Genomic DNA, 69,993 nt, shown 5'->3' on the forward strand with positions numbered 1-69,993 from the left:
GAATAAAAATAGCAATCTAGTGTTTGACAAACCCAAAGATCCCAACTTTTGGGATAAGAATTCATTATTTGACAAAAATTGTCGGGAAAACTGGAAATTAGTATGGCAGAAACTAGGCATGGACCCACATTTAACACCACATACTAAGATTAGATCAAAATGGGTCCAAGATTTAGGCATAAAGAACAAAATCATAAATAAATTGGAGGAACATGGGATGGTTTACCTCTCAGACTTGTGGAGGAGGAAGGAGTTTGTGTCCAAGGGAGAACTAGAGACCATTATTGATCACAAAATAGAAAATTTTGATTACACCAAATTAAAAAGTTTCTGCACAAACAAAACTATTGCAAACAAGATTAGAAGGGAAGTAACAAATTGGGAAAACATTTTTACAGTTAAAGGTTCTGATAAAGGCCTCATCTCCAAAATATACAGAGAATTGACTTTAATTTATAAGAAATCAAGCCATTCTCCAATTGATAAATGGTCAAAGGATATGAACAGACAATTTTCAGATGATGAAATTAAAACTATTTCCACTCATATGAAAGAGTGTTCCAAATCACTATTGATCAGAGAAATGCAAATTAAGACAACTCTGAGATATCATTACACACCTGTCAGATTGGCTAAGATGACAGGAACAAATAATAATGAATGTTGGAGGGGCTGTGGGAAAACTGGGACACTGATGCATTGTTGGTGGAGTTGTGAAAGAATCCAACCATTCTGGAGAGCAATCTGGAATTATGCCCAAAAAGTTATCAAAATGTGCATACCCTTTGACCCAGCCATACTACTAATGTGCTTATATCCCAAGGAAATACTAAAGAAGGGAAAGGGACCTGTATGTGCCAAAATGTTTGTGGCAGCCCTTTTCATAGTGGCTAGAAGCTGGAAGATGAATGGATGTCCATCAATTGGAGAATGGTTGGGTAAATTATGGTATATGAATGTTATGGAATATTATTGTTCTGTAAGAAATGACCAACAGGAGAAATACAGAGAGACTTGGAGAGACTTACATCAACTGATGCTAAGTGAAACGAGCAGAACCAGAAGATCATTATACACTTCAACAATGATACTGTACGAGGATGTATTCTGATGGAAGTGGATCTCTTCAACATAGAGAAGAGCTAATCCAATTCCAATTGATTAATGATGGACAGAATCAGCTACATCCAGAAAAGGAACACTGGGAAATGAGTGTAAACTGTTATTTTTACCTTCTGAATCCAATTCTTCCTGTGCAACAAGAAATTTGGTTCTACACACATATATTGTATCTAGAATATATTGTAATATATTTAACATGTATAAGACTGCCTGCCATCTAGGGGAGGGGGTTGAGGGAGGAAGGGAAAAAATCTGAGCAGAAGTAAGTGCAAGGGATAATGTTATAAAAAATCACCCATGCATATGTACTGTCAAAAAAAAAGTTATAATTATAAAAAAATAAAATAAAAATTAAATTAAAAGATATCTTTGGGAAGCAGACCTAGCATTGGATCAAAGGGTATGAACAGTTTTATAGTTTTTTGGGTATAGTTCCAAATTGCTCTCCAGAATGATTGCATGAGTTCACAATTCCACCACAAAGCATTAATGTCTAGTTTGGGTTGTTTCTTTAAAAAAAAATTATTCAAAAACAGATCATAGTTTTAGGACTAAAAGGAACCTGAGAGGTTATCTAACTAAGCTACACATTTTACAGATAAAAAAATCTAAGATCGGAGAAGTTGTGGCTCATTCCCAAAATCATGACTAAGGTTATATAAGTAAGCTTTTTGTCCAGAATTTAGAGAAAGTCCCAACAATACTATTGGTTCCTCTTTCCCAGACTTTGAAATATTTCTGCTGCCCCACCCCCACTTCCTCTCACCTCACTTCATCAGGAAGGCAACTGAGAATCAAAAGATCACTCAGAATATGAAGATTCAAAGGAGCAATCCATTTAATAAAAATACATTTAAATATACCCCATAAAAGTTCCTTTCAAAGTTAAGAAGGACAGGAAGTTCCCTGAAATCGCTGACATTGTCTTTAAAATTGCCTTTATAGTCTAGCACAACAGATTCACAGTTGAGTCCCAAAGTCAATCTACCAGAGAGACAAATTAACCCCACCTAGTGTCTGCATCTTTACTTCTTTGCCCACAACAATCCCAGCTGTAGTTATGGGGGTTTGAGGAGAAGATAGAAACAGAGACTAGAGAGTTGGCTAATTTGTACCTCCCCACTTCCATTATTATCGTAGTCTGCACCCTGTCTTCTAAGTGTAATATCCACAAAAGCTCTGGACCCAATTCTCTTTTCTCTCTAGACATTTTCCCTCCCTTGGTGATTGTATCCACTTCGATGTCTGCAGTTATCACTGCTATTCCCAAATCTCTATATTTTAGCCCCAATCTCTCCACTGAATTCCAGTCCTATCTTTCTAATTACCTGCTTTACATATTTACCTAGTTTTTGTATTAACACTTCTTTTTCTACCCTCCAAATACCTAATTTATTCTAATCCTTACTTCCCTATTTGTAACTTAGACACAAAAACTCAGGTTCATCTCTTAATTTCCTCTTTCACTCTCTGTATCCATTTAGTCACCAAGTTATGATGCAATATACTTCCACAATATTTTTCATATTCCCTTTCTCTTTTCTAATTACATGTCCAACACTTTGCTCATTTCTTACCTGGGCTATTTAATAGCCTTCTGACTGTATTTCCTACTTCTCTTCTCTCCCTGATTCAAAATGTGTGGGACAGGTGCTAAACTCTCTTTCCCAAATTAATTAATTAAATATATTTTCAGGTACTAAGAGAAAGCATTTATTTAGTCCTTGCAAGGAGAGGCCCAGACACACATCTAGGAGCCATACCAACTCCCACCATGGGCATGTGAACTTGACTAGCTTTGGGTTCCTCCAGGATCTAAAAAAGCAAAAGCCCAGAGCCTTTTCATTGGATAGACTAAAAAGGATTAACCATCCTTGACTAATGTTGTCTGCTTCCAGTGGGTCACGTTACTTCCTGTGGGTCTGACCTTTAGAGACCACTGACTCCCTGCATCCCAGGATTCAAGACCTGGGAATAAGAATCAAGGCCTGGGAACAGGGATCATGCGACTTCGTTTCAAACTGAGAAAACTAAATCCAATCAGCCCGATTCAATGATAACTTTTCCAATGTTTAAGTCTGAGTAGTTTTCCCAACTCTATTATTTTCCTCAAACCTCCAGCCCCCAATATTTAAATAATATTGAATAAAAACAACCTTCCTTTCCAGCCTTATTTCACTCTGCTCACCTTGACACACTCTATGTTTCTGATACACTGTAAAATAAACCAGGTAGTGTGGTATGATAGAAAGGATGATGGCTTCGGAGTCAGGATTTTAGTTCAAGCCTTGGCTGGTCTAGGATAGTGTGAATTTGGGTCCAGCCGCTTGGCCTTGAATCTCCTGTTATGTAAAATGAAGAGATTGAACAAGTTGCCTTTGAAATTTCTATCCCATAGCTCCCTGAGACTATGCACTGGTGAAGATCATGCCAGACATGTCCTCCCTCACCATTTTTTCTTTTCTCTTTTTTTCTGACATTCTTGTTCATTTTCTCCTTCTTTGTTCTAGTTTCAAGAACAAAATGGGTGCTTTTACATTTGTCCTTCATCCCAGGCCCTGTTGGCTTTTCAAACCTTGCATTTTGCTCATTCTCTTTGTCTTTCTACATTTCATTTTCATTTTATTCATTGACCTTTTTCTTTTAATACACAAAATTAAGCTGGTATTCCTACTCCTAACATGATTCACTAAATTGTGCCTTCCTTTCAAAGTATTATAATAGGATCAGAGGATCATAAATTCTTTTATAGCCAAAATCCTATAAAACTTTGCTTCAGACACTCTCTGTGTGGCCCTAGGCTAGTCACTTTTCACAGCCTCAGTGTTCCTGTTTTCCAATCTTAAAATCATTCTTGATTTTTTTTCTCTCCCTCTTGGCCATACATCTCCACTTGTACAAGTGCTACTTTAGCTTAAAACTAGATTGTCTCTAACAAGAACTATAGCAATAGCCTTTAGATCCATCACCACTTTCCTGGTTGGTCTAGTCCATCCTCCTCAAAATAGTACAATTAATATTCCTTAAGCATCAATTTAAGCAAACCCTAGAAGCCTCAGAGATTCCTTGTTTAGAGGATAAAATACAAACTCTTCAGTTTGGCATTCAAAATCATTCATGATCTGGCTCCATCTTATCTTTTTTTAATTGTCATTTTGAAGTCATCCACTAACTCTTCTAAACCAGTGAACTAAGACACTACAGGCCCTTCCATGGAGTTTTCTTGGCAAAGATATTAGAGTGGTTTGTCGTTTCCTCCTCCAGTAGATCACCTTTTGTCAGAATTTTCCATGTTTATCTGTCCACCTTGGCTACCCTAATACAGCATTATCTCACAGTTTCATTGAGCTTCAATAACCTCTCTGCCAAGATAAGGCAATGATCCAGAAGGGGTCCATGTTTCTAGACAATGCTAATTCCTGTTTTATCCCCTTACATGGTATATTCCAGAAAAACTAGTCTATCTGCTGGGTGTGTAAATGCTGTCTCATTTCCTCCCTCCATGGGTTGATGCAATTTTCTTCCTCACCTATCTCTTGAAAATTCTAGTTGTCTCCAATCTGAAAAAGTATCATTAAATCTCTGTTACAGATCTAGTAATTATACTGACAAGTATAGAAATTAAGACAACACTGTATCTCAAAGAGAACATAAAAGAGGAAAAAGGACCCACATGTGCAGAAATGTTTGTAGCAGCCCTTTTTATAATGACAAGGAACTAGAAACTGAGTGGATGCCCATCAATTGGAGAATAGCTGAATAAGCCTAGAAAAACTTATATATGACCATATCATATATATATATATATAAGTATATATGAAAAACTTACATGAAATGATGCTGAGTAAAGTGAGCAGAACCAAGAGAACATTGTACACAGTAATGTTGAGGTTAGGAAGGAGACCCCAAAAGTTTGGGGTCATAGACTAGTGTGGTGAGGTGTCTCAAAAGAATTTGCAGGCTTGAATCTGTTATGATTCTAACAAGGTACTAAGACAGTGGAATTGATAGAATCAATAATTATCTAATTTAGCATGGTTCAGTATGATTGATGTTATGGGCCAGAATTTGATACAAGGTACTAAGTGGAATTGAGGAGACAATGGTTAAATTTAATTTAGCATTGATTTAATCCTACAACAAAGAATGGTTTCCTAGTGATGTAATGATTGGAGTATACTCAGTGCACAGCATATAAACAAGAAGTTTTCAGGGACAGACAAAGAAGCCCACAAGACCACTCTCAGAGATGGAGTCAGATTCATTCCAACTTCCACCTTTGTGCTGGCTGGAGACATTGGGAGGAGAAGAGGCTGAAGCTGGAAGAGACAAAGGACTAGCGGCAAGAGCTCTCAGAAGGAAGGAGAAAGATAGGCCTCTAAGAAAGCTAACTGGATCCCAGGAAAGGAGACAAGATTTAAAAGGAAAAAATAAAGGATTTGGACTTTAACTCTTGGCTGCATTTGAGGTGATTATTACACTGAACTGAAACTAAGGCTGCTTCCAGAAGCCCCCCAAGAAACCTGCTCCCAGAGAACATTAAATTTTAGAGAAGAATATTACATGAACCCATATCCTTAACCAAGGGGCAAAGTTTGTTGTAATTGTAATTCCATTACAAAGTGGGATGAATTTCTAAAAGAAACAGAAGCAAAGAGACACATGTATCCAGCTTCTATCATTGATATGCTAATTCTGTAGTTCATAGGTAGGATGGAGGAGTGGTCTCTGGAATTTAGTTCTCACAAGATTATCAGTCAGCAATGAATTGAGGAATGGTCTCCAGAATCAGGCAGATTGTCAGAACAATAGTATTCCTAGGTTGGGGATTGGGGAAGCAAAAGCAGAGGATTTTAGAATCAGATAGATTTCCAGAAAAGAAGCCCCCGTAAGGTCAGGGGACTCCAAAACTACCGCTATATTTAGCTAGAAGCTATATCATATTGTTGAAGGGTGAGGATACCCTAACAGGGATGGGGATCCCCACACTGGTGTTGTAGGTTTTGTGAAAGAATTCGCAGTCCCAGTTTGCAAGTGAGGTTTTTGCCAAAAATGGGTTTATTTCACTGAGAAACTCTCTCAGTGGGTCATTTCCTGATTAGGAAGATATTGAAGTTTTAGATACTGAGTCTTGTTTTTTATATTTAGCCTTCTGTGGTTTGGGCTAATTTCCAAATAAATAAGGGGTGGTGATTGTTTACCAGACTAAAGTGATTCCCAGATTAATTGGAGGGGGAAGTTTCCCTGTGAAAACCAGGTAAGAGGGTAAGGATTTTCCCAGGCCAAGTGGCTCACCCTCCACAAAGATCAGGGGGATACATCAAGGAGACATCCAGAAACGAGGACATTTAAAATATCTCAGGTGATGAGTGAAGTTTCAGCATGAGAGGCAGAAGCAAAATTCTTTAAACACAATTTTCATTCAAATCTCACTATAATCCTGTAAGGCAAAAAAAAACCCCAAAGAATATTACCCTGTTTTATAAATGAGGAAATTGATGTTTCAGACAGGTTAAGGAACTTGTTTTTAACACAGCTAGTAAATGACAGAGGTAAGAAGGAATTCAAACCTCTACTCTGCTACATGTTGCCCAGGCCAGACAGAGGCCCTGCAGGAGTGTGGGGACATTAATTAAAAGAAGAGCTTCACTTGACTCTCAACCACTTAATTCTTTTATCCTTCAATGCAACAAGCTTTTATTAAATGTTTATTATATACCTCCTTGGAATTCAATTTCCCAAAATAAAGGGATTGGGCTGTATTGTCTCAGGTTCCTTCTAGCTCTACATTTAACACCATAAAAGACTATGTGCAAAGGTAGAGAATAGACACCTTAGATAAAAATGTAATGGTGGGGGGGTAGGGGAATGGAGAGTGAGCCTCTCTACCCCAAAGGTTTAGTTGCTCTAATTACAGAAAGTCAAGGCAGATAAAGGAGGTTATGAGATACTGTGCTAACTAAGTGATTAATATTGCTGTCTATATTCCCTTTACAGAAAGATGAAAAGGCTTCTTTTGTTAAATTGGAAGAAGAGCTCGGCATTGGCTCTCTTCCCTTCCTCATCTATGAATTTAGGGTCCAGGGCTACATGTAGCTGTGAGAAATGCTGAAAAGTTGGGTTTCCGCAGTGTTACAAGCTTTGAGGTAGTGTGGGACAGTGGGTACCACTGATAGTGGGTTTTCAGAATGTGAGAGGTTAAGTAAGGTTAGGATTCACAGAACAATTAAGTAATCAATAGAAGCCTTGAGCAAATAAAGAACTGGGGGACTAGGAAGGCACAGGTAGATTCAGACAATCAGAAAGACTTATGGTTTTGAGAAAACTACAAACTTAAGATAATAACTCATCTGGCCCAAACTAGTGATTTGACCAAATCATTACTGCACCTGCTTAATAGGCTGATTGAATATTAAACAACACACCCCAGAGGAGGAATTTTCTGCCATTTTTGAATGTGGGATGCATGATAGGGGGAGGGGTGTTTTATACATATTAAGGGGACACATGTAGTGGGCGTATCAGAAAGACTGTAACCCAGATAAAACAGACCAATCCATTCTCTGAAGGGAGGAGCTGCGTACATGAGCAAGTATAAAGGTTCCCCTATTTCTGTACTGAATGTTCCTCTTCCAAAAGAGGAGTGGGGCATGCTTCTGACCAGAAACGTTAAAACAATTCCTTAAGATTCTTCTTTAATCTGGCACACTAATGCATTATTGGTGGAGTTGTGAAAGAATCTGGCCATTCTGGAGAGAAATTTGGAACTATGCCCAAAAAGTTATCAAACTGTGCATACCCTTTGATCCAGCATTGCTGCTATTGGGCTTATATCCCAAAGAAATACTGAGGAGGGGAAAGGGACCTGTATGTGCCAAAATGTTTGTGGCAGCTCTTTTTGTAGTGGCTAGAAACTGGAAGATGAATGGATGTCCATCAATTGGAGAATGGTTGGGTAAATTATGGTTATATGAAGGTTATGGAATATTATTGCTCTGTAAGAAATGACCAGCAGGAGGAATACAGAGAGGCTTGGAGAGACTTACATGAACTGATGCTGAGTGAAATGAATAGAACCAGAAGATCTCTGTACACTTCAATATTGTATGAAGATATATTCTGATGGAAGTGGATATCTTCAACATAAAGAAGATCCAACTCACTCCCAGTTGATCAATGATGGACAGAAACAACTACATCCAGAGAAGGAACACTGGGAAGTGAATGTAAACTGTTAGCACTACTGTCTTTCTACCCAGGTTACTTATACCTTTGGAATCTAATACTTAATGTGCAACAAGAAAATGGGATTTACACACATATATTGTATCTAGGTTATATTGTAACACATGTAAAATGTATGGGATTGCCTGTCATCTAGGGGAGGGAGTAAAGGGAGGGAGGGGATAATTTGGAAAAATGAATATAAGGGATAATGTTATAAAAAATTACTCATGCATACATACTGTCAAAAAAATTATAAATAAAATAAAAAAGAAAACATTCTTCTTTAATAAATTTTTCTTGATATCTGATTTTCAGTGTCGAGTATTATTTCTAACAGTAACCATATAGATATTTTGTGCCCAGGTGATCTGAAATCTGGGATTTTAGATGGCCCCTCCCATGTCCCTTAGTTCCCTTCTAAGCCCTTTTGGTGAATCAACATAAGGTAGACTATATAAAGACAAAACAAACAAACAATACTGTTATTCCATTGTCTCTTTGAATTGTTCTACCTCAGTTTCCCTGCATTAGTTTCCCTAAATTGCAATATCTCAATTTCCCTAAGTTAGTATGCAATCCCTCCTTTCCTGTTCATTAGAGCTGAGATAATTAGGGCTGTAGAGATCTGGCCACTCTGACATTCCAAAAGATAAGACTCCAGATGTCCTATCTCGGTTACCTAATTAACATCTTCTACCTCTATCTCTCCAGACTTCCTGGCTTTTATTGGACACCTCCTTAACTCCCAATTAGTAAGAATTTATAGTTTTCACTCCCAATCTGTCAGAACTGAATTTATGGTCCGTCCCTAAAAATTCCTGCTCTTTGCCTTCTGCCTTTGTTTCTCTTCTCACTGAAGACTTATAAAAATCCTTGGAGACTCACATTCAATACTGGATACTTTGAGATGAGAGTCTGATCCAGTCAATCAATTAAGTTTTCCAATAAATAAAATATTAAAAACTCTCTAATCTCTATCTTGCCTCAGTTTCTCTGGCATTACAAATACCATAGTCCCTACTCTTAAGAAATTCACATTTTACTGGAAGATATGACATCAATAAAAATGTATTTATTACAATACAATTATTATGAAACAATACAAGGAGGAAAAATTAACTATGTATTATAAATAATATAAATATAATGTAGTATAATTTGCTTATTTATAATAAAGATTATTTGAGGACAAAGAAGACACTAAAAGCTGGAAATAATCAGGAAGACTTCAACAGAACACTGAAACACTAGCTATGTTACTGTTTAAATCTGAGTCTTTTGTATGCTTTTTCTATTTCTTTTGTGTAGGAAATAAATGCCTGTCCCATATCTAATTCATAATTGTACATTGCATATTTTTCTTTTTTAAATCATATTTTGTTTCATTTCACTATATTGCATTAAAGATAACTATGAGATGTCTTCAGCAACAGAAAAGGTCAATACCACCTTCCACTACAGTGTTGTGACAACATGAAATATTTTTATTATAGCTTTTTATTTACAAAACACATGCTTGGGTAATTTTTCAGCATTGACCCTTGCAAAACCTTGTGTTCCAACTTTTCCCCTCCTTTCCCTCACCCCTTCCCCTAGATGGCAGGTAGACTAATACATAATATGAAACATTTTAATACAATTATTCTATCATGATTAACATTTTTTAAAAAATATTTTTTTATTTTCAAAATACATGCAAAGATAGTTTTCACCATTCACCCCAGGAAAATCTTGTGTTCCAAGTTTTTTTCCCTTCCTTCCTCCCATCTTTCTCTTCTAAACAGCAAGCAACCCAATATAGGTCAAACATGTGCAAATTCTTCTACATTTATCATGCTGCACAAGAAAAATCAGATCAAAAAGGGAAAAAATGAGAAAGAAAATAAAAAGCAAGTAAACAACAAAAAAGGTGAAAATACTATGCTGTGTTCCAGTTTCAGTCCCCATAGTCCTTTTTCTGGATGTAGATAGCTCTCATCTATTGGAATTAGCCTGAAACTCTCCATTGTTGAAAAGAGCCAAGTCCATGAGAGCTGATTATCACATAATCTTATCATTGCATATCTTTCTAAATTGTCCTTTGGGCGTATCCTGTATATGCATCAAAATCTAAGTATTGTAGCCCCAACAATAATGCTTGCATCCTCTTGATTGAGGTTCAGTGTTGAAATAAATTGAGGTTCTCACAAATTATTGAACATTTATAAAAGGATATTGATTTTACCCTTACAGAAGGATATAGAATAAGGATTAGTGGTACTTAGCTTTTCTCAATGAATACAGCCCTCTTCTTTCCCATCTGAAAATGCAGCTATCTCTAACTAGTGGTTTATCAGAGAATGGACACTCATGTGAACTTAGACACCCACTCTGTCCAGTTGGAGTCTCAGATTCCACTTGGGTGGGACTTTTTATGCTCCTACATTACCAAGAAACTGAATGAGGAAAGCAGAGGCCAATCTAGTCCTAGGGGCACCTTTCAGATCTCCATGTTGCATGTGGGAAGAACTTTCATCAGAAAAATGCTGGTCCTATCACACTAAACTTTGAATAAGTTTTCTCTAGGACACTGGGGTGGAAGACAAAAGAAGCCAAAATGAGAAAAAGGAATCTAACCTCTTTCATTAAAGTCTAGGCTCCCTCAGGACTAAACACTGTCTAAACCATAGGAGAAGAATCAGAGAAGATCCCTTTTGTGAAAAAGGGAAAGGAATCAATTTCCCAGACTACTTGCTTCCAGTAACAGTTAATGAAGCACATTAGTAATGTTAGAGAAATTAAATTTACCCACGTAAAAGAGAGGTATTAAATATAAAGACATCCTTTTTTATTGTGAGAATTAAATATCTACAAATATAACTCCTGAAAATAAACCTTAACCCTAAATTTTTCCTGAGATCACTGCAAGTTTGAGACTAAGAAGTACCCACCAGAAACTTTTCTCCACTCTGAATATTTATGTTTAGATGAGACTCTATTCTTTTATTGACTGGTTTACTTCATTTTGTTTCAATATCCTAATTTACTATTTTGATAATTTGTTCCACTGCTCTCAAAGGGCACTGGTTTAGGAAGTGCATGGATTAGTGGAAGCCCATTACCACTACTGGAAAAACAACTAAAGATGTTTCATTAACTTAATTCCCTTTACAGAAACCATGCTACTTTTTGGATTTCCCAAAAGAACAGTAAAACTAAAAATATTCTCTATAATGAAAAGTAAATAGTTGTGAAAAGACAAGGAATCAAAAATAGTCCTGGCCATTACTACCTAATCTGAATAATTCTAGACAAATCACTAAATTTCTTAATGCCTTAGTTTTGCTGTCAATAAAATGAAGACTTTATTCTAGAACACCTTCTAAGTCACTTCTAACTCTAAAAATTCTAGGATTCTAATTAGGCAAATTCAGAAAAGGCTGAGGAATGAATATGACTTACGTACTTGAAGACTGTCAGTCTACACCAAAAACGGAGATAAAGGAAATAGATTTAAATTTTATTACTGACTTTGGGCAACTAGGTAGTACAATAAATTGAGTGTCAGAGCCTGGAGTCACTAAGCCTCCTTTTACTGAGTTCAAATCAGGCCTTAGTAGCAGTGTGATGGGCAAGCCACTTAACTCTGTTTTCTCCAGTTCCTCATCTGTAAAATGAGCTAGAGAAGGAAATATTAAACTGCTCCAGAATCTCTGGCAAGAAAACCCCAAAAGGGGTTACAAAGAATCGAACAAAACTGAAAAAAGATTGATCAACAAAAGCAATCCTCTGTTGTTCCTGTGATAGGTCTAGCACATCTTTTCTTCTTGTGATCTAATATTTTGATGACAGTCTTCATTTCTGTCCCTCTTACAAATTCCAAGAGCACACCTACCCCTCCCCACATTTTTGTTATTGTGACCTTCATCTGGGGCAGACCGTAATTTATTTTGGGGATTGTCCTGCCTTCAATGGAGGCAATCAGATTTTGAATCTGTTATTTTCCTCCCACTTCTTCAGTTTTAATGGGGCTGTGGTGCTACCTGGAGCTTTCCTAGATAAGCCCATTCCCAGTCTCTGGTTACTTCAGAATAATTTCTGTTTGCCTTGCCCAAAATCACACAGATAATGTGTAGAGAAATGGTAGAGAACTAGTTCTGACTCTCAAATGAGATATCAATATCCAGTTCAATTCTTTATGCTCATTTAATATTGCATTGTCTTGTCATTTTGTTGCAGAACAAGCACCAAGAAGTAATAACTGAAGTGAACTACTGACAAGAGTAGGTCTATAACTCTGTTGATATTAATATATTGGAAATTTACAGAACTCAATCTGTTGAGCCCCAAAAATATTACAGAGTATTTGGAAGAAAGAGTTAGATAGTATATTTTACTCCTTTATAGTTTTTCTTTTGCATACTAGCTCCTCTTTTGTCACAAAATTGGATCATTTTTATAGTTTAACATCTGTCTACTTCATTTCAAATTTACTTCCCTTTCAGTTCCCCATCACTATTTCTCTGCTAGTTCAATGGATCACTTGTATCTGAGGTTCAACAAACAATCTCTTTAAATAATATATTCAAATATCCCTAAGAAGCAATTCCAAAAACTGTTTTTAGAAAGAAGTTGAAGAGAGTAAAAGGGGATAAAAGTCTTTACTGAGCAGGAAGTTCCCTGAAATCCCCATCATAGTTCTAAAAACTGCCTTCATATTCTTCTTTCCCAAAAGATCCACAGCTGGGTCACAGATCAATCCTCTTGGAAACCAAGTTACTTCAAGTATGGCTCAAGTATGTCTGCACCACTGTTTCCTGCTTACAACATTCCAGCTGATTTGAAGGAGGTGGAGAAAAATAGAGAAAGGCAGATAGAGACAGAGAGACAGGCACACACACACACACACACACACACACACACACACACACACACACACAAACTCATGCCTTCTCAGTTCTACCAGTATTTTCTGGTCATATTACCTAATGGTGAATATCCACCAGAGCTCTGGATCCAGCCCTTTTTTCTCTCTAGACTTGTCCTGCCTACTCCTTAGTGATCTCATCCACTTCCAAGTCTGCTTTGCAGATGATTGCTAAATCTCTATATCCAGATCTAATGTCTCCACTGAATTCTAGTCCTTTAGTTCCAACTGTGTACTTTGCATACCTATCTACTTTTGGACTGGCACTTCAAAATCTTTATTGCCCATATTTTCCCACCTTCCAACCCCCAACCTGTTCTTCTTCCTAGTTTATTTGTGTTACTTGGGCTCAGAATCTCAGGATCATTTCTTAATTTTCCTCTTCCTTCATTCTATACATTTAGTTTCCAAATTATGGTACAGAGGAGTCAACTTCCATGAGATCTACCACCCCTATCATTTCTCACCTGGACTATTTAATAGTCTCCTAAATGTGCTGCTTATTTTGATAGGACATAGCTTCTAGGGAAAATATAGCAATAATTTTTAGGTTCGCTGACCTTAAAGTGTTTCTGTTCTAGCAATCTATCAATGATTCTAAAGTCTTCTGTCTTTACAATCAATGATCTTGAAGTCCTCCCCCCCATACTTAGAGTGCTATTGTTCTAACACTCTGTCAATGATTGTAAAAATCTTCTGGCCTAGGAATATAGTAATATTTCTTCCTTTAGACTTTAGAGAAGATATGTTAGTGATCCTGAGACCTTCTGACCTTAGAATGCTATTGTTCTAACAATCTGTCTGTCAATGAGTCTGAATGAGGAAAACAGGGACCAATCTAGTCCTAGGAGCACCTTTCAGATCTCCATGTTGCATGTGGGAAGAACTTTCATCAGAGAAATGCTGGTCCTATCACACTAAACTTTGAATAAGTTTTCTCTAAGACAAAAGAAGCCAAAATGAGAAAAAGGAATCTAACCTCTTTCATTAAAGTCTAGGCTCCCTCAGGACTGAACATTGTCCAAACCACAGGAGCAGGATCAGAGAAGATCCCTTTTGTGAAAAAGGGAAAGGAATATATTTCCCAGACTACCTGCTCCCAGTAGCAGTTAATGTAGAATAGTCCTCCAAACATTGCTGACTCAGATACATAATCTGCTGGTCAATGATACCCAAATTGCTAAGATCACTCCTCAGTTTTATCTCTAGGCCATAAAATTAGCAAATAAATAATATGAAGTTCTGACTGTCCTATAAATCTTCTTGCTCTTGATTCTTTGCTAAATTTTTTTGGAACTTAGCCTGCTTTAAGTGCTGTTATACAAACTTTGCCCCTTGACTTGGAGATGGGTTCAAACCTCCAAATTCTTTTGAGACACCTCACAAAACTGGTTTGTAAGCCCCAAGCTTTGGGGTATTTTCTCAACTCTTCCATTTTCTCCCTGATCCATACAATTCTTCCTTAACAGCAGTTCAAATAACACTCTAATGGGTAGTTCTGAGCAAGTTTCCCATGTCCTCATTATTTCTCCCCTCCATTTCCTCCAACTCCAGAAATCCAAGCAAACCCATCTTCAATAGTTTCCTGCTGTCTCTAAAATAAGCACAACCAACTTTACATCTTATTTAACTCTGCTCCCCTTGACACATTCTATATTGTAGACAACCTCTAAGATAAATCTGATAGTGTCATATGATGAAAATAATGTTGTCTTTAGGATCAGGATATGGGATTGAATTTTGGCTGCTCAAAATAACTATTTGGACATGTATACATATATTGTATTTAACTTATACTTTAACATATTTAACATATATTGGTCAACCTGCCATCTGGGGGAGGGGGTGGGGAGAAAGAGGGGAAAAGTCGGAAGAAAAGGTTTTGCACTTGTCAATGCTGAAAAATTACCTATGCATATATCTTGTAAATTAAAAAGCTACAATAAAAAAAAAAAAAGAAGAATTTTGTCTGCTAAGATTGTATGCATTGAGCAAGTCATTTTTCTATCCCAGCCCATTTTTCATCATTACTCAGGGAGTTTGATGTGGGTTAAGATACCTTTCTGATTCCCAACCCCCATGAATTCCAATGGGAGATATCTGGGCTCTCCCAGCCCCCATTGGATCTGAGCCAATGTGGGCTGTCCCAGCCCCCATTGTAATGATCTGCTTAGGTTTCCCAACCCCCACCCCAAACACAAACAGCTTCCTCCTTATTTAAAAACCCATTGAATTCTATTCAAATTCTAACCCTGGTAGAAGTTCAGGCCAAAGGCCAACCTGGGACTCCACCCAGAGCCCCTTCAGATTTCCAAAAGCCCTGCTGTTATAAAAAGGGAAAACTGGACTCCACTCTTTGCAAAAGACCCAAACATGGCATCCTTAAGCTGGTCATGTCAAGGGTTGCTGCCCACCGGTGCCAGCCCTGGCCCTGGTGTCTTTCTACCGTTCAGCTTTATTATCTCTTTTATCAATCTAGGTTTTTGGGTCTGTAAGTTCCTTTATAGGGAACTCTTGGGCTGCTACTAGACCTCATTTAACTTTGTATCCTTGCGCTGAATCCAAAGGGGTTGCAGGGGAGCTCTGACTCCCTGTACCCTGAAGCTGTCACAAGACCTCAATTAATTTCATTTAGATATTCCTTAACTAATTCTTATCAAGTTCAGTACCTGGTTCACAGTCTTTCTTTTTTTCACTTCAGCTCTTTCCTTTATTCTAATGGATTTCAACATACTTACTAGTTCCTTATTGTATTTAACTTCCTTGAGCTAGTTACTCCAGACCAGGCCTTAAACTAAAACCAATCTAATTCTAATTGGCCACCAATAGGTCCTAGGTCAAGCCCTGTTTGGTCATTGTTTATGTCCAGGTGGACTCAGATAGAATGTAAGTAACAATCATTTCTGCTTTGTCCAGAAATGCTGAGGGTCTTCCCCTCCCAGATTCATTCATTCATTTATTTAGATTGTATGTGAAAGAGGAGGTTATTTGCCTTAACTGTTACTTAAATGGGCAGCTCACTGAATGGGTGTTGCCTCAATCAAAATGTGACTTGTTGAGGATCTTAGCTTAAAAAGGCCAGGTCTCTCATTTTATTCAAGGTCATTTCCAGTCATTTTTATCTGTATCTTGCCACTGATAGTTCTGGAGAATAAAGTGCAGCAAGTGACCTTGCCTAGCGCTCCCTCACTCAAATCCAATTCACTTGCATGTCATGGCATCACATCCCTGATATCATGGTCCTCTTCGAGGATGAAGGATAAATAACAACAATTATTCTTCTATTCTTCCTCAGCTATATACAGAGGTGGTATATTCCTAATCTTACCATTAACCAAAGCATTTTACCTTCATGTTTTTGAATTCTGAAATGCCTTGATCAAATCATGATATTTTACTATTCTACCTTCTTCACTGACTTAAATCATTCTTTATCCTCACCATAAACTTAAGTCTCTACACTCTTCAATTTTTTACCAGGACATTAACATTACACTTATCAGACTTTCTTCTCTTTCTTAGCTCAACAGTTACCCAGTTCTGGTCTATGTTATTCCCTAGTGATGAGGAGTAAACTGAGGTCTAAACCGAGATGGGTCAGTTCCTTTCTCTCTCTCCTTCCTTCCCCACAGTAACCAAGGGTGGGTCGGCAGCAAATGAATTTGCTACTTAATGCTCTATGGAAACATAGTCTTTATTGATTAGAATGGAAACACCAGAGCCGGTGGGCAAAATGGTTGCATGGTACAAGGCCAATTTTGCAAAGAGTAGATTTTTGAGTTCTCTCTTTTATACAAGAGCACAGTCATCCAGATGCAGTGATGTAAGGAGGTTTGGGAGAGTGATGTAAATAAGATAAGGATTCTCTTGTTATCTTTTGGGGACAGACAGAAGTCTCTTCCCAAAAAGGAATTTCCTGCTGGCATTTGGTCTATCTGAGCAGATTAGAATGGGGGCTGTAAAACCCCAGCCAGCTCAGATAGCCCAAACTAGTTTGACCAGATCTTGTATCAAAGGTCCAAGTCCCAAAAGAAGTTGGAGATCAAACAAGGAATACCAAGGGGCTACGGCCCCCAACATAACCCACCTCAAGCAGTTAACTCTTAAATTCTTTTAAGAAAAAAATTTTGGGGCAGGGCCTCTTATTTGAGGAAGATTTTCTCCAAGGATCTTCAGAGTAGCGGGGTCCCCTCGTCTTGTTCCCCCCTCAAGCAAGTCACCTCCACATGCATGTGGGAATAGGGGCGATGAACTCCTCTTTAACTGCTTCGAGCTGACAAGGGTCGTAGAGATTTGGGGTTCATGCCAGGAGGTGAGGCGTGAGGTGTGGGGGATGGCAACAGGGCATCTAGGGGGTGTCCCAGTCAGTTGTCCCGTCAATTTTCTCCAGCTGAGAATCTAAAACTTGAAGCCTAGAGAAAACAGATCTTAGGAACAGATTAAAAGTGGGGTGTCATCTAGGGTAGAGATGATGACACCTGGAAATGGGGAAATATCTTAGATCCCCTCTATGGGCTGCTGGTAAAATGCTAATGGCCCATCTAGTAAAGAGAAGTAGGAGAAAATGCTGAGAAAGTCAAAGCTAATCTCCTCTACTGTCTTAGAATAACAGCAATAATTACAGTTTTAACCACTCCCAACCCAAATTTTAACACAGTAATAAATAACCCAGAAGGTTTATCAGTCATTTATCAACCATTCCCAAAGTCCTCCATAGCAGTCCAAAGTTCCCTAGAAGCAGGGTCTATTCCATGGTCTCTTCTAAAACTGTTGCAGGCTGAGAAATGGTTGGAGGCTCTCATTCCTTGGGATGGGTCTGTTGTGCTGACAATTAAAGCTGATCAAAGCTGATTTAGGTCCCAGAAGCAAGTCAATATCTGTAATTTGACCCAAGATCTAGAACAAAACATAAGTCTAACAAATAAAGGTTAAAACAGTCTATGATAAAAAGACTTGGTCCACAGGAATGCTGCAAAAATGTGAAGAGGCCAAAACAGATTGGCCAGCAGCTTCCTATGTGAAAATAAATGATTAAAAACCTTCCTTTACTCTAGCAGGCTCTAAAGACTGCTTTAAGGGAAAAAAACGTTCCTGTCAGTTCAAAATTGCCAAGTTCCATTCACTTACAAATTAGTACAACAGGTTAAAATTTAAAATCACAAATAACTAACCAGTTACCAAATGTCTTAATCCTTGTTCTTAAAACTCCTATTTCCTCCCAGATTTCACAGAGAATGTGAGAGTGTGGTGATTATTTGGAGATTTTAATCAGAGATAATTGGGCTCCTAGTTTTCCTTTATCAAATTCCTACCCATCAATGGGCTAGGATAGGAAGGGATAGTTGGAAACATGAGGTCCTCAAGCCAGCAAGGCAGGGCGGGGTTTCCAAACAATTTTTCCCTTCAATTCCAGTACCTTGGGGGGGATGGGTGAGTAGGAGCTGAATGGAGTAGAACAACAGAGGCTTCCCGTATGAAAAAACGAGATTGGCGTACCTGCTTAGTCCAAATTTACCCCGGGCAGCTTGGCTTTGCTGATAGAAGAAGGTGGGCCTGGTCCAGGGGCACGCCACCTCAAGTCTAGAGAGGCCTAGGGGGGTGAGACTGGAGTCCATGGTCCTTCCCTTCTCTAGGCAGTCGTTCTTCTAGTGTCCTTCCCGTTTGTCCTCGCCCAGTGGCTGACTGAATCTGAAGCACAAACTTTGGGGCCCATGGAAAATAGCGGTAGCCAGAATCTGTGCCTTCTGTCTGCTCTTTACTCCTAGCCTTCCCATCCTCCTCCCAATCCCTATATACCCCAAAGGCGACTTCTGATAATTGAGTCATGGAATTTTGGGAATCTAGAGCTAATTTCTGCCAATTTAGTCTTATATCTGGGGAAGACTGATTGATAAAATGCATGGAAATGACAGCAATCCCCTCTAGAAAAGTGGGGTGCAGGTTAGTGAATTCTCTAATAGGATTCTTATCAGCTGCTTGCATAAGCTTCTCAGAATCTACCTTAGTATTCCCTTTTTCCATTCCTTCAATGGGATGGGTTAGGAGATGATCCCTCATCCCTGTATCCCCATTCCCCTCTTCTATGTCCCCACTCCCCTCTTCATAGTTTCCACTCCCCTCTTCAGAGTTCCCCCCGGAATCTGCGAAGGGAATAATAGCAAGGGCCCCATCTGGTACCTCCCAGTCACGTTAGCCACAAACCTGGAGTTAGCTCCGGAATCATTCTTATCTCCTGTATTGTGGGATAAGAAGAGATAACATCTCCCCCGGACTGATAGCTCTGAAAAGGAACGGCTGTAAACCCCCCAATAAGTTTCATTGTGTGGGAAAAATCCCAAGAAGGGAGGGACCTTTGCACTCTAAGCGTTTCCCCCAAAGAGCTGGCCATTTCTCTCGGGAGGGGAGGCTTAGAGATAGCTAAATCAGAGTCCTGAGCCGCAGCTATAGTAGAGTCAGGCTGTGTGGGAGGGTAGGAGGGTCTGGGGCAGGGAAACCTGATTAGGAGCTGGGAGGGAGCAGGGTGAGAAGGAAGGGTAGCCGCTTCTCAGCTGAGAAGGGCAAAACATCAGAGTATTCCCGGAGTCCAGCTCTGGGATTAAGTTAGGAGTGTCCTGCTGGAGGTCAGCGTCTCTCCCCAGTTCCACCTCAGTAAATTTAGGCAGAAACATTCTGCAAGTTAACTGCGATTTGGGATCCTTATAGAGGGTCCAGAAAGCTTGCACGTTTGCAACTTCTGACCATTTACCATGTCTTCTGCAATAAAGATCTAATTCCCTAATAGTAGAGAAAATAATACATCCATTAACAAGCCAGGCCTCACTGTCAGTTCTTGATAAAGGGGCCACACCTTGTTGCAGAAGTGAATAAGATTTTTAAATTTGAAATCCTTGAGGCCTAATTTTTTTTTTTTCTGTTTCTCAAGAGATATCCCAGAGGTGAATCTTTAGGGATGGAAGAGAAGAGTTGACCCATTTTTACCACTACACAAGCCCGAAAATTTCCACTTTTATAGCACAACCTGATCAGATGTCTCTGTCAGGTCCCACAAATATTCCTCTCTTCTATATAGAGGAAATATCTGCCCAAAAAACAGAATCCATTTGCATCTAGCGTCCCAGATCAAATGATTCCCAGAGCTCTTTCAGCTCCACACAGTTTAAAACCACTGTTTTCTCAAGATTTTGGTTCTAATCTGCCCCCAAGCCCCCAAGAGAACTTCCAGCTTACCTCAGTAAAAATTACCTCGAAAGATCGGGCCACCAAATGATGAGGAGTAAACTGAGGTTCTAAACCAAGATGGGTCAATTCCTTTTCTCTCTCTCCTTCCTTCCCCAAAGTAACCAAGGGCGGGTTGGCAGCAAATGAATTTGCTACTTAATGCTGTATGGACACATAGTCTTTACTGATAAGAATGGAAACACCGGAGAGCCGGTGGGCAAAATGGCTGCATGGTACAAGGCCAATTTTGCAAAGAATAGATTTTTTGAGGATTCTGTTTTATACAAGAGCACAATCATTCAGATGCAGTGATGTAAGGAGGTTTGGGAGAGTGATGTAAATAAGATAAGGATTCCCTTGTTATCTTTTGGGGACAGACAGAAGTCTCTTCCCAAAAAGGAATTTCCTGCTGGCATTTGGTCTATCTGAGCAGATTAGAATGGGGGCTGTAAAACCCCAGCCAGCTCAGATAGCCCAAATTAATTTGACCAGATCTTGTATCACAGGTCCAAGTCCCAAAGGAAGTTGGAGATCAAACAAGGAATATCAAGGGACTACCACCCCCAACACCTAGTACTATCTTGCATCTAAGCTCCAGACTTTAAGTATTTCCATTATTTGTTGCCTTTGTTCCTACTTAGATGCTGCTGCATAGTGTTGGGAAAAAAATCATAGAATAATGCTGAATGAGTCCACTGCAAATTTATGTTACATAATTTTAACTGCCGTTGTGGTACAGTCAGTGCTTCCAATTCTTTTCATCTGACTTTCTTCTAAATCCTCTGTAGTCTGATTTCTGATGCTATCATTCAACTGAAATTGCTCTCTCCAAAGTTACCAATCATTTAAAAGCTAAATCTAACAACCTTTTCTCAGTCCTTATCCATCTTGACTTCTCTATAACCTTTTAAGCAGCTAACTCATTTGTCCTGCATATTCTCTCCACTATAGATTTTACATGATAAATTTATTTCCTAGTTCTACTTGTCTGACTTCTCACTCTCCTTTGCTAAACCTTCCATTGGGCCATGCCTTCCAACTATGGATGTCTCTAAAAGTTCTCTGTTCTGGACCCTCTTCTCCTTCTCCACACTTGTTCTTTTGATAACCTCATTGGCTCCTATGGGTTCAATTAGCATCACTACACAGATGTTTCTTGATCTCTTTATCTAGTCTGATGTCCAATTTAGCATCTTTATTTGCTTCTTGAAAACATATGTTCTGTAGCCATCTCAAATTCACTATTTGTAAAACAGAACTTATTCTTTTTCAGCTAAACTCCTTTTTTGAAATTTCCTATTATTGTCAAAAACATACCATTCTCCCACTCACCCAGGCTTGTAACCTTGGTGTCATACTAGAATCCTCCCTTACCCCTGGAATCCAATTTATTATCCTATAGTTACCATATAACAAAACTAGAATAACATATTTTTAAAATGATCATTTATAATAAGAGATAGCTTGGGCTTGCTGAAAACACTACAATCATTTTTAAAGCAGTTTTAGGAATTCTTTTTGGGCTTATATTCAATTCACATTTCTCTTTGAGGCTTTGCTTATAGTGGCTTTGACTTCATTGTTTGTGTTTTCTTCCCTGTCATCATACTAGATTTTTATGGTCAGGATTTCTTTTATTTTATTTTTGCTTGCTTATTTTCCCACCTTATTTCTTGATTCATAATTTTATTGGACTCTGTTCCAGTGTAGGAACCTTGAGGAAAAGGGGTTCCTCAAGCTTCAGAGTTTTTTGCACTATTGCTTTCAGAGATAATTCTAGGGGAGTGCAAGTTTTTGATGTTTTCCAGATGTTGTGATCCTAGGAGAGGTATAGTCACTGCTCTCCTGATTTGTACTCTGGTCTTTATCCTGATTCTCTGTATCCACAAATGCTAGTGCTCTCTTTGCTTTAGAACTATAACTACTTACTCTACTCTCATGACTAACCCCCAGCATTGCTCCTCTCTATTCTGGAATTGTGCCATAGAACTGCATATAGGCAATAGTTACCAATCAGTACCAAGTGTTCTCAATGTCAGCAAAAAGTCCCTAGTAATCTCTTTATGAACAGTTGGCTGACCCCCTTATTATTTTGGGGCTCAGAGCTCCCAGCAGCTGCTGCTGTATGTATAGGTTCTGGACAGATTTTTACCTCAGTATCATAAAGTTTTCTTGCTGATCTAAATTTTATTTGATCAGAAAACTATCTCATCCTGATGTTTTGTAGCTCGTAACTCCAAAATTTTATTTTAGAAGTTATTTTAAAGTTGTTTGGATAGAAATGTTGAGAGTGTCTAGCTGGGTTGCCTTTAATCTGCCATATTGGTTGGGTTGGGGGGCCCTACTTCAATTTTGGATCTAACAACTGAAAAGCAGCTGAATTAATGAGAAAGAAAACAAAGTTTCTTAAGACTGATTCATAAGAGCTGGAAAGAAAGAAGAAACTTGCCACTTTTTTATAAGAGGTCACAGGTCATTAATCTCTTAAGAAGAGAGAGAAGAGAAGAAAATTAAGAATTAGAGTCACATTCTCATTACCTGCAAGATATTGGTATGATGCTGGAGAAACTGAGGCAACATAGAAATTAGAGAGTTTTTAATATTTTATTTGGGTTTCTGAGAGGGAGAGATAGTCTGGAGGCAGAATCCATTCTGCCTCCAGGGCTGAATTGGACTTTCATCTCAAAGAATCCAGCATCAAATGTTAAGATTCCAATGATTTTTATACATGGCTCAAAGATTAAGGGAGACAAAGGCAAGAAGTGGAGTCCGAACTCTGGTGAGTGCAGAGATTTCCAGAAACAGACCATCAATCCGGTTCTGACAGTGTGTGGGGGGGTGAAGACCATAAATTCTGATAACTTAGGAGGATTTAGGAGCCAGGATATCTGAACTAGAAAATCTTTCTCTTATCTGCCATTAAACATTTACAGTTTATGACCCTAACCAGCCCTAAGTTATATCAGTCCCAAAAGTCAGGAAGGGGGGTTGCAACCAGTGGGATTGAGGCAGAACAATTCAGGGAAACTGAGGCAGGACAATAAAAGGAAACTGTGGCACAACATTGGGAAATTGTGAACTTGGCTTCAAGGCTTAGAGAAATTCCTGGTTGGGAAGGTAATTTTGTTGAAGAAAATACACAACAAGGATGACAATGATAAAGATGACAGTGATGGTAATGATTCCTGAAAGTCCAGAAAATTCTGAAAGTAATTTAGAATCAGATAAAAAGGAGTCAGATAAGTGAAGGACCCCCAAACTAAGGAGGATTTAAAAAAATTATAAAATAATGTTTGTTATATCCATTGGTTCACTCACAAAAATAATTCCTATCTTCCTTTTACATTATCATCATTTGCCCTCTAAGTCCCTGCATTTAAAAAAAAATTCCTTCTGTTGCAATTATGTGGGGCACACTATTGAAACTTTTTAGTATGATTTTGTGAATATTTTGTTTTTTTGAAAGTTATGTTTCCAAGAACTAATGCTAAATGAAATAACCAGAATCAGGAGATCATTGTACATGGCAACAAGAAGATTATACAATGATCAGTTCTGATGGACATGGCTCTTTTCAACAATGAGATGATTCTGGCCTGCCCCAGTGATCTTGTGATGATGAGAGCCATTCACACCCAGAGAGAGGACTGCGGGAACAGATGGTGGATTATAACGTAGTGATTTCATTCTTTTTGTTGTGGTTTGCTTGAATTTTTTTTCTTTCTTTTTTTTTTTCTTTTTACTTTTTGATCTGATTTTTCTTGTGCAGCAAGATAATTGTATAAATATATATGCTTATATTGGATTTAACATATATTTTTACCATATTTAACATATATTGGATTATATGCCTTCTAGGAGAGGGATAGAGGGAAGGAGAGGAAAAATTCGAACACATGATTTTTCAAGGGTCAATGTTGAAAAAATTATCCTTGCAATATGTTTTCAAAATAAAAAGCTTCAATAAAAAAAGAAAGTTATATGTCTAATTCTTAAGGGTTTTTTTTTTGTCTCTGAATGTCTCATAAAAGTTAATTTGAAAATGTGATGGTATACCAATGAAAGAAAATTCTCCCTTAATTCTAATATTTTGATGTACTGAAACTATTCATTGATATTTTTCCAGACATTGATATTAAATTATAATTACGAATATTACCTAACAAAATATCAGGCTCTTGGTTTATTATTACTTTTTTCTGGAAATACTTTTGGGTCCAAGGATTTGTACCTACTGTTGGGCTAGAATAACATTATGTAGCCCAATTAAATGGGGGTTTAAAAAAATGTTAACAATTCTTCCTCCCAAGGGAACTTTGGGACCTATCCCTTCACTGTTTAGTTGAGGGCTATGTGACTTGTCTGAGAGCATAATAAGTAGTTCAGTTCCAGAGTATCTTTTAGGGGAAGGTGGTAGGAAGGGAAGACAAAAGAAGGACAAGGTGTGACTTACATCAGGTCATTCTGCTTCCTTGAATCCCTAAAATTTTAACTTCCTTTTGCAAAATTTCCTGGCAGATTTGTTGGGTGACCTAGTGTTCTAGTGATTGAAGAAGAAGAAGAAGAAGAGATCAAAGAGGAAGAAAGCCATGTAGGGTACTGGGAAAAGTTTCATCATGCTATTTGAGGACTGAAGTAGCCCCAGAAATCTTAAAAACAGGAAAAGAATCATGACTAGCACATTCTATTTAATTTAAATTATGCCAGAGGAACTTCCTTCCTAAAGAGCCCAAATAGTCATCTCAGTGTCTTCAGGTATCAGCTATGCTTTTGTTCACAGCACCCATCCATTCTTTTGTTCAAAAGGTCCTACTCTATTAGTCACAGCTATCAAAATAGTAGTGGTTAAGAGTCATCCATCTTCTGTGTTTTTACAACAAAATCTTCTCCTTCTATTGTCAGAACAAGATTTGACCAGATAGTCATTTGACCAGAACAGCAATTTTCCTTTTTTGGGGGTGGGGTTTGGCTTAAAACCCAAAAGGTTTTTAGGACTCAGTCCTAATTTAGAAAGTCATTACAGTATAAGGTAAAAAGAATTGTCAAAGATGATCTGGTTCACCCCTTGACCTCCAAGATGAGTTACTATTATACTAGTCATCAGGTGACTGATGATTATCATTTGTAGAGATCTCCAGGAAATGGACTTTCACAAACTGCATCTTAAGGCATTAAGTTCTTGTTTTTCATTAAAATTGGCTGGTTCCTGCTGTCAATATTTCCTAAACTGATGTTAAGACATGTTATATCTTTAATTTGTACCTCTCACCCAAAAAGGTAATTTATAAAATTATAAATGTTGTGAAAAAATTTGTAAAGTGTAGGATAATGTAATTTCTAATGAATGCATTGAAAGTGGAGTCTGACAAATAAAATAGTGGCCTGAAGTGGCTTGCAAATAGATGATCATGTTCTCATTGAACATGCTTAATTAACTATATAATAATTAACACTTGAATTTTAGAGATTTTAGGATTAAGAACAGAAACATTACAAGGGAAGACAAACAAGCATTTACTTAGTACATACCATGTGGTAGGTATTGTTCTAAATATCTTACAAATATGATCTCCTTTGATCCTGAAAACAACCTTCTTGGATAGGTATTATGATCCTCATTTCATAGTTGAGAAGACTGAAGCAGACAGAAGTTAAGTAATCATACAATGTTAGATTTGAGAATGGAACTTGTCTTGACCCAGGCCCATGGCTCGATCCACTATGCCATATAGCTGACATTTTTACAGGATGTATCTAATTGGTATGCAAGGTGGCTCAGTGTATAGAGCTCTGTGCCTGGAGTCAGGAAGACCTGAATTCAATCAAATCCAGGCTCAGAGACTTATTAGCTATGTAACTCTGAGCAAATCATTTAATTCTGTTCATTTCCTCATCTATAAAATGATCTGGAGAAGGAAGTGGCAAAAACCACTCCAGTATTTTTGCCAAGAAAACCCCAAATGGGGTCTTGAAGAGTCAAAAAATGATTAAACAACTAGCTGCTATATATTGGCTTTATATATTAAAAACTGTGTAATGAACTTGGGATTGACTGTACTTTAGTTAGGTTTATTCTGCAAAGTAAGAAATTGTAAAAATTTAGGCAGAAAATAATGACTAGAATATTGAAAAAAAAAAGGTAGATAGTGTGATACTGTGGAGAAAAGTATTTGTTTTCTAGCTAAAGGACTTTTAAACTTAAATCCCATTTGGAAATACTTTGTTCTAGTCCCTTAAATCCTAGGGCTTCAGTTTCCTCCTCTGTACAATGAAAGGGTTGATCTAAGTGGTCTCTGAGGATTCTTCCAACTTTATTTTTATAAAGGGAAGGCAAAGATAAATATAGATTAAAAAGGACAGAAATAGGGGACTCATACTTTATGCAAGGCCCAAATGGATGACCTTAGGGTCCCCATAAACTTGAAAGATCACTGAGGTAAAAATAATAGTCCAAAGATGCTGTCTCACATTACTATCACCACCATTATTAATTAAAATTTCTCTGGGAGCAGCTCTGACTTCAGGCTGTCTCCTTATTCTCCTAGGCATAATTTTTCTTTACTTTTTTTATTATTATTGATTTTTTATTTAGAAAACATATGAATGGGTAATCTTTGAACGTTGATCCTTGCAAAACCTTCTGTTCCAAAATTTCCCCTCCTTTCCCCCACCCCTCCCATAAATGGCAGGTAGTCCAATACATTAAATATATTAAAATATATCTTAAATCCAATATATGTATATATATTTATACAGTTATCTTGCTGCACAAGAAAAATCGGATCTTGAAAGAAAAAAACCTGAAGAGAAAAACAAAATGCAAGCAAACAACAACAGAAAGAGTGAAAATACCATGTTGTTGTGGTCCACACTCAGTTCCCATAGTTCTCTCTCTATGTGTAGATGGCTCTACTGAACAAGTGGAAATGGTTTGAATCATTTCACTGTTGAAGAGAGCCACATCCATCAGAACTGATCATCCTTTAGTCTTGTTGTTGCCATGTATAATGATCTCTTGGTTCTGCTCATTTCACTCAGCATCAGTTCATGTAAGTCTCCCCAGGTCTCTCTGAAATCCTGCTGGTCATTTCTTACAGAACAATAATATTCCATAATATTCATATACCACAATTTATTCAGCCATTCTCCAATTGATGGGCATCCACTCAGTTTCCAGTTTCTAGCCACTACAAAAAAGAGCTTCCACAAATATTCTTGCACATTTGGGTCCCTTTCCTTCTTTTAAGATCTCTTTGGGATATAAGCGCAGAAGTAACACTGCTGGGTCAAAGAATATACATAGTTTGATAACTTTTTGAGCAGTTCCACCAACAATGCATAAGTGACCCAGTTTTTGAGATCAATAATGATCTCTAGTTCTTCTTTGGTCACAAATTCCTTCCTCCTCCACAAGTCTGAGAGGTAAAGTATCCTATGTTCTTCTAATTTGTTTATAGTATCATATTTTGTCTAAATCATGAACCCATTTTGACCTTCTTTTAGTATACGGTGTTAGGTGTAGGTCAATGCTTAGTTTCTGCCATACTAGTTTCCAATTTTCCCAGCAGTTTTTGTCAAATAGTGAATTCTTATCCCCAAAGCTGGGTCTTTGGGTTTGTCAAACACTAGATTGCTATAGTTATTGACTATTTTGTCATGTGAACCTATTCCACTGATCAACTATTCTATTTCTTAATCAGTACCAAATGGTTTTGATCCTGCTGCTTTATAATATAGTTTTAGATCTGGTACAACTAGGCCACCTTCATTTGCTTTTTTTTCTTTTTTTTTTTCATTAATTTCCTTGAAATTCTTGATCTTTGTTCTTCTAGATGAATTTTGTTATTTTTTTCTGAGTCAGTAAAATAGTTTCTTGGGATTGGTATAACACTAAATAAATAGATTAGTTTAAGTAGTATTGTCATCTTTACTATATTGGCTTGATCTACCCAAGAGCACTTGATATTTTCCCAATTGTTTAGATCTGACTATTTGTGTGGAAAATGTTTTGTAGTTTTGCTCATATAGTTCCTGATTTTCCCTTGGCAGATAGATTTTCAAATATTTTATACTATCAACAGTTATTTTAAATGGGATTTTTCTTTGTATCTATCTCTTGCTTTTGGATTTTATTAGTGATGTATAAAAATGCTAATAATTTATGTGTATTTATCCTGCAACTTTGTTAAAGTTGTGGATTATTTCTAATAGTTTTTTAGTTGATTCTCTTAGGTTTTCTAAGTATACCATCATATCATCTACAAAGAGAGATAATTTGGTTTCCTCATTACCTACTCTAATTCCTTTAATCTTTTTTTTTTCTCTTATTGCCAAAGATAGCATTTCTAATACAATATTGACTAGTAATGGTGATAGTGGTCAACCTTGTTTTACTCCTGATCTCATTGGGAATGGTTCCAGTTTATTCCCATTGCATATGATGCTTACTGATGATTTTTAATAGATGCTACTGACTATTTTAAGGAAAAGTCCATTTATTCCTATACTCTCTAATGTTTTTTAAAAAGAATGGGTGTTGGATTTTATTAAATGCTTTTTCTGCACTATTGAGATAATCATATGCGTTTTGTTAATTTGGTTATTGATATAGTCAATTATGCTAATAGTTTCCTAATATTGAACCAACCCTGCATTCTAGTATAAATCCTACTGGTGTATTATCCAGGGGATGATTTTCTGTACTCTCTTTGCTAATATTTTATTTAAGATTTTTGTATCAATATTCATTAAGGAGATTTGTCTATAATTTTCTTTTTTTCTTTTTCTTTTTTGTCCTACCTGGTTTAGGTATCAGTACCATGTCTATATCATAAAAGGAATTTGGTAGGACTCCTTCATTCCTTATTTTTTCAAATAGTTTATATAGTATTGGGGTTAATTGTTCTTTAAATGTTTGGTAGAATTCACATGTAAATCCATATGGTCCTAGGGATTTTTTCTTAGGGAGTTGATTAATAGCTTATTCTATTTCTTTCTTTTCTTTTTTTTTTTTAAATAGGACTATTTAAGTAATTTATGTCCTCCTCTGTTAGTCTGGGCAATCTGTATCTTTGTAAGTATTCCTCCATTTCATTTAGGTTATCAAATTTATTGACAAAGTTGGGCAAAGTAACTCCTAATTATTGCTCTAATTTCCTCTTCATTGGTGGAATGTTCTCCCTTTTCATTTTTAAGACTAACAATTTGATTTTTCTCTTTCCTTTTTCTAATCAAATTTAGTACAGGTTTATCTATTTTCTTAGTTTTTTCATAAAACCAATTCTTAGTTTTATTTATTAATTCAATAGTTTTTTTTTTAACTTTCAATTTTATTAATCTCTCCTTTTATTTTTAGAATTTCAATTTTGATATTTGTTTGGGGGTGTTAATTTGCTCTTTTTCTAGCTTTTTTAGCTGCAAGTCCAATTCATTTATCTTTATTTTATACAAGCAAGCATCTAGATATATAAGATTTTCCCTTTTTACTGCTTTGGCTACATCCCACAAATTTTGGTATGTTGTCTCATTGTTGTCATTCTCTTGGATGAAATTATTTTGTCTATGATTTGCTGTTTCACCCATTCATTCTTTAAGATGAGATTAATTAGTTTCCAATAAATTTTTGGTCTATTTTCCCCTGGCTTTTTATTGAATGTAATTTTTATTTCATCATGATCTGAAAAAAATATATTTACTATTTCTGTCTTTCTGCATTTGATTTTGAGGTCTTTATGTCCTAATATATGGTCAATTTTTTTATAGCTTCCATGAACTGCTGAGAAGAAAGTGTACTCCTTTCTGTGTCCATTCAATTTTCTCCAAAGATATATCATACCTAACTTTTCTATTTCCCTCTTTAACTTCTTTCTTATTTTGTGGTTTGATTTATCTAGTTCTGAGAGAGCAAGGTTGAGATTTCCCAGTATTTTGCTTTTGTTTGATCTGAGATCAGGATGGCTCCTGCTTTTTTACTTCAATTGAAGCATAACAGATTCTGCTCTAGCCTTTTACCTTTACTCTGTATGTTATCATTCTGCTTTAAATGTATTTCTTGTAAACAACATATTGTAGATTCTAGTTTTTAATCCATTCTGCCATCTGCTTCCACTTTAGGAGAGAGTTCATCCCATTTACATTTATGGTTAGAACTACTAATTCTGTATTTGCTGCCAGATTATACTTTTCTCTTTCCCTCCTCCCCAATATTTAACTTATGAGCACCACTTGCCTCAAACAGCTCTCCCCTTTTAGAATCCCTCCCCCTTTCTTATACCTTTCCCCTCCTATTTCTGTTTTCCCTTCTATGTAGCCTATACCTTCCCTTTTCACCTTTCCCCTCTCATTTTTCAGTAAGGTGAGAGAAGTTTCTCTGTAAAACAAATATGTCTAATATTTTCTTTTCGAGTCATATATTATGAAAGTAAGACTCACACAATGTTCATTCCTCTCCCCTTTTCCCCTCAAATATAGGTTTCCTTTGCCTGTTTGTGAGCTTCAATTTCCCTCACTTTACCTCTTCTTTTCTATTTTTCTGGTACAATCCCCTTTCACTTCTAGTTCTTCTTTTACATTCCAATAGTAAAATCAAAGTTTACATGCTTACTATGTATACCCATAACAGAAATATAGTTCTCAAGAGTTCTTTTTACCTTTTTATGCTTCTCTTGAGGCCTATATTTGGAGGTCAAATTTTTTGTTTAGCTCTGATCTTTTCATCAGAAATAAATGGAATTGACCTGTTTCATTGAATGCCCATCTTCTTCCCTGGAAGAAAATGCTCAGTTTATCGAGGTAGTTTATTCTTTGCTGCATTCCAAGTTCTTTTGCCTTTTGGAATATCAGATTCCAGGCCCTTTGATCTTTTAAGATAGAAGCTGCTAGATTCTGGGTTATCCTTATTGTGGCTCTTTGGTATTTGAATTGTTTTTTCTGGTTGCTTGTAATATTTTTCCTTAGTCCAACAGTTCTGAAATTTAGCCACAATATTCCTTGGAGTTTTAATTTTGGGGTCTCTTAAGAAGTGTTCAGTGAATTCTTTCAATGTCTATTTCATCTTTTGATTCTATGACATCAGGGCATGTCTCTTTGATGATTTCCTGAAAAACAGTGTTTAGGCTCTTTTTTGCCATCATAGTTTTCAGGGGTCCAATAGTCCTTAGACTGTCTCTCCTAGATCTATTTTTAGGTTGTTTTCAAGTAAGCATTTTACATTTTTTTCTATTTTTTCATTTTTTTGGTTTTGCTTGATTCTTTTTATCTCATTGAGTCATTTATTTCCATTTGTTCAGTTCTGATTTTTAGTGAATTATTTTCATTTACTTTTTTTTTAACTTCTTTTTGTATTTGTCCAATTGAGTTTTTAAATGAGTTGTTTTGTTCTATGGAATTTCTTTTTCCATTTCACAAATTCTGTTTTCCTAGGAGTTATTTTCTTTTTCCATTTTGCCAAATTTATCTCTTAATGATTTATATGTCTTTTCCAATCCCTCTTGCAAAATTTTCCTTTTCCCCATTTTTCTTCTAGCTCTCTTTAAAGATCCTTTTTAATTTCTTCTAGGAGAGCCTTGTGTGAGGACCAATTTATATCACACTTTGGGGCTTCATCTAGAGACAATCTGCTTTAGTCTCCTTAGGGTTTGAAATCTGTTTTTCCCTTTCACCATAAAAACCATCTATGGTCAGGGTTCTCTTTGCCTTTTCACTTTTTTTTTTTTTTTTTTAAGTTGGGATTTGCTTTTAGGGAAGGGAAGGTTTTCAAAGCTTCCTCTACAAGTGGCCACTGTGTTGTGCCTGTGCTGACTCACTCTGGTCCTGGGAGGGTGTGGCCAGGTCCCATGAGACTCTAGTGTTTTGGGGTTCTCTCTTTACCTTGTGTGTTAGTGTTGGATATTTTATAACTTCTCTGCTGAACTACTGGCTTGCAACCAGGGCAGAGTAGCCAACAAGATATAGATTCCTCCCCCTGTATTCTTTGGTATACAGAGTCTGCACCCCACCCAAGATCTGCACAGTATGTGATCTGTGTTCAGCCCGATTGTGCCTGACCACCTCCCTGTGTGCTCAGCTGACAGACCCTTTCTGGTGATCTTTGAAAGTATCTTCTGCTGGTAATTTGTTGCACTCCCAGTATTCATGGATTCTGCCAGTCCAGAACTAATTCAGAAGCTTTATTTGGTAATTTAGCTGAGGGTCCTGGGAGAAGTTTAGAAAGAAGCGTGTGTCCTTTCTGCCATGTTGGCTCTGTCCCCTTTTTAACAAACTTTTTTGTCTTGGTTTTACATTGCCTAATTTTCCCCTTCATTTCTTATCCTCTCTCAGAAAGCCATCCCATGTAACAAATAATTTTTGTGGACAAAAATTTCTTTGCTAGGCCTCTATTATTATTAGATGCACAATAACATCTGACATTTATACTACACTTTAGGCTTGCCAGGTGATATACATATACAATCTCATTTGAGCCCTACAATGATTATAGTTATTATCTGCCATATTCAGATAAGGAAGCTAAGGCAGAGAGAGATTAAAGTGTTTGATTTAATTCATTCTTGGTCACATGCCTAATAAAATGTCAAGTGATAGGCTCTGAATGTAGATCTTCCTCACTCCAAGGGCAACACTGTTTTTAAAAGGGAATTTCTGAATTCAGTGCTCTCTTAGGTTACTTTTTAGCCCTGATCCTGCATTTTACAGAATTTTTTACACATTTTGCAGAATTTTATTGCATGTATTTTACATACAATTTTCCATTTATATCACTAATTTCTTTTGCAAATAGAAGTCTTATTTTCACTATCATTTTGTAAACTTCATGTGAGTAAATGCAGGAATAAATACATAACATATAAATAATGGCAAATTCAAAAAGAACTAATGTTTTATAAGGCAAAGCTCTTCTACAATTCCTCATTATGGGGATCCAGGCTGGGTCTCCCCTTTTCATGAAATTGGAATGGTTAGCGGCAAGAAAAAGATGACTGTCAACAAGAAAAATATAGACTAAAACATTTTAATTTTTTAAAATAGATTGGGATATGTACTTAAGATTTCTTCTTAGCTCCTGGGACATCAAAAGAAATGACTTCTCAATGGAAGAGTTACTTATCCTAGAGGAAAGAAACATGAATACATAAGTAAATATCTTGCTGGGAGAGATGAACCGAATTTTGTTCCATCATACTTTGAGGCAATTCTTATTTTTATTCCTAATAAATGACAACTAGAGTCAGATAATAGGAACCATGCTCAATGAGCAATTTTACTATCTTGTGAATTAAACTACATGTGAAATAAACTACATAAGGACATAATAATAAAAAAGACAAGTGTAGCTAAATTGTTTTCATTTGATAATCCAAATATGTTTAAAAGCTATACTTTTGCTACACTGCTTCTAAATTATTATTTTTAATAAACAAGGTGTATGATCAATGTTACGAAAAGTGTATTGATTTTTTTCCCCAAAAGGACAAACAATAGAACAGAAGAATAGCAGAAAAATAAGATCCCAAGTTAAAAGTTTGCTGGGTATCTAAATTTCAACATATAAACTCAAAGACCTGTGCATTTTTAGCTACTAAAGATATGAAATCTAAATAAAATCTCAACTAACAGTAGTTACAGAAAAACCTTCCTTTAATTATCTAGGTTCTACATATAAAAGACTTCTGATTACTCAAGTTCTTGGCTCCTCTTGGCTATTCCTTCTCCTACTTGTGTTAGGTTGATGATATTGAGAGTTAATCTCAATTCATGTCTATTTGACAGCTTTGATTAAAGAAAAAAAAATATATTTTTTTAATTGTAGGAAGGATTTTTCATAGTAGTATAGGGAAAATGCTATATAACGAGTTAATAAAATCCATTCACCAAAAAAGATGATTTTACATTTTTTGTGGATTTCATCTCTCTATTGCCCCCATTATCACTTATGATGAAATACATATTTGGCATAGTCAGAGTTTTTGTAGACAAAATTCATTTGTGTTTTGGATGACAGGGATAAAGATATTTAATAAATCTTATTAGAATTAATTTAAAATTATTCTTACATTTACTTATAAAGACATAAACATAAAAAATTATTTATATATTGAATGTTTTTCTCCTAGTTTAAACAAATCATTCATAGACATTTTCAAAGAGAATTATTCATCTTAAAACTTTTTATTTTCCTAAAACATTGAAGTAATACTTTCCATACTGTAAAATGGAATAAACCAAATTAAGAAAGGAAAGATGGTAAATGATTGTTGATAAATTAGAGATCCAAGTAATCAATAGTGGCTGAACTTATATTTGGGTAACTTTTTTTTAGATCTCAAGAGATTTTCTTGAGGAAGCTAAGAGTTAATCTAGATTCCTTACCCTAGCCTCTCTCTAGTCCTGAAAAGTAGGTTATGTAATTTCCATGTGGATTCCATGATCTGGAACTAAGGGGAAATACAAGAAACTCACTAGCTCAACAATGGGTCAGTTCTTCTTGGACTTCTGTAACTCTAGATGCTGGATCACTTGCCTTTAATCCTAATTAACCAGTTTTTTGAATTGGGTTTACACTATTCTGCTTGGTATCCCAGATCTTCATGAATTGGATTTCTTGATCCTAAAGTCCAAGCTGGGTTCCTTCTACTTGCCAGTAGGCTTCCTGGATAATAAATGTCTACCTAATTGGATATGATATGATTAGAGATTTAGAACTACAAAACACCTTGGAATTCAATCCTTTAATTTTACTTAATTTAATTTTAATTTTATTTATCTCCCATAGTTAATTGACTTGTACAAGGTCTGGGCTGGGGCTGACCTAGGCTAGGCTAGTCTTCTTATAGCTTAGGTTTGATTGTAAAATACCTTTAATTGATACTACTGAGTAAAATTGAGTTATTTTTATTTAATTAGCAAGATTTAATAAGCATCAGAGAACCTCTGAAGTTCCTAGTAGCTATGTACTTAAGGAGTAACATCATTATTTTAAGCCTTTAAGTCTATTGAGCCAACTAACACTCACAGATAATTTTAAAGGAAAAATTAATTTAATTTGCTTTGGGAGGCAGAGTTAGGCTATTGCTCCTACCAGAGAAGTGCTATGTGGCAGAGCTGGAATTAGAACTCAGTTCCTCTTCCCTATGAAATACTTTAAGTAGAATAATATTGACCCAATTAATCAATAACCTATTATTCCATCTGTGCCTCTATTGAGTTTCCCCAATGCCTTTGGATAGGTACTTCAGATCTTTAAATTGTTTAGGGCTCAATTAGCATTTGAGCACCCCATTTGGATTCATTTTCTGGTTCTGGTCTCACATCTCCATGTGGTCCGTCCTAGATTCCTAGACTTCCCTGCCTTGTTCCAGCACATGTAGATCATGGGCCTTTGTTAAATCTTATAAATATGCTTAGATTATAAATTCTGATAGTTCCTCTTTGGCCTATACAACTGTCACTAAAATTCATTCCTGAAAAAGTCAGGAATGAATAAGATACTGCCCCTAATTTCACAGCCAGAGAGAGAATTCTATATTTGGTCCAGCAATTTCCACAGTTGCCTTACTGCCATCATTGTGGCACAATAAATACTCATTCTTTTGTGGTACAATGATAGTTATTTGTAATAAAATCAGGATAGTCTTTGCCTCTACTACTTTCTACACTGTATTTTCTATCCTTGCTTCCACTAGGTTCTATGATCATAGGTATCTAGCAATCTGAAGGAAATAGGGGATCTTCCTTTATTAGGACTCTGATGCTGTTTCAGAAATCACATTTGAAAGAAAATAATGAATATAACTTAATATAAATTTCTATTGCATCAAGATGCTAAACTGGTAAACTGCTATATTTTGAACACCAAATTAAAATAGATAAAACTAAATACTTCTTAATTAATGGAAACAATGGGAAAAATTGATTCAAAGCTATCCTAATTAGTTCATAATCAAACATGCTTTTTTTTTCATATGAGCTAGAATATCATGTATATCTTACTTCTTATTCCTCCATGTCTGGAATAGTATTTAGGTTGTGGAAGCAAACTGTTTTTGTTCTGTGATCCTGGCTTCAAGGTTCCCACGGAGAAGTTCCTTTTAATGCTCCAGATCCCTTCCAGAGCTACTGTCAATATTTTTAAAAACAATAAAATGACTTATTTAGCTTGTTTTGCTTTCTAGTCTAAATAATAATAATAAAAACCCCAATAACTTCTTACTGTTTTCAGAAATTTTTTAGTTTATTGCTAAGTTTATTGGTTTCCTTGTTAAGTCAAGCAAATAAAGTTATTTTCATTTAACAAGCTCTTATTAAATATTTTCAAAAAAATTAGTTAATTTCCCTTGCCTGTAAATAAGTTTGGATAAAAATCAAAATAAAAACATACAGGACAAAATTTGGTGATAAATATAATGGAGCAAAAAGTAGTATGGGATAGTGGATAAGAGAACAATTTACTGTGAGAGTTAGGAGTACTTGGGTCCAAGGCCTGCCCAAGGACATACTGTTTTATGAGCTGCCTATGATATAACCTGGTGCTCCAAATAGTTCTCTAGGAGTAGAGTTTCTCATCTGCTTTGATTAAGGTGGTTTCCCTACTAAAAATTCCTCCCACCAAGGAAATTATAGTTCTGGACCAATAAATATGTAGAGCTAACTGGTGTATCTAACACTATTAAATTATATTAAGTGAAACCTCAGGCAGAACATATGTGTTCATAGAATTCTCCTAAGATTCAAATTTCTGTGACCATCTAACTTTAACATAGAATGCTTGGAGGTAATTTTTGGAATTATTTCATTCGGTCAACCTTCTCTGTGATTTATTTCCTGGAAGCAGGATTTGCAAAATGAGTGATCTGGCCAAATGTGACCATGCCCAGTTCTCCCAATGAATCTAAGAATCTTTACAAATCTTTAAATTGATAGAAGTAAAAAAAAACTCTAGATTTTATGATTGGATCTTGGCCTCTACTTTAAAATAATTGTAGCAAGCATGTTTGAAAAGTAGTGCTTACAATATATGGAGATACAAATTAATATGTAAAACTCACAGGTTTAGCCAAGTGCTGCAATTCAATAAATATAATTTAATAATCTGCTCATGAAGCTGGCACTAACTTAAAGGAGCAGTCTTAAGCCTTTTTTAAAAATAGTATTTTATTATTCCAAGTTCTCAATAGTATTTTATGTTACCAATACATGTAAAAATAGTTTTCACCATTCATTTCTGTAAGATTTTGTGTTGCAAAATTTTTCTCCCTTTTTCCCTCAACACCCCTCCCAAAGAGGGTAAGTAATCTGACATAGGTTAAACATATACAATATATTTCCATATTTGTCATGTGAAAAGAAATCTGTCTAAAAAGTCTTAAAGTCAAAAAGGGCTTATGGGTGTCCACTTCTGTGGAAAGCAAGGAGTTATAGGCATATGCAAAGAAACATAAGTTGTTTGTTTCTGGAGTTATAACTATAGTCCTAAATAAATATTCTTCATAAGGCCAAGGCAGCAATCTTGCTCCTCATGGTCTCTAAAATGTCTTCATGGTGTCAAGAATGTTTTCATCATCAGTCAATCAATTAATCATTTATTTGTTAAGTACTTCCAATGGGGTTAGACACTGTGCCAAGTTCTGGGTAATATAGCGAAACCACTTCTGTTCATAGGAGCTCAAATTCTATTGAAGCAAACTGCATGGACACATATACCCCCAAATAGGGAAGATGGAGGTGTTAGCAGCTGGGGATGCAGAAGGGCAGATGTGGGAGATGGCATCTAAGCCAAGCTTTGAAGGAAGCTACGGTTTTTAGGAGGCAGAGGTGAGAAGGAAGTACTATGGGCATGGAAACCAAGAGCTGCATGGGAAGCACGGCAGGTAGGGATTGTGAGTAAAGAGCAGCAAGGTTACTAGCTTGGCAGGCAGTAGAAGGGGTGAAGAAGAGTAATCTAGAGTACAGCAGGAAAGGAAGGTTGGGAATTAGTTGTAAGGGCCCAAATAAAGGGATTTGTGTTTGATCCTAGAGGTAATAGGGGACCTTTAGGTTTTACTAAAGAGAGAGTACTATGGTTCCTCCTATAATACATCACTTTCTAGCTCCAGGACTTGGATCAAACCACTTAATTTCTCTGAACCCCAGTCACAAAACAAAGATAATAATAGTTACAACTATTGTCTACCTCACAGGTTGTGAGGAAAATATTTTGTTAACTGTGAAGCACTATGGGAAAGTAGATAATCATAATACATTACTATATCCAGTCACTGACATGTCATTTACTTAAGACACTAAGAAGGGGAATCAGTGGTGTACATTGCTTTTACAAAACCAAACTCCTTGCAGTTTTTATTCATTCCTTGACTTGTGAATGAAATGTCTGCAAGCAGAATCCTCCCTTAGCTATCTAACAAGACAGGTTTTTAGTTCTTTTCCTAAAACAGTTTCAAGGAAACTGACTCCACAGTCTCCTTCTGTAAAGGTCTTACAATGTGTAAGTTGTTCCTCATATCTAACCCTAAATCTCTTTCTGCAATACAAGCCAATTTCCTTTTCCTCTGTCCTGCCAGGAGGTAGAAAATTGCTAATCACTACCCTTCAGAGAATGGGCCTTCATTTTCAGCCAATCAGTCCACAAACATTTATTAAGGGCCTATTGTAACAGACACAGTCAGAAGTAATAAAGAAGATTGAGGTTAAAGTGTGGAGCTAGCCTAATTAGGCCAGCAATTGTAAAATGTCTACATTTGATCCTCACAACAATACTGGGAGATGGGTTCTATTATCATCATCTTTATTTTATAAGTGAGGAAACTGAGGCAAACAGGGTAAAGTGACTTGCCCAAGGTCATACAACTATTAAGAGTTTGAGGCCAGGTTGAACTTAGGAAGATGAATCTTCCTGACTCCAGGCCCAGGACTCTATCTACCTAGCTTCCTAAGTTGTTTCACTCATCTCCAACTTTCATAACCCTAGCTGAGGTTTTCTTGGTCAAAATACTGAAATGGTTTTCCATTTCTCCTGCTCATTTTACAAATGGGTTTAAGTGACACGTAATAATTGTCTAAAGTTGGATTCAAATTCAGGTCCCCCAAGACCAGCCTGCTATCTACAGTGTCACCTAGCTTCCTAATGCTAGGAGTAACAGAGGAAATAGATTTAGGGAAGCCCTACACAGTGTGAAGGAACAAAGGGTCAGTTTAAAAAAGTATAGGACAGAATAATGTACACAGCTTGATACAGCAGAATGGACAATTCTGGAGTCAAGGGAATCTGAATTCAAACTCCACCCTGACACTATTTGTATAATATTGGGCAACTTGATGGTTTTGATTTTCTCATCTATGAAACCAAGAATTTGGACTAGATGGCCTTTAAGGTTCCTCTTAGCTCTAGATGGATGGGATTACATCTAAGCAGCAGATCTTCTCATCCCTGTATCTCCCCAGAATTAGACAAGATGCTTTGCACAAGGTAGATCCCTAAAACCTGTTTAAAGTGCATTAGATGGAGTACATTTGCAATGCAGGTTAATTCATTTGTACTCTATTAAGCTTAGTTACAATAGCTGCCTCTGAATATATTCTAAGTGTAATGAATATTAATACAAATGCACAGGAGTACATAGAATACAAATAATATAAAAGCAAACAAGAATTGATCCAAGGCCTCTAGTGCCCTGTTTAGGAAATGGGTAGTTTTGACACAAGAAAGCTCATTTAGCTTGTTTGTAAAGTTATGGAAGATGTTTCTTCGTATCTGAGCAGGTCTGAAAGCACAGATTCTCTCTTTGTGACTTCTGTTTCCTTAATAGGTGAGTAAGCATAGCTTTTCCAGTTCAAAAAGAAAGCATCAGGGACATAGTGCAGGAGACAAGCAGGCTGAATATAAGGGTTATAATACAGAGAGTCCAAATAATATTATCTCCATCTTGCAGATAAGTAAGGGGAAGATTGGGGAAGATTAGAGAGATTCCAGAGATGGGGGAGATTAAGTGACTGCTTATAGAGCTATCTGCAGTTAATAAGTGGCAGAACCAGTCCTTCTGACCTAACTTTAGGACTCTTTTCTCTGTGAATTCAAGAAGAGCTTGAACAAGTAAGGTCAATATGAGAAGGAAGGTAAGGGTCAGGAATCAGAGGCTTTTACTGAGCCTTGGAATCAAATGTGATTCCTCATCTTTTTATTTTGCTTTCTAGTACTACATTTCTTACATATCTTGAACTACCTGAGTTACCAACTCAGTTTTTCTACCTGAGACTCCTAGAAAAGTGTATTTGATTTTGTGAAAAAGACAAGAATGATCATATATTCTTATTTTAGTTTCCTGCATATCATCTCTGGCCTATAAAATTGACTAATAGATGCATTAAAAAGTTTAGAACAGTAGATTATATACTTTCCTAATATAAATGTGGTCTATAAGCTGATTTTTGTAAGCCTAAAAAAAGTATAATTAAAAAATAAATAATATACATACATATACATGCTTATATATACATGCTTACATATATGCATACACACAAACACATGAATTTGTCCTCAGAGACTTTTTGGCTTGACAGTTATGCTGACATAACTTTGATGGAGAAGTACTCTTAATTTTTCTGTTTGCATGAAGAAGGATATTGAACATGTAACTGGGGAAAATAAAAAATATTTTTTAAAAAAGATATTAACATATTACATTTTAAAAATATATATCGTTTCTTTGGGACACCCAAATATTAAATTTTTTCAATTCTTTACTTTTTTCAAGAAAAGTTTGTCAAATACCTGCTCTGTCCTGGGAGTTGGGTGGAGGAAAGAGTTTAGATAAACTATTTCGGCCCTCTAAGGTATGGCCCAAGAGGGACAGAAGGCCCCTATCTACACGATAAGTATCTTGGAGATAAATGTCCTGCTGGGGAAAGGGCTGTGAGCTGGCCTCTCTCTAAATGCGCCTAGTGGGAATTAAATGCATGGACATGCTCCTCTAGGAGCTGGTATTCAAGGCAGTTACCAATGTAGAGACAATTAGCTGGTTAGCCACTTTAGTCATGCCAGGGTTCCTCCCAACAGCAGGCCTGTACAGCTTGTCTCAGTAGTCTCTAAGGGTTCCCCTTCTTGTCCTTTGCTTGAAAGAATGGTTTATTCTTAGGTTCATTCCAATTATTTCCTCTATCCCTTTGCACAATGAAGCCAGTCAGTAAGCATTTATTAAACGTTCACTCTATGCCACTGTGCTAAGCACTGGGGATACAAAGAAGGATAAAAGACAGATCTTGCCCTTAACAAGCTCATAGTCTAATGGGAGAGAAAACAGGCAAAAAAAATTGTATACATTGGATAAAAATTGGAAAAAAATTAAAAAAAAATACTCAATAGATGAAAGGCACTAGAAATAAGCGGGATTGGGACAGGTTTTCTGTCAAAGGTAGGATTTTAGCTGGAGCTTGAAGGCAGGGAAGCCAGGTGACAAAAATGAGGAGGGAGAGAATTCCAAGAAACAGTGAAAATGCCTGAAGTCAGGAGATGCAGTACCTTGCCAGAGGAGATGCAAGAGTATGGATGGATGGAATCAGTGTCATGGGACACAGGAGTCCCTGACTGGAGGAAAATGGGGGTGGGGTCCAGTCCAGAGACTGGAAAGGAAGGGAGGGAGAATGGGACTTAGGTTATGAAGGGCCCTTGAAGTACAAATAGAGGTTTTATACTTGAACATTCTCACCAAAGCAAAATGCCAGTCCTGTACTATTCTACCTTCTCTTTAAGACTTTCCAATCTGGGGCAGAAATAACTGTTTTGTCTAGGAGATTAATCTTACCCAGAGTCCCTACCTGCTTTGCTCACAATGCAGAGAATTAAGATTAGTTGGTCTTTCTCTTGGGACAACCTTGATGCAAGGCTCTAGGCTGATGTATTGAAGTTTTAGACATTATTTCCGTGAGTCAGATTTAAATCAGGCCCTTCAACCTAAGCTTCGACAGAGGCAGGCAGGGTTCAGATGCCTTACAACCTAAATACCAACTCTGATCATTCCTCAAACTGCCAGATCTGAGAACCTTGCTTGCCCAGGTGATGAGTTTTTTTGGTTGTTGTTGTTATACCAGACCTCCAACCACAAGTTCATTGATTTAGTAATAAACTTTTCAAATTCATCGCAAAAGGTATCAAGTTATCTGAGATATGTTATGAGCAAGAGAATTAATTCAGGATTAGTTGTGCCTCAGTTTCCCTAATTGTTCTGCCTCAGTTCCTTGAATTGTTCTGCCTCAATCCTCCTGGTTGCAACACCCCTTCCTGACCATTAGGATTGAGATAATTAGGATTGTAGAGATCTGGCATTCCAAAAGATAAGACTTCAGATGTCCTACCTCAGATACCTAATTGGCATCCTCTCCCTCTATCTCTCCAGATTTCCTGTCACTAGTCGGACACCTCCTTAATTCCCAATTAGTAAGAATTTATGGTCCTACCTTCCAATCTGCCAGAACTGGATTGATGGTCCCTTCTTGGAAATTCCCACTCACCAAAGTTTGGACTCTACCCCCCCCCCTGCCTTTGTCTATCCTAATAGCTTAAGAGTCACATATATATATATATTTCATTGGAATCTCACATTCCTTGCTGCTGCTGAAGCCAAGACTGCTGCTGAATGCTTTGAGACATTAGCCCTAGGACCAAAATGGATCCTTTGGTCCCAGAAAATCTTTCTCTCAGAAATCCAAATAAAATATTAAAAACTCTCTAATCTCTATCTTGCCTCAGTTTCTCTGGCATAACAGATTTATGGTCTCATTATTTGAATACAAACCACTATCTCTGTGAGTAAAGCAGGTCTGGAATCGGTCAGTTGGAAGACTCCTCCCTTCTTTCCCTTACTCTCCTTCCTCTACCCCTTCTCTCTCCCTCCTTCCCACCATCCCTTATCATCCTCTTTCCTTTCTTTCCTTCCTTTACTCCCTCTCTCCTTCCTTTCATTTCTTCTTTCTTTTCTCCCTTCCTTTTTTCCCTCCCTCCTTTTCCTCTTTTCCTTGCTCCTTTTCTCTCTCCCTCCCTCCCTTCCTTTCTTCCCTTTCTCTCCTTTTCTCCCTCCCTTTTCTTCCTTCCTCCCTCCTTCCCTCTTCTCTCCTTCCTTTCTTCTTTTCCTCCCTTCCTTCCTTCCTTTTCTCTTTCCTTCCCTCCACATAGAATACCATATCCTTATCTACAGATGCTCTTAAAAGCAATTTTTTTCTCTTTTGCACCTCCGAGCCCTCCCAACATATCTTGGAGCTTACTGGCTAGATTTCTTTCTTAAGGACCAGGTCTTAAACCAAAACCAAGCTGATTCTAATTGGCCACCAATGGATCTTAGGCCATGCCCCATTTTGTCATTGTTTGCGTCCTGATTGACTCAGGTTGAATGTTAATAGCAGTCATTTCAGTTTTGTGCAGAAACCCTGAGGGACTTCCCCTCCCAGGTTCATTCATTCATTCATTTGGACTAGATGAAAAAGGAAATTCTTTTCCTCAATTGCAATTTTGTAAAGTTCTGTTGTCTCTAAATTGCAATTGTTCTCTGGGAGCAGGATTTCTTGGGGCGCTTCTGGGGAGGCAGCCTTAATTTTACTTCCAGTACCAGTAATCCCGAAATGCAGCCAGGAGTTAAAGTCCAGATCCTATATTGTGTCCTTCAATCAGAATGTCTCCAGCCAGCTTCTGTCTCTAGCTCCCTCTGAATCCAAAGCCTGCAGCCAGCACGAAGGTAGATGTAGGAATGAATCAGACTGTGCCTCCCAGAGTGTGGGATTGTGGGTTTCTCAAAAGTCAATTCTAGTTGTGAATCTCCCAGAAGTCCATGAGCAGGCTTTTCCTTTAGACTTGTGAATCTGCTCTTGTCCAAGTGTCCCCAGCCAGCACCACAGTAGAATCTCAAATGTCCTCTCCTTCCTGAACCCTGGCTCCTTATATCCTCCCCGAGAATGGGCTTGTAGGACTCCTTACAGAACCAATGAAGGAGCTCCTTTAAAGGTGTTAACTCCCTCAATGGTTTGTACTCCTTTAAAGGTGTAAACTCTGAGTTAGAGAATTGTTAAGCACCAGACAATTTAGCACCTAGCAAGAATCCTAACACAATTTAGTCTTAATCATTGAATGGGTATTGTGTTATTCAAAATGAAACCCCTTGAAGACCTTAGCTTAAAAAGGCCAATCCAGGGATCATCTCCAGTCCTCTTGATCTATATTTTGTCATTGGACCTCTAGAGGCTCTGAAGGGGAAAGTGAGGCAGATTTTAGTGGGGACCCCAAAACTCAAAATCCTTGAAGGAGAAAATCTTCAACCCTGCCTCAGTGAGGGACCGCCCCAGGGAATCAGATAAAGTGGTTTACCTAGGCGGGGCTGGTTGAGTCTAGAGCTAGAGAATTCCAACCCTATTCAAATATGGATGTTCCATTCAATTCAACTCAAGCTGTACTCAGCCCCATCAAGAGCAACCCCCAGCTCATAGCCAACTTGAGCTGTCCCAGCCCCTACTAAGACATTCAATATAAAAGAGACAAACTAAAACCCTCTCTTTGCAGAGGTTCCAAACATGCCAGCTCCATGCTTGGCATGCCAAGGAGCCTCTGTCCACTGGAATATTCTTTCCAGTGCCATCCTCTCTTTACTCTCACCTATTTCCTAACCAGACTTCATGCCTCTCTGTCAGGATTTCTGATTTTACTTCCAAACCCCATAATAAACCCTTTTATAAATCTAGGTTTTCAGGTCTGTAAATTCTTTTACAGAGAACCTCTGCACCGCCAGAAGGGAGTCTCCCAAACTCCCTAGCCTTGTGCCGAATCCCAAGGAGTTGCAGGGGAGCCAAACCTCTCCCTGAACCCCAAACCTGCCACTAAACCTTATTATTTAACTCCCTGACCACCATAAACCCTAAATCTAAACTTTATCAAGATGACCTTGCACAGTCCTCCCTCACTTAAATCCGATTCATTTGTATGTCAAGTCATCATTTCCTGAATATCAGGAAGTGTATCGTGGTCCTCTTTGAGAAGGAAGGACAAACAACAATTCTCTTCACTAATACATACATAGCAACTGCTCAATAACTCAGTAGTTGATCTTTGAGAATTGTTATTTATGGCCAAACAATTTAATTCTTGGGCTCTACCTGGTGATGAACCTCTCCTCCAAGCTGAGTTAAACTAGATCTTGTATGATAAACATAAAGAATATCATGATCCCATAACTAAGGCCTTTCTAGTTTGGCAGAATCTGTCCCCAGACCTTGTGGTCCCCTGGCAAAGCCTTTGAGAATCCAGAACCCATGCCAAAATAAAGCAATAAAGGAAGAAAGCTTGACCATAGAACAAGAGAAAAGCCAGTCTAAAAGTATGGAAAATAAGAATTTTTTAATCCTCATTTTTAAGACATTTATTAGTTTCATAATAATTAACTTGGCAGGAACTAGTGGGGGGGGAGGGAAGAAGCTTAGAAACTTAAGTTTAAATGAGTTGGCAATCTGTACTGATGGGGAGTTTCCAAAGGAAATCCCCCACATGAAATCATACATTAGGACTAGAGGAAAATAGGGAGGGCAGAGGGATGGAAGGAAAAATGGAGAGAAAGAAAATAACCATACCCCTAAAGTTCTATATGAAAATTTAGAAACTTCAGACATCTTAGTAATGAAGAATCCTTTGATTCCAAAGTCAACGTTTAATATTATCTTTATACCATGGAGACAAAGTGTTTAGGAAGAAAGTATTTCAGGAATATTGGAATCTACCAAATTCTTCCTTATTCTTAGAATCCCATGTATTGTTCTGGTTAAGATTTTCATTTCAAAAAATCTGATCATAAGATTATATTTCTTTTTCAGGATGATGAAACTTACTATCAAATTAATATCATAAATGGATACATAACACAGTCTTACCTCTTTGGCCTCTCTCTACTCACTTTCCTGTCAATTTTGCAATCCTTATCTCCATTATCAGTGCCTTCTCTTTTCCATTCAATCATGATGACTGACCCACTACAAATTTACATTATCTAATATCAATTGAGTCTTCAATATAGCATAATAATCCTTTTATTTCTTAAAATTAATTCTCAAAAAAAAAAAGATGAGAGTGAATGTGTGAATGTGGATGGAAGCCTACTTATTTTTACCTTTTTTTTTTTTTTCCCCTTTTTGGTCTTTTTTTTCTTGCACTATATGACAAATATGGAAATACATTTAAAAGGGTTTTATATCAGATTGCTTGCAGCCCTGGGAATGGGGGAAATGAGGGAGGGAGAAAAATTTGGAACACAAAGTCTTTTTCTGGAATATCATTCATGCTTACTTGCCTAGTGGCATATCTTCCCAAATGCTCTGCCCTAGACTCTCCTCTTTTTCCTCCTCTGTGCCCTCTTTTGTTCTGATCCTATTCATTAGATCCTATGGATTTTATGTAAACTGTGTCCCCTTTAATATTTGTGAGGGAGAAGTGTTGGAAAGGAATCTGTGGGGGAAGGGTGATTTGGGTTCTCAAACCTTCCTCACCTCTAGGAAGGGCATATCCTTCTGTCCATAAAGGAAATTCCCAAGTAATCTCATTCAATTTTGAATTGAACTGAATTGAAAATCAGTCTCAGATTCATCTGGAATTGGCCCCTGGCTTGAGGGCAAATATCAAAGCAGCCCCGTTATATCTAGCAATGTATGCCCAGAAATTTCACAGAAGTCCTAATAGGATTTTGTCTACTGATGAAGATATTTTCTTCTCAATGTAAACCCATCTTTGGAATAGTCCTAACAGGACCTTGCCCACTAAGAAAGCTGTCTTCTTACAATAAATAAACCCATTCTTTACCACAAACCTCTTGCCTGTATTTATTGGAGTTTGCAAATTCTTTCACAAAACCTGTGCGACTGGCTATGGGGATCCATTCCACTGCTGTTAGGGGATCTCTTACCCTTAATTCTCGTACCTGATCAGTTTCAGTTTTCATATCTATGCAAAAGGAGTTGACAATCCAATATCTAATACCAATCTTTAGTACCACATCACTAGCTGCTGATTAGATATGTCCAGCTAGAAGTCTCCCCTAGTCATCTCAAACTTTACATGTCTAAAATGGAACTCATTACCTTTCCCATTCATTATCCATTCTTTTTCCTTCAGAATTGCTTATTTCTGCTGAGGATACTAAAAACCTTCCACTCACCCAGGTTTATAACTGTGGAGTCATCTTCAATTCTTCCTTATCGCTGACTTCCAATCCTGTTAGCTGTTAAATTTTCCTTCACAATTGATTTGGCATCTATCTCCTTTTCTTTACTTACATGGCTACCACCCACATTCAGACTCATCACCTCTTGCATAAACTTTCTAATAGCCTTCTAATTATACTCCTGGCTTGTAGCTCATCTTCTACACAATCACCAAAACAACTAAAAAGCACAGTTGACTGTCATTTCATTCCCAAGAATTTTTGAGGTTCTTAATTTTCTCTTAGATAAAATACAAAATTTTAGCATAACTTTTAGGTTTATTTCATGCTATCCCCTTCATGTACACTATGCTTAGTACAAACTGTCTCCTTGTTGCTTCCCAAACTCAGCTTACCACATCTGACCTCCATGCCTTTCCTCTGTCTTCCTCTAGGCTTGGAATGTATTTTCTCCTATTTCCATTTCTTAGAATCCTCAGTTCCCTTCAAGGCCCTGATCAAGTGACATCTTCTAAGAGAATCGCTTTGTTTTCACATTTACTCTTGCTAACTATTTCCTCTTCCTGTATTCTATTCTCTCTTCACCCTATCTCTCCTCAAAAGCATTTTGCTTCTGACTACCCTCCTCTCTCTCTCTCCCTTCTCTCCCCCAATCTGCCTCCGTTCAATCAGCACCCTACCCTCATCCCCATTCCTTTATCTTCCTTAGAGAGTAAGATAGATTTCTATCCAATTGAGTGTTTGTTATTTGTTGATATATTTATATGTCTGTGTATATATATCTGTGTGTACATATCATGTATATGATATATACATAAAAAATGTATACATTAACACTCACCCACAGACTCACACACATGTACATATATCCATAGGCACACATATATAAATCTAGGCTTGGCATTCCTAATCAGCTGAGGTTCACTCAGTCTTCCCAGATTCAGACCCCACAAAACAGTCCAGGAGGTGAAAATTTCTGTGGTTCTGGCTTGTAAAGGGCTGAAACTCTGAGTTGATGCATTGAGATCGGATAACCAAGCACTTAAAGCTAATTACCTATTGGACAATACTCTATTAGCATATGCTTGGAAAATGGCCTTTCCAACTATTTTGTGCTGGTTCAGTCTTTTGGTGTATACAGAGAATTGTGGGGAGGACAAGACAGAGTTACCTTGGGTGATAGAAAAAAAGGAGAAGAGAGGTCGTGCAGATCCTGCTTCGATCCATTTCACTTCTACCCTTAAAGACCAAGAATAAAGACCAAGGACTTTTGCTTATCCTGACTCCAGCTTGATTCTAAGGCATCCAGGGTGCTAACTCAGTCTTCTCACTGGCTGAGGCTCCAGTCACACCCAGCTAGCCCCAATGATGGGAGTAAAACTACTTGATTTGAGACAGCCCTGTAAATTTATGTAAAATCACCAACAAAATGTATATAACAAACCCAAATGGTCTTGCATCCTCTGGAGACAGGATTGTCTTAGACTCGTGCATAAAATGGGTCTTCAGAAAATGCCTCCTTTGATATACAAACCCAAATGGACTAAAATAAATGCTTGGAGGAAGTCTAACAGGACTTTAATTTTTAGACTCATGTATGAAATGGGTTTTCAGAAAATGTCTCTTGGCAGATCTCTTCTCTCTTGAGAAGGAGATATGTCCACCAAGGAAGTGTCTCTTGGTGTTTTCTTTAACAATAAAAGCTTTTTACCATACATAACTCTATCCTTTAGGTTTAGCGAAATTCCTTTACTGTGAACTTGCGCCTTGGCGAATAAGGAAACTCCACCCATTCCTGCCTAACCTCTTCTTCAGCCCTAATCACCCGACTCCCCATTTGGTGTTTCTCTGGAGCTAGCCTGGAGTGACAAGGGTTGGGTCTGTCTTTGAATCTTCTTGAGTTGTTCCAGGAGGACTCCAGTTCTGCCCCAAATCGTCTTTGTACTTTATTAGTCATTCAAATTTGTTCTGTTTGTGAGGGAAATCTAGAGAGCTTGACATTTACTAACTACACAATCTTCCCTTAATCCTTCCCTGTTGTTTCCTTTTTGAGACAATTCTGATAAGAGTAAGATTCCCTGATTGCCTTTCCTCTCTCTCCTCTTCCCCCCTTCACTGTAAAAGCTTTTTCTTGCCTCTTTTCTCCTTTTATATGCGATAATTAAGGGAATCATTTTGTAAACTTTTTAGCTATTTTTTAGTGTGGAACAGTGCATGTGGAGGCACATGGTCTGTATTCACATTTCTACCTTTTCATTATTGGTGGGAATTTAAGAGTCATTGGCTTTTCACTGATTCATATGTATAATGAAGATAGTTGAACCAGATGACTTCTAAATTTCCTTCCAGGTCTATTCCTCCACCCCTTGTATAAAGCAGCTATTTAAATGTTGTATTTTCCAGGAGGATTTGTTTTTCATTTTGTTTTTATATCCAAAATTCAAAGTGCACTGATTAAGTCAGGGGTTTTCAAACTATGGCCGGCAGGCCTGATGAGGCCGGCTAAGGACATTTATGAGACCTGCCAGATTATGGCAAATGGGCTGAGGGGCGGAGACAGAGTGTGAGTTTTTGTTTTTACTACAGTCCGGCCCTCCAACAGTCTGAGGGACAGTGAACTGGCCCCTATTTAAAAAGTTTGAGGACTACTGGATTAAGCCCTTAACAAATATTTGTGGGATTAATTTAGGTTAGACTGGAGACAGATATAAACTATTTTTTTCACACAAACTAGCCTACCTAAAGAATTTACAAAATTCTTTATGTACTAATCATTAAGTGATGGAAAAGATACAAGTACCTCTATAGTAGTCTAGTGGTACTTTTGAACTGGGGTAGCTAGGGACACAGTGGACAATGGTATGAGACCTGGAGTCAGGAAAAATTATCTCCCCAAGTTCAAATTTGGTCTCAAGCATTTATTAGTTGTATGATTACTCTAGGCAAGTCACTTAACTCTGCTTTAGGTTCCTCTTTAGTAAAATGACCTCCACTCCATTATCTCTGCCAAGAAAACCCCACAAAGAGTCAGACAAAACTGAATAGCAACAACAATATAGATCAATGTGATTAATATTGGCTTTCATGGTCCTTTCTTCCTTGGTCTGTTTTAATCCTAAGCCTGTCCCTTGTTTGGCCTTCTTTGTCTTGTTATGGCTCTTTGGATTCTGACTCCTTGACTCAGATCTTCACCTACTTTCTCTCCATGTTCTGGGAGATAGGGTTTGTGTATTCCATAACCTCTCAGAAACTGCAGATAATTTTACCTTTGCAGTTGCTTTGAAAACACATTTTGTGCGACCTCTAGTGGGTATTAATATGTAAGTATTCATCATTAACTTCATTGATAGATAAATTCTTGGAAAATGTGTACAAATTGAAATTTTATAAATTTTTATAAATTGAATAATGTTGCCCCATTGATTCACATGATAATTTGAGAGCTGTTTTTCTACTAAAAGTTTGGAGTTCAAGATATAAACTTTTTAACAACGTACATGAAATAGAGAAATAACTTTCCTAAAAAAACTAACAATAACATTGTAAATCAAAGACTATACTGAGTACTGAGCAGTGGAGGGCAATGTAAAAGCAGATGTTCAAATAATATCAATGTTTCAAAATAACAGATAGAAAAATAATGTATATTTCCAGTTAATTAAAAATGTTTAAAATTTTCATAAAAATGATTTTGAAATGTAAGGGAAAAAGTGTTACCATTTAACAGACTTTTGAAATATAAAGAACACATAGGCTTTTGTTTGGTTATTTAAACTCAATTATTGTGGGAAGATTGTAGTTCATCTGGAAAAACCTAAAACAAAGACCCTTTCCCCCCAAAGCAAAAACACTATCTTCAATTGGAGGGCTTAGTTTTCCTTTCCTAAATATACACTATTAGGTATAGACTTTACCTGTAGAAGGATTTTTGATGTGACATTCATCTCTTTGAATAAAAAGTTCTTCTTCGAGCACTTCCTTAATTCTCTTATGTGGCTCACAATATAGGAATTTTTTCCCTATTAAGACATTAACAAGATAGGTTATTTATTATTAAAAGCAGAATTTTTCCCTATTAAGACATTAACAAGATAGGTTATTTATTATTAAAAGCAAAAAATGCAGTAGTTAACTGTCCAATAATTTTACATATTCATCCAATAAAACTTTAAAAAGCTACATCTCCCATCTGCATGTAAATAGTGAATAATTTATCCTAGAATCTCACATTTCTTGTATTGTGATTGTTAAATCACAGAAACACTTATTTTCATTATGGTTAGTGAACATTATATATAGCCTTAGATAAATTGCTGCTGTATATTAAACCTACCAAGACTACCACCTAATTTTTTCAGAATTTTGAGAGCATAATAGCAAAAGAGTAGTGCAAATCATATTTGGGGACAGAAAACTCTAGTTTGTCTGAAGCCCAGAGGTTGTAGGGAAGGAAGAAATATGACATAACACTAGAAAGGTGGGTGGAAACAGTGTGGAGGAGCAAGAATGCCATACAGAGGAGTCTGAACTTAATTCAGTAGACAATAAGGAACCACAGAAATTTTCTTAGCAGAAAAGTGACATGAATAAGTCTATGTGCAAAGAATAATCCAGCAGTGGTAGGAAAATGGATTAGAATAGGAAAAAAGTAGAAGACTTATTCTAAAAGAAAATAAGCATTTATCAAGTCCTCCTGAAGATCTGGAAAATCTGCTCTTCTTTTGTACCAGAGAAGAAGTCTGAATTATTATGGAGTTTCTAAACTTATTCTGAGTCATCTTTGGCCTTCATGTTTCATCTGTGGCTTCTACAAAATTCCTCCCAAAATCTCATTTAATTTCTTATGGCAATCTATGATATATTGAAATTGTGATAAGGAAAGTTACAATGTGGAAGGAATAACTGTACCAGTCACTGTGCTAAATACTATACAAATATTATCTCATTTAATTTTTATTAACATCCCTAAGAGGTAAGTGCTCTTGTTATCCACAATCCTCAAGAAACTGAGGCAGGCAGGTTAATTGATTTTCCCAAAGTCATATAGCTAGTAAATATCTGAAGTCACATTTGAACTCCGGTGTTCCTGACTCCAGATTCCAGACCAATTCTCTATCCACTGTACAATCTACCTGTCTTAGATGCCCATTGAGGACTTATATTAGTTATTACAGTCAATTACAGAGATGGACTTGAAAGATGATAGAGACAGAGGATGAAATATGTTGCCATAGACTGAATTGATTTGCCATACACTTAAAATTTTAAAACATAAAACTTTGAAGTCCAAAATAGAAATGAATTTTTTAATATCATATGTGAAATAGAGAAACAACTTTCCTAACAAAACTAACAATACTGTAGCTGAAAAACTCACTCATAGAAATGAGTGAGATTACCAAAGAAAGGAATATTAGATAGAAAAAATCAAGGACAGACCCTTAGAAGATGAGGGCCCTATACTGAAGGGGCAGAGAATAAGTGTTCAAGAGGCAGGAGGAAAGGTAGGATGACAGTGTCTCTGAGGTCAAAAGAAGAAAAAACAATCAGGAAGATGGAGTTGTCAGTAATGTAAAAGCTGAAAATTCAAGAAGGATTAAGATGTGGCATAGTAGAGTAGTAGATAATCAGGAAGACCTATGTTCAAATCCTACTTCAGTCATTATCTGTGTGATCTCTTTGTGCTACAGTTTCCTCATCTGCAAAATGAGGAAATATTAAAAAAAATGTAGAATGAGATTCAATGGTCTCTCAAGGGTCACTTCCAGTTTTAAATCTATAATCCTATGATCCCAACACTGAAAAAAAAAGTCATTAAATATGACCTTAAGAGAAAACAGTTTCTATACTAATGTAATAGAGTAGCCAGGCTAAAGCTAAAATTCAAGCTGCGATGAAGAGAGCAGGAAAGCAAGTAAATGGAGACATCAAAGTTAGACAACTATTTCCTCAAGTTTAATAGTGATGATGAGGAAAGAGCTGCGACAGTATCTAAATAGATGGGTCAAAGGAAGGCTTTTTTTTTTTAAAGTATTATAGAGACCTGAGTTTGTGTAGTAATAATATGTCCAGGAGTCAGTGGAAGGGAAGAGATGACATGTATGAGAAAGAAGTAATGACTTCTGGAAGAAGATCTGGAGGAGATAAAAAAGATTGAGATCAAAGGGAAAGGTGGAAAAATTAGATCTGATGTTGAATGACACCTCCTTCTCTTTGGCCTGAGGGAAAGGGAGAGAAAGTGAAGGAGGGTACTGATAAATTTTGAGGATTTAAGTTGGGAAAATGAGAGAATTGGTTTTGGATAACCTAAATTTTTTCAAAGAAGTTGAAGGAGAGGTCATCCATTGTAAATGTGGGTTCTGGGGTACAGCTGGATATTAGAAGAAAGAAGAAAAGGTTTGGAACAATCTTTGTTGGGAATAAGATAGGATTTCATCAGTATGGAAAACAAGGATTGTTAAGTAGCATCTGTTAATATACCATTAATTTTTAAAGGGTGAAATTATATATCTTTTCTGTCTTTTTTCAACAGCCCTGGATCAGAGACCTTAGCACTTAGATATTTTTAAATGCTTCAATAATTTAAGGATTCAAAAATTCATCAATGTGATTCCCTTCCCTACTGCTCCATTTCAAAGTCTATGTCTTGGTAGTTAGTCTTTATGAGTTGAAGTGGGCAAAAGAATTTATTGCTTGGTACCCAGTTTTTTGGTGATGAGCCTTTCTGAGATCAGCTAGTCCCCAGTCAAATAGTATGTCTATGGGAAAGAAGAACTCAAAGCTCTTATTTATAATGTATTTTTGTTTTAATATGAGAATTTTCAGTTGCTCAGGAAATATTATGATAAAGAAGATAAAAGAAAATGTAACAGCCCCTGTTCAAGAAGGGTTGTTAGAAAAAGCAAAGGATGGAGGAAAAAAGGGTTGTTAGAAAAAGCAAAAGGGTTGAGGGTGGAGAAAAAGCAAAGTTTCTATTTATTCTCTGCCAAGAAAAAATGATCTTTGAATCCTGATCAAATCCTATTTCATTCTCTAGAAATATTGTTCCAAACTTTTTCTACTTTCTTCTAAGCCAACTTATAGTAGACAGTCTCACATTTTAGTAAATGAAAATGCATTGAAACCTCCAGGTTTTCTGACTAATAGTTTGTAGGCTATTCCCTCTTTTTGAAAATTGAATCATTTTCTTTACCCCCGTTCTGGAATACTTCTGTTTCTCAAGACCTTTCAAAACTCACTAACAATGATCCATTCTTTCAGTGTCCTAGGAGGAAGTCACCAAGGACAGCTTGATGCTGTATTATTATCTCTCTGCTAATCTTGAATCTCAGGTTCTTTCCTTTACTTGGCCATCTTAGCTCTGCCCAGCTAAAGCATTTACTTTCTTTTTAAAATCTTTTCTTGCAAAGCTTGAATCTCAGCTTCTTAATGATCATTTTAAGTCCTTCTCAGCTCAAAGTTCATTTTTGACTAATAGAAGCAAAATAAGTCTTAAGCAACTCTGCCTTCTGTCTATTCTTGAATATCTTTCAATCGACTTTAAACAATTATGATTTCTTTGATCCTCTTTTTTCCCCTCATACTTCATCTCCTAAGTAGTTGAAAGTCTTCATGTTGGGATGAAAATACAGATGGATAAAAGAAAAGGAAAGGATGATCACTTAGGATCACCATAAGTAACTCAAGATCAAGTAAATAGCAAACCATATTTTCTTGTCAAGACCACTAGCTCAAGACAATCTCACAGTCAAGAATTTTAATTTGATATTCTGGAGAGCAGTTTGGAACTATGCTCAAAGGTCTATCAAACTGTGCATACCCTTTGATCCAGCAGTGTCTCTACTAGGCCAAAGAGATCAGTACCTACATGTGCAAAAATGTTTGTAAGCATTTGTTTGTAATTTGTAGTGGCAAGAAACTAGAAACTAAGTGGATGTCCAAAAGGTGGGGAATGGCTAAATAAGTCATGGTATATAAATATTATTGTTCTATAAGAAACTATTAGCAGGATGATTTCAGAGAGACCTGGGAAGACTTACATGTACTGACACTGAGTGGAGCAAGCAAAACCAAAAGAACATTGTTCATGACAACAAAATTATGTGATGATCAACTGTGATGAATTTGGCTCTTCTCAACAGTGAGGTGATTCAAAGTGATTCCACTAGACTGTGATGGAAAATTCCATCTGCCTTAAACCAAAGGTGTTCTAAGCACCAGAATCATTTAAAAATGTAATTAGGAAATATTTAACAAAAGGAATAAAAAACCCAATAAACCACAGATAGTGTTAAAATGTAGTTTTCTGAGTCAAAATGTATGACTTGGAGGGATCCTTATATATACATATATGTATATGTATATATTTCAGCTTTTCCCCACTGCTTTCAACAAATCTAAGCTGTTCCCTTGCACAAATGCCCACTTTTAATGCAAATTTTCTCCAAGTAATGCTCTATATCATAATCTTGCTGTAATCTCTTTGGAATAAAAGTTGCATTTGATAGAAAAATCAATAGAGAGGCCATGGCAGGTCATAAAATAATTTCAATGATAATCTATGTGCAAAAAGTAAAGCAATGGATACTACCTAGGAAATATGTGAACTGAAGAAGTGGCTGAATCATTAGTAATTAGGGATAATAGAAGATTGAGTGGAAATCCAAATTCTAAATTTATAGTTTTAGAAAAAGATTGACAGCTAGGTGGCCCCGTAATAGAGTGCTGGGAGTGCAGTCTTCTTCCTGAGTTCAAATATGGCTTCAGATAGTCACTAGCTGCATGTGAACCTAGGGCAAGTCACTTTACCTGGTATGATTCAGTTTCTTCATCTGCAAAATGAGGGAAATGGTAAATCACTCCAGCATCCTTGCCAAAAAAAGCAAAAACTCCAGCCTACTGGGGTTATGAAGAATTGCATAAGACTAGGAAATGACTTAACTACAACCAAAAAAGATCTCTAGCACCTTATATCTGGGGATCTCTGAAAGAAGGATTGTACATAATGAGAAGGCATGTATATATGTATGGTGATCTGGCCTTTTGGTGGAACAGCATGTCAATGAGATTATAGTTCCATTGAAATATTAATGTAATATTAAGGGGAGATGCAAGAGAAAGTGGAAAGGTAGATGACATGTGGTTTATTGTAGGCTCTGTCACTAACTATTTATGTAACACAAGAAAAATAATTTAATTTCTATGATTGGCCATGATGGTCTCTAAATGTAATTTCTAGAGTTCCTAGAATTTTAATGTTCTCAGAGAATGTGACTTTCACTGTACTCTGAACTAGAATACTATGTTTAGTTTTGAGTCCACAGAGGCAGTATTATATAGTGGAAAAATTAAAAAAAATTCTTTGTAATCTGGAAAAATTCAGGCAATACATGGGTTATCATCTCTCTAGGGTAATGCAACCAGAATGATAAGGTTCTTCAAAACACTGCTATTCTAAACATCAGTGAAAAGAGACAGAAATGTTTACCCACAAGAAGAAAGTGTCACCATATATTTTTCAAGATTTAAGAATATTAGTCTTATGGAAACCAATTGCTAACAATTATTATAGGATTTTAAAATCTCCTCTAGTTCAAGAGATTCTCCAGTTTATTTTATTGATTGGAAACTGAATGGCTTGCTTGATTAAGAAGATGTATATTTAGGGATAGCTAGAGAGCGAAGTAGATAAAGTACCAACCCTGAACTCAGGAGGACCTGAGTTCAAATATGACCTCAGACACTTCCCAGCTGTGAGACCCTGGGCAAGTCACTTAACTCCAATTGCCTCAGGGGGAAAAAAGGCTCAATTACTGGATATCTTCAAGAAGAGGATAGATGATCAATTATTGGTGAATGACATTGCCAAGCCTTGGGAGATAGAACAGACAAGATCTGAAGTCCCTTTAGCAATCCCTTCTAACTCTAATTTTAGGATTCCAGTTAAGGGGCAGCTAGATGGTACAGTAGATAAAACATGGGTCCTCGAGTCAGTCAGGAGGCCCTGAGTTAAAATCCAACCTCAGATGCTTAATTACTTCCTAATTGTGTGACTCAGAGCAAATCACTTAACCCTCTCAAAAATAAATAAATAAAAAGATTAGGATTCCATACAGTAGAGATACTGACATTGCAGTGAGTGAGTGAAGGGGACCTCTAATCTAAAGTAACTTCTGAACTAAGGTTCTGTGATTCTAAGAGTGAAGCATATAGCTAGAAATAAGTGAATTTCAGGACTGTGTTTGCAGATGAGTATTATCATTTACAAAATAGATTTCTCTTAGACCTCTTATAATAATTACAATTTTATATGTTATGCATGCAATTCAATTGGAAAGTATTTATTAAGTATCTACTATGTGCAAAACACCATATTAAAATGAGGATCAAAAGACAAATCTGAAAATTTGGTCGATATGTGATAAGATAGACATTCAAGTTAAAAGGAAAATATTTTCATTTTCATTTCATTTCTGTCACTCTTAGATGCTCAAAGGAACATTTTTTTCCTGTCCCTTTGAAGAAATATGTTGAAAACCATTTTTTATTAAGTGTCATCTCTTTTTACAGATTAATATAATTGAAAATTTGATTTGATTTATAGAATATACATAACATCTACTAAAGTGTGATGGGAGGGAGTTTTTATTTTTTTAAGTTTAAGGAGAAAGTTAATGAAAAATGAATTGGCTTCAACTCCCTTGGAAAAAATTTCAATAATAATACAGTTCCTTTTTTAAAAAAACATTTCTTTTTGAAGTACCTTCACAAGTCTATATTGCATTAATTCACTTTACTGTCAGAAATATGCCAAGAGGCAGTTCCTCCATTAACACAGCAAAGTTTGGTGACTTTTCCCAAGATCACATAGCTAGTTAGTTGCAAAGTCCAGACAGCCAAGTCTAAAAGTTCCTACCACGACAGCCTGCTACTATCCAACAGTTTAAAAGATTTAAACTTTTATATTCCTTCTAAGGACTTATGGTATTGTATGATAATTTTAGCAAACAAAATATTTAATAATCTGAAGAAAATTTTAAGTGACACAAATGCATAATATTTTTCACTTGAATCTAATCGGTGGACCCACACTCTATCTAATGAGGTTGTTTAATAGAAGAACTATTATTAGACCTAATAGGGCTAGCAAAGGTTCTCATGATTATTCAGTGATTTGTTCTGACTCTGATGAAGTCTCAGGAGGGCATGTGGTCTGTCACCAAGGCAGAGTGGTTGCTGAAGCATTGGATGCAGAGGGACAAAGAATCTCTAGAGGGGCAATCAAGCAAAGTATTTAGAAAACCTGGAAACCTGCTGTGTTCCTCTTTGGACTATTGCTTCACTCTTATCATTTCTAAGCATGCATTGATTGCCTATAGAGAAGTAGGTACTGCAAAATAACTGTAGATCAAGAAATAATATATTATTGTAGATCCAAATTGGACTGGGGCCAAATCCTGCATCTGGGAAACAAACCTTTGGTTTTGACCATCAGACGATCTTGCTTTGATAAGATGAACGCTGAAACAATGCTTTATCAGAGTACTGACAATATTTATACAACTAAGGGGTTCTGACAAGGCTTCAATTACAAACGCTAAAAATCCGCACGGGGCTGGCTTGGGGAAGTCTGACCTTGGTGCCTTTTAGACCCAAGCAAGAAGTCCTGGTTCTGCCATGTCCTCTTATAGTCGTGCTGGGGAAGGGACTATAGATGGAGAGGATCTTGCAGAACAGTTCAATCCCCTCGTTTTACAAATGAAAAAAACAGGCTTCAGAGATGGCATTTGACTTGCCCACGGCAAGAGAATACTGGGTTAATTTTTGGCTCTGACACTAGCTGTGTGACTCTGGGCAAATCCCTTCACCTCTCGTGGATCTCAGTTTACGCATCTGTAAAATGAGGCTTTTAAACTAGATGTCCTCCTCACAGCTCCTTTCAGTCTAAATCTATGATCCTTGGAGCCTGAGTAGGCAACAAAGCTACTTGTTCTATTTCCCACCTCCCAAGTATTCGGACTCCAAATCCAGAACTTTCAGAACATGGCATTGGGATGCCTCAGTTTCCTCTTCTGTACAATAAGGAGGCGGCGGAGACACTCTCCGGGGATCCTGCCAGTTTCCGACACTCCGTGATGCCGGGAGGTCCTAGCCATACACCAGAGCAGATTAAGTAGAGCCCTCCGGTTTCCGGGGGACAAGAGGGAGGTTCTTATTCCCCTCCCCGCCCCGCCTGCCCAATAGAGCCCTGGGTTGGAGAGGGTCCTTACTCACAAGGTTTGCCGCGCTCCGGGTGACACCCGCTGCTCAGCTCTCCGCAGACCGCGCACGCGACCCCGGCCGGCTGTGGGGGCTGCGGCCGCTGTTCCCGGTCCGCCTCCTTGTCCTGGTCCTCGTTTTCGTCCTCATCCTCGTCCTCGTCTTCGTCCTCGTCCTCGTCCTCGTCCTCGTTCTCCTCCCGCATCACTGTGGCCGCCGCCGCCGCAGCTGTCCCCACCGTGGCTTCAGTTCCCCTCATGTCGCCGAGGGTCCTCACCTCCGCCGCGTCTGAACTATTCTCGCAGCACCACTCCGGCCGAGCAAAGCGGGAGGCGTCCCCGGTTGCCATGGAGACGGCGGAATCCTCCCCGCCCAGCTGGTTGCCAAGGGAATGAAGCACCTTAACCGCCGAGAGCGCGGGCCCCCAGGCGGGAAAAGAACCGAACCCCGGGGCTTCCGGAGTGGGAGGGGTGAGGAGGGGAGCAGAAGGCGTACCACGTGATCCAGCTCGTTCTTGGAGCCCACCTGGACGCCCTGGGACACTACCGGGAGCCGGGCTGGACTGGCATGGCATGCTGTTGGCTTGATTGCCTCAGCATAAGTGTTAGCTTTGTGCCCACTGTGGTTGTTCTTCCTGTTAGCGGTGCATTAGATGGACAAATCCCGAAGATCTCAGCTTCCTAGAAGACCATCTCCAGAAAGTTGTCACCCTGGTCCCTTAATTTCTTGTTCACAGACTTTCCAGGAGAAAACCCAAAGGAAGCATCTGCTTATTTGTTAACTGTCAGACTTTTATAAAGCATGTGGCAAAGAGTCACAAGGCTTCATCACCACCGCCTTCTCTGGGGACTTTGGGTTTTCATGGATTCAACCATTTACAAGGTCCAAACAGGAAAGCTGGAAGGGACCTTAAAAACCATCTAATATAATTAATTTTACACACCAAGATTGTGAGATCTAGAGAAATGAAGTCACCTTAGTGAAAAAACACTGAATTAGCCACAGAGTTTGGTGTCAAGTCAGGGGCATGGAGATGCATGAATTCCAAGATGTAAGGGATTTACAGAAAGGGTCATGATCCTTTGCCAAGTGTCTGTCTCTTCATACTTCATGGAGACTAGCCCAGTTCCAGTTTAGATCCAGGACTATAGGCCTGTCCACTTAAACTAGAGGTTATCTGGCAGATTCAGAGAAACAGCTCTAGACCTCATCAAATCCCAGGGCCCCTCCTAGTGATTAGAGAAAACACAGATTTAACTGTGAAGCATTTCTGGTTTTCTGGGAGTGCTGTATGTGCAGATAAATAATATTTGAATGCCTAAAACCAGAATTCTTGGATTTGGGATAAAATTTCTCTATTTCTCCAGCTTTTTCCTGGAGATCAGGGACAAAGAGATGTAGAATGTAGAGGAATTGACTAATTTCTGGATCCCATTACCTTAAGGCAATATCACCAAACTAGAGAATCTGTCAAAGTTGAATTCAGATAATAGAAAGTCCTTTGTCCTATTGCATTTTCTGAGCACCTGACTGCTTGATACTTGGTGAAAATTTGGTGGCATATATTGGTTTAACCATTTAGAGAGCAGCAACATTTCTGTTTGTGGACTTGAGGACAGCTCAAGAGCATGGACTCCCAAGGAAATGGTAGACTATTTCAACAAGTTCATGCATCCATAAAAGCTGCACAGGGTGGAAGCTGAAGGCAGAGAGGTCTCAACAGGTAATGAAAGCTTGAGGGGTCCCATGGAATGGAACTTGCAGGTTAGGAGACAACTGGAGGCATGACAGGTGACACAAAGTATAACTGGCCTTTGACTCACTGAGGTCTGTTATGGGGAGGGGTCCTTAGCAGGCACCTCCTAAAATGGCAAAACATAAAAGAAAAATGATTGTCATCAACTTAGGTAAGCTCAGGTAACTTTAAATATATATATATATATATATATATATATATATATATATATATATATATATATATAAACAGCCTTTTAATTATCAAAATACATGCAAAGATAGTTTTCAACATTCACCCTTGCAAAACCTTGTATTCCAAATTTTTCTCTTTCCCTCTCCCCCTCCTCCCTTCTCTACACAGCAAATTATCCAATATAGGTTAAACATGTGCAGTTCTTCTAAAAATACTTCCACATTTATCATGTTGCTCAAGAAAAATCAAATCAAAAAGAGAAAAAAAAAGGAAAAAACAAGCAAACAACCAAAAAAAGGCAAAAATATTGTATTGTGATCCATATTTAGTCCCTATAGTTCTTTTTCTGGATGCAGATGGCTCTCTCCATCACAGGTCTATTGGAATTGACCTGAATCACGTCATTGTTGAAAAAAGCCAAGTCCATTACAGTTAATCATCACATAATCTTGTTGCCCTATATAATATTCTCTTGGTTCTACTCATTTCACTTAGCATCAGCTCATGTAAGTCTCTCCAGGCTTTTCTGAAATCATCCTTCTGATTAAATTTCTTATAGAACAATAATATTCCATAACATTCATATGCTATAATTTATTTAGCCATTCTCCAACTGCTGGGCATCCGTTTAGTTTTTAGTTCCTTGCCATTACAAAAAGGGCTGCTATAAACATTTTTGCACATATGGGTGCTTTTCCATTTTTATTATTTGTTTGAGATACAGATCCTGGAAAGACACTGCTAGATCAAAGGATATGCACAATTTGATAGCTCTTTGATCATAGTTCCAAATTGCTCACCAGAATGGTTGAATCAGTTCACAACTCCACCAACAATGTATTTAGTATCCCAGTGTTTTTTTTTTCACACCTCTTTCAACATTTATAATTTTCTTTTCCTGTCATCTTAGCCAATCTGAGAAGGGTGAAGTGGTACCTCAGATTTGTCTTAATTTGTATTTCCCCAATCAGTTTTTTCATGTGACTCCAAATGGCTTTAATTTCTTCATCTGAAAATTGTCTGTTCATATTCTTTTCTACTTATCAGTTGGAGTATTTTTACAAATTTGAGTCAATCTCTCTATATTTTAGAAATGAGGCTTTTATCAGAACTCTTGGATGTAAATTTTTTCCCCAGTTTTCTGCTCTTCTTCTAATCTTGTCTGAATTAATTTTGTTTGTATAAAACCTTTTAAATTTAATATAATCAAAATTATCCATTTTGCATTTTATAATGTTCTCTATTTCTTCTTTGGCCATGAATTCCTTCCTTCACCACAAATCTGAGAGGTATATTATCCCTTTTTCTAATTTGCTTATAGTATCAGCATTTATGTCTAAATCATGAATCCATTTCAACCTTATCTTGGTATAGGTGTTAGGTGTTGGTTAATGCCTAGTTTCTGCCACACTATTTTCCAATGTTTGTAGCAATTTTTTGTCAAATAATGAGTTCTTCTTCCAGAAGCTGGGAGTCTTTGGGTTTATCAAACACTAGAGTACCATAGTCATTGACTACTGTGTTTTGTGAACCTAACTTATTCCATTGATTTACTACTCTATTTCTTAGCCAGTATCAAATAGTTTTGATGATTGTTGCTTTATAATATAGTTTTAGGTCTGGTACAACTAGACCCCCTTTGTTTGCATTTTACCTTAGGCTCTGAACATTGAAATTCTTGACCTCTTGTTCTTCCAGATGAATTTTGTTGTAATTTTTGCTAGCTCTAAAAAGTAATTTCTTGGTAGTTTGTTTGGTATGGCATGAATAAGTAGATTAATTTAAGTAGAATTGTTATTTTTGTTATATTAGCTTGGTCTATCAAGTAATCTTTTAAAGATAAATTTCTCATAGTTTCAAAATTCTAAGTCTTTACTCCTATGCAGACATGGAAAGAGTAAAAAAGATGAAAAAGATCATAAACATGGTTCATTTCTAGCCAAGTTAAAGTGGGATAATCAATTTTGGAGGATGTTGTAGATCGGATTCTGTCTCAGGAAGTGACTAGATACTCTTAAAGGATACCCCCAGCTTTAAGTCTTTGATTCTGAAATGTAGATTTACTTTCAGTGATATGTAAATCCTTCAGTCTATTTAACAGTACATTTTGTGGAACACTGGCTTGCTAGTTTGCTGTGGGATCATTTGAAAATCTGATAAGCATTTTCCAGTCTTCATCCAGGTCATTGACAAAAATATTAGGGGCAATCCATTAACACATTCTATTCAAGTCTATCTCAAATTTTTGATGACTATTTTTAGTTTCCATTTCCCCATAGGCTCCACAATCAATCAAGCAAATGAGTAACATGACTTTATAAGTTCCAAGTGGGTGCTAGGCTCATAGGTAGACATTTGGTGCCAGAGTTGCAAATACAAAGAATGAAACAATTTTTCTCAAAGAGTTTACCTTCCAAGGAGAGAGACACAAGTACATATGTTTGTATGCATGGGGTAAATGCCAATAAATATAGATTAGTTTTGGGAAGGAGGGGACTAGCAGTTGGGGGGATTGAAAGGACTTCATATAGAAAATGATGCTTAACCTGTCTTAAAGGAAGAGAAGGATTCTATGAGTTGTAGATAAGAGGGGAATGTATTCTACGTATGAAGGAATGGCAGAGTAAAGATATAGAGATGGAAGATGGAGCATCATGTATGAGGATCAGCGAGAAGTAGAGTCTAGCTAAATTAGAGATTGCAGAAAGAAGAATGGTATAAAACAAAACTAGAAAGATAACTATAAAATCAGACTAACCCCTTTCCCTTACTTTTTCCTTTATAAATATTAAGAAAGCATTAAAATATGATAATGTGAAATCTTTGGACTAATTTGAAAAGCAGTCTTTCTTTTACTATAAATTCTGGAAAAAAAGTCTTGTACTTGAAATCAATTCCCATTATTCTCATGAAAAAATCTAATCAATTTCTAACCCATTCCAAGTCCCTTTCTCTTGATCAGTCCAGAAAAAGGCTTCTGAAATAATTAGAGTGGTGACCAAATGAGCAAGGGGTCCACTGATTGATTTGTTTAAGAGCAGTGTCTTGTTACTTCAAGTTTTTTTAATTAGATGAAAGTGATAGTAACCACAGCAACAATAATAGTGGCAAATATCTGTATAGTATTTTAAGGTTTGCAAAACACTTTAAAGATATTATCTCATTTGATCTTATAACAACCCTGGAAGTGGATGCTATTGTTACACTCCAGTTTACAAATGAGGAAACTGAACATTAAAGGACTTGCTCAGGATCACACAGCTAGTAAGTCTCAGAGGCCATATTTGAACTTAGGTCTTCCTAACTTTAGCACTCTATGCACTGGGCCCCCTAGCTGCTTCAGAAATGATCAGACAAGAGAAAGAAGACATTTCTGATACTGAAGTCATTGGAAGTATCTTTTGAATTCTGCTAGAAAAAAGCATCCTTGAAAGGAACAGAGGTGATTTTTTAGCAAGTGTTTCTCCACAGATAGGCTGAAAGTTAAATGACTTATTCTATTTGATGAAGCAAAATGTCAATCCAGTCAGTCAATGAACATTTATCAATTGCCTGCTAAATGCCAAGCATACAAAAAAATAAATAAATAAAGAAAGAAAGAAAGAAAGAAAGAAAGAAAGAAAGAAAGAAAGAAAGAAAGGAAGGAAGGAAGGAAGGAAGGAAGGAAGGAAGGAAGGAAGGAAGGAAGGAAGAAAGAAAGAAAGAAAGAAAGAAAGAAAGAAAGAAAGAAAGAAAGAAAGAAAGAAAGAAAGAAAGAAAGAAAGAAAGAAAGAAAGAAAGAAAGAAAGAAAGAAAGAAAGAAAGAAAGAAAGAAAGAAAGAAAGAAGAAAGAAAGAAAGAAAGAAAGAAAGAAAGAGAAAGGAAGGAAGGAAGGAAGGAAGAAAGGAAGGAAGGAAGGAAGAAAGAAAGAAAGAAAGAAGAAAGAAAGAAAGAAAGAAAGAAAGAAAGAAAGAAAGAAAGAAAGAAAGAAAGAAAGAAAGAAAGAAAGAAAGAAAGAAAGAAAGAAAGAAAGAAAGAAAGAAAGAAAGAAAGAAAGAAAGAAAGAAAGACAGTCCTTGCCATCAAGGACCATATAATCTAGTTGGGGAATACAACACATACAAAGGAAATAAAAAAGGATTTTATCCTGGACTCTATAACCATATTTTTATGTCCTTGTTGATCTTTAGAAGCCATTTGATAGTCATCTTCTTTAGAACAGAAACTATCTTTTGCCTTTTTTATATCCCCATCACTTTGCAGAGGGCTTGGCACTTAGATCCATTGTGCTTAATCAAAGCTTATTGGTTAACTGCCTAACTTTGTATATTGTTTGAGAATATTAACAACTTTAACTCAGAAATGGCCTGTGAGAAAAATGTTCAGCTCTTAAGATAATGCTGCCTTCCCTTTGGTCTTTTTTTTTTTTTTTTTTTTTTTTTGGATAATAGCCTTTTATTTTCAAACTACATGAAAACATAGTTTTCAACATTCATCCTTGTAAAACCTTGTGCTTCAAATTTTTCTCTTCTCTTTCCCTCACACTCCCTAGACAACAAGTAATCTATGTTAAACATGTGCAATTCTTATAACAATATTTTCACATTTATCATGCTGTATAAGAAAAATCAGATCAACAAGGAGAAAAAAATGAGAAAATTAAAAAAGCAAGAAAACAACCAAATTTTGGCATGGGCTCTCTAATTTTATGCATCTTGCATTTCTTTTGGGCTAATTCAATTCTGCTTTGCTCATAGAGCACAGCACTTCTCTGATAAGGGCATGCCATGTTGGGCGGTTTTGTGCCAATGTCTCCCACATCAATAATCAAATCTAAAGTTCTTAAGAGAGAGCTTGAAAGTGTTCTTGTCATTCTTGTATTGCTTTTTCTGACCACTTTATGAGCACTTGCCCTGTGCTTCATAAAATAGTTGCTTTGACAAGTGTGCATTTGGCATTCCCACAATGTGGCCAGCCCTGTGGAGTTACCCTCTCTAAAGTACAGTTTGAATGCTTGGAAGTTTAATTCAAGAAAGGATCTCAGTGTCTGGTATTTTATCCTGCCAGGTGATCTGCAGAATCTTCCTAAGACAATTCAAATGGAAGCAATCCAGTTTCCTAGCATGGTGCTCATATACTGTCCAAGTTTCACAGATATACAACAAAGAAATCAGCACAATGGCTCTGTAGACCTTCAGTTTGTTAATTAGCCTAATATTTATCCTCTCCCACATTTTCTTTTGAAGCCTCCCAAAAACTGAGCTAGTTCTGGCAATGTGTGTATTAACTTTATTATCAATGGGAACATCCCTGGAAAGTATACTACCAAGGTAAGTGAACTTATTCACAGCATTCAAAACTTCATCATTTGCAATATCTGTTGGTTCTACATATGGATGGTCTGGTGCTGGCTGATGGAGGACCTGTGTTTTTTTGGTGTTAATGTTTAGGCCCAAATTAGCACAAGCAACATAGAAGTAATCCATACATACTTTGTTATGTCTCAGCTTTTCGGAGGCTGGATTGAGGTTACAATCATCTGCAAACAAAAAGCTATGCACCAGCACACTCCCTTCACTTTAGTTCTGGCTTGTAGCCTTTTCAAGTTGGAGAATTACCATCAATAGCTGACTTTGATTCCATGTTTGTCCTCAATGAAGGCATTTGACAACATGGCTGCTAAAGACCTATGGTGCATCTCAATTACTCAGTGCTGATAGAGTCACATTGGTTAGTGATAAGGACAGGATCGTAGAGATACATTCTCAATATTCTCAATAGATTGTCATCAATCAATGCAGAAGCCATTGACTGTTTAGGTCAGGTTGAAATAAGCCATTCCCTAGCTGAAATTCCAACTTAAGAAGAAGCTTTAAATGACATTAGGCTACTTTCATGTAGCAAAGCACCTGATACTGATTCCATTCTGGCTGAGATTTACAAGGTCCATTGCTCATAAAAATGCTGATTGAAATTTTCCAGATTATATAGCAAAAAGAGTTTATGCCCCAGCAGTTCAAGGATGCCTCCTCTATTGTCCATCTCTACCATTGCTAGCAAGATTCTTGCCAGAGTCCTTAATAGGTTGATCCTACACCTGGAAGGTCATCTACCTGAGAGCCAGTGAGATTTCAGAAGGGGTCCAGGAACAATCGATAATGCTGTTTGTTGCCAGACAACTTCAGGAGAAATCCCAGGAGCACAACAGAGGTCTGTAATACAACATTTTTAGATCTAACCAAGGCCTTTGATATTTTCAGTCATGAGGACTTATGGAAAGTTACATCAAAATTCAGTTCCCCAGAGAAATTTATTGCTAAAGTATGTCCATTTCATGATGGCATGCTTGCCCAGGTTCTGGACAATGGAATGCTCTCAAGCTTCCTAGTCACTAATGGAGTGAAACAAGGCAGTGTGCTTATTTGCTCTCCCAGACCCATATATGGGGGTGGCAGTGCAGTATGGGCAGTGAAACAGCTCAGTGGAAAAAGTGCTGGCTCTGGAGCTAGTTCAAATTCAGCCTCACACACTTAATAGTTATGTGACTTTAATCAAGTCACTTAACCTCTGTTTGCCTTAAGTCACAGGAGGGGAAAATGGCAAGCCACTTCAGTATCTTTGCCAAGAAAACTTCATGGGTGGTCACAAAGAATTGGAAAATGAGTAGATGCCCATCAATAGGGTATATGAAAGTAATAGCATATTATCATTCTATAAAAAATGATTAAAAGGCTGGTTTTAGAAAAGACCTAATGCTGAGTAAAAACAAATAGAACCAGGGATATATTGTACATAATGATAACAAGACTGTGATGATCAACTAACTATGACAATAATATATGACTATAACAAACTTGGTTTGTTTCAGTGATTCAGTGATCCAAGGTAATCTCAATAAACTTTGGATGGAAAATGCCATCTGCAATCAAAGAGACTATGGATACAATGTAAATCAGTGCTATGTTTACTTTTTCCCTTTTTCTTCTTTTTTTTTCTCTTGTGGTTTTTCCCTTTTGTTCTTATTTTTCTCTTCTAACATGATTCATAAGAAAGATTTTTTTTAAATGAATGTACATGTGTAACCAGAAAGAATTTTTTTTAATGTAAAAAAAAAAAAAAAAGAAAACTTCAGGGATAGTTTGGTTGACAGAGTCATGAAGAGCTTTGGAACACTAAACAACAACAATAATGGAAAGAACAGTTCTAGAGTCAGAGGACCTGGGTTCAAATCCTGTTATTTATTATCTGTGTAGGAAAGTCACTTCACTTCATTTCCTTGGCTCTCAGTTTCATGTGATGAGAGGTTTGGACTTAGATGGCCTTTGACATCTTTTTCAACTCTATAGTATTTAATAGTTGAGGTTTACATTTGTATCTCTTGAGTTTGAGCTACAGGGGAGAAAAGAGAGATTAGGGAAAATATAATCTTCAGCCATTAAAACTATTTGACTTGTAGTCTTAGACAATTTATAACTAATTATATATTGGTCACTAGGGTTTTGTTTGGCTTTTTATCAGTTGTGATTCCGGTGTTATGAATGCTCATGATTATCTGTTATCTCAATAAATACTAAGATATCTATTTGACTATATATATTTGTCTCTGCTGTTTTCTGTCTTCTGTATACTTTTTTGTTTCACTTTGTTTGGACTATGCTCTATCTCAGAATTCCCTCCCACCCTACATCCATCTTTTGTTATCCAGAAGACTTTCCTTAATCCTCCAATCAGTAATGACTCTTTCTTTCCTGGGTTTTGCATAGTACTTTGTATGTCTCTTATGGATTTATGTATTATTTTATATAATAGTGATTTGTCATATTACCTTGCTAGAATGTAAGCTTCATGATATCAGGGATTGTGTCTTATTTAAAGCTCCTGCCTAGAACAGTGTTTTACATTCAGTCATGTTGATAAACTTTTATTATCTTCTCGGTACTGGGTTGGGGACACAAAGAAAGGAAAAAGGCCCTGCTGTTAAAGAGTTCACAGTCCAAAGCGAGAGACAATATGCAAACAATGATGTACAAAGATTTATACAGGATAATGTAGAACTAATGTCAGAGGGAAAGCACTATCATTATGGGGAATCAATCTTTTTGTATTAGGTGAAATTAGGTTGAGACTTCAAGGAAGCCAGGAGGCAGAAATAAGGAGGGAGAACGTTTTATTCATGGGAT

The 69,993-nt window shown here is 37.0% G+C and overlaps 1 protein-coding gene across 3 annotated transcripts; it reads right to left on the reverse strand.

Annotated features, from left to right (window-relative positions):
• Window positions 1–33,466: 33,466 nt before the first annotated feature.
• C3H11orf97 (chromosome 3 C11orf97 homolog) lies at window positions 33,467–60,607 on the reverse strand. 3 transcript variants are annotated; one of them, XM_074304494.1, is made up of 4 exons: window positions 59,920–60,605; window positions 51,561–51,665; window positions 36,461–36,583; window positions 33,467–33,579 (listed from the first exon to the last, which is right to left on the reverse strand). In XM_074304494.1, exons 1-4 carry the CDS (start codon window positions 60,476–60,478, stop codon window positions 33,575–33,577), a joined length of 792 nt encoding a protein of 263 aa, XP_074160595.1. In that variant the 5' UTR covers window positions 60,479–60,605; the 3' UTR covers window positions 33,467–33,574. The 3 variants fall into 3 exon arrangements, with proteins under 3 accessions (XP_074160595.1, XP_074160593.1, XP_074160596.1); XM_074304492.1 differs by having other exon boundaries at window positions 36,461–36,586; XM_074304495.1 differs by lacking the exon at window positions 51,561–51,665 and having other exon boundaries at window positions 36,461–36,586; window positions 59,920–60,607.
• Window positions 60,608–69,993: the final 9,386 nt, after the last annotated feature.

The sequence above is a fragment of the Sminthopsis crassicaudata genome, chromosome 3 (genome assembly GCF_048593235.1).
Source record: "Sminthopsis crassicaudata isolate SCR6 chromosome 3, ASM4859323v1, whole genome shotgun sequence".
Classification (NCBI taxonomy): Eukaryota; Metazoa; Chordata; class Mammalia; order Dasyuromorphia; family Dasyuridae; genus Sminthopsis; species Sminthopsis crassicaudata.

What these genes read in the sequence shown, in the direction of transcription:
- C3H11orf97 (XM_074304492.1), bottom strand. Translation starts at nt 60,478, where the DNA reads ATGCCATGCCAGTCCAGCCCGGCTCCCGGTAGTGTCCCAGGGCGTCCA. An exon ending in CCCGGAGCGCGGCAAACCTT is followed by an intron (nt 51,666 to 59,919) that starts GTGAGTAAGGAC and finishes ATGTCTTAATAG; the next exon opens with GGAAAAAATTCCTATATTGT. An exon ending in CATCAAAAATCCTTCTACAG is followed by an intron (nt 36,587 to 51,560) that starts GTAAAGTCTATA and finishes AAATATTGACAG; the next exon opens with TAGCTCTGGAAGGGATCTGG.